Raw genomic sequence first — 72,089 nt, forward strand, 5'->3', positions numbered from 1 at the left:
TTAGTTTTTACTCGATCTCCTTGGTGTTAGAGCTACCTATTGTGATCTGCTTGTATGTAAAGTGCAAAGAGTGGCTAGACAATATGGGATCCACTATGCTACACTTTGACAAAGGCAAAGACTACATGCAACAAAATATCTATTAGCATCACTACCTTCATTTTTATTTGACACTCTAAATGATAATGCCTTGCTTTTTGTATCCTTACACTTAACAACTCTTGCCAAATAGTTTTAGTTGCAATGTATCAATAGGTTAAGCTTGTAGCTTTGATCAAGAGTTTGCATGACAATAATTACTAAAGATGTTGGAGGTCACAACTCATTGGTAATATGTCCTTTTTGAACACTTTCCTTTGGCATCTACAATGCTCAAATAACATGTACACCTCTTCCAATGTCATTTTAGTAAGGTGGAATTGAGTCTTGAACTTTTCATTATGTGAGTGTGATGTATTTGATCATTACATGAGGCAACTTGTGGATTAGTTTTTTCTTGCCCTCCTTGGCACTAGAGTTGCCTCTTATGATTAGCTTGTATGTAACATGTAAAGAGTGGACAGATAATATGGGATCAACTACACTTCGAAAGCAAAGGTTGTAGGTAGAAGAAAATCTATTAGCATTAGTGCATTGAATTTTAATTGACACTTCAAACAATCATGTCTTGCTTTTTGCATCATTAGACATGGCAACCTCATTAACGATTTCGATTGCGATTCTATCAATAGGTCAAGCTTGTAGCTTTGATTGAGGGTCAAAAAATTAAAGACTATAGGTAGTGGAACATCTATCAGCACTGGTGCATTCACTTATAATCGACACTTTTGAAAGGTCATGTGTTGCTTTCTGCATCCCTACACATGGCTACTGTTGTTAACAGTTTCAACTACAATCCTATCAATAGGTTAAGCTTGTAGCCTCGATCAAGGGTTGACAATAATGACCAGACATACAAGTTTTATCATGGTCTATAGCTTCTTTGGCTAGAGAGAATGTCATGCAATTGCAAAACTTCTTGAACTAGATGGTTGCACATTTGTGGACCATTGTGTAGATGTGTAGAGGTTACTTTATTTTGGTGTTTGGATCTAATGTAGAGCACACAACTCAATAAGCAACATCGCCTTTAAGTTATGGTTAAAATAAATAATAGAATTAGGAATCACATGAAAGCCTACTCTTAACAAGTTGTGTATATGTAATTGCATGCATGTGTAGAGAAATTCACTATGAAGATATAGAGGGCATCATGTTGTAAACACTTTGCCTATATATAAAATATATATTATCATTGTGATTTAACAACTGCGTATTATGAAGCTTTAGCTTTCATACATATGATTTATAAGTTGCACCTTAATGCAATCATGTAACTAAACCCAAACTAAAATTATCACAACCAAGTTCTATAACTTTCTCAAGATTAATAGATTTCTCTTATATGTGATATTTTTTTTTGGTTGTTTTGTTAGACCTAAGATCACCTTTCCAAGCGCACCATGCTCATATTTCACCCTTTCTGCATATGCAAAGATTTTGGTCGTACACTCGTGGCGTTTAAGGCTTTACCATGGAAACTTATAAATCGCCTAAACTGGTGACATCAAGGAGACTGATAGATGCACGGGTTTCTTCGACGCAGCAGCGCAGGTTAGGGAGCACTAGTGTATGTTTAAACATTCGTTTCCTGCACTGATAACGTGCTGCCCGAGAGACATGCATTTGTACTTGTCATCTCCAAACGACACAGGAAGCAAACTTCTTAGCTATCCTGGTTGCACCTTTTTCCAGCTCGCAGACGCGTTTAACCTGAAATGCGAGTAAGAAACGTCGACATCGTAACCGGAAAGCTTTCATGAAGCTTAAGGTTTGCATTTTCCACCGTTCGGCTTTTCAGGCAACAAGCAAGCGTTCACGCTTGGCTTTGATGCTTGACATTATGGTATAATTGAACGCTTTCACCTATACATCATCCATTTCTTTTCAGGTTTGATATGCAGCTTTGCATTTCTCCAAGCTGAAGAAGGAAACATGAAAGAAGAAGCTCATGCATCAGAGGGCCAAGAAAATGTGGCACAGGAAGCTTATACGTCAGAATATGGAGACCGAGGTAGTAAGACAGAGAAAGGCATGTTTGATGGGGGTGCTGGCCTCTCTCCAAAGAACCCGAGCCAAGCTCCAGAGCAGATGTCTGGCAGTGTATTCATGAATGGGGATGCTGACTTAGATGATGACGATGGCGATGATGATGATGCAGATTATGATGATGCTGATGAGGACGATTCATTAGATCTCAAACACTTCGAACATCTGTTCAGCAAGTTTGCTATGGATCCCATACGGGTCAGGGTTCATGACATAATCATTGAAGGAAACAATCAGACACGAGACTCAGTCATAGAAAGGCTGCTCGAGCCAGTAAAAAATGTGCAGACAACTAGAGAGCTGCTAGAGGAAGCTGCTAAGGCAAATGCTCGCCTCGATACTTTGGGTGTATTTGACAAGTGTATAATTTCTCTTGAGCTTGGACCTGTTGAACTGCCAGGAACAGCTAATGTCATTGTCAATGTAGAGGAATTAAAGAAGCCATATAGTTTTCTGATCAGATTAATGAACAAATCTGAGGTACGCTGGTCCTGTAGTTAGCTGTATTCTAGCATGAAATTTGCTTCTGGCAATTTCTCTTGTTTTCTCACATGGACCTTCATCTAACACATTTAGTATACCCATACCCTTGTGCCTTCAGCTGGATAACTTATACATTGAACTTTGTTTGTAGACCAAGGCCACAATGGTTGATGGCACCATTATGTTGAAGAATTTGCTTGGCTATGCGGAAAGGTGGAATGTTGGAGGTAGCTATGGCTGGGACGATACTTCTGAAGTCAGTGCTGGACTTGAGTATCCACAGTTCCGGGGTCTGCCAGCTTCTTTGGTCACCCGAGCTTCAATATTTACACAGGATTGGCAGAAATATTCCTCTTTCAAAGAACAGCTGTTGGGACTTTCAGTGGGACTGGTAACTGAGGATCACCATGATATTAGCTACAACATTACATGGCGGAACATGGAAGATCCAGATCACACGTCTTCTCGCTTTATTCACAGACAGTTAGGGCATGCATTGCTTTCGTCTATCAAGTACACCTATAAGCTTGATAAGAGAGACTCTTCCCAGAGGCCTACTAGGGGTTATGCGTTCAGATCAGCAACTCAGCTTGCTGGCATTGGGCCTAACAAGCTTTTACGTTTTGTACGCCAGGTTTGATGCTTTTCTAGTCTATGGATGGTAATTCTTCTGTGTTGCACACTTATGAGCATGTGGGACGTGTCTTGTGCAAGCACAAATGATCATCTTATTTTCTCACACTATGACTAATTGTGACATTGATCAACAACACTTTGTTGGCATCTTGCTCTGTGAGTAGAGATATAAAAGCTACCAGTTGATTCCACTGTCACTAAAAGTAAATGCCACAATAGAGGAAATGCAGCAATGAAAATACAATGAACTACCTATGATCAAAACCAATGGAGATTTTGTGTCAAAGAGTCTTTTTAGGATGGTTGGGACAGGTCCAGCACAACTACGTCTGGCTGTAAATATATATTGAGTGAGAAATTCTGATGCAACCAACCCTAGATCAGCCTCAACTAATGGACAAAATGCAAGGACAACATGTCACTACTGCTTAAGGTTTTAATGTTCTTCAATGTTTGAGTATCCTAGCAATTCATGTAAAGTACTCTGCCAATTTACCTATCTTCTTTTATAGGTTAGGTGGTAAATAATGTGTACATAGATATAACTTAACTCAAAGTACAGTTTTGGAATCATGTACATTTTGAGGCATTTGAATACCTCTAATGAAGAAACAAATTGCATGACTTCAAATTGGGACATAAAATAATAGCGGACACATTCACCATGCACCATGTGAAAGAGTATGGTCAAATTAGTAATTAGTAATGGACTTCTAATGTGGCATGAATCTCTGTTTTATCTCAAGTAGACTGGTATGAAATTCTATTCTATCTGAAGTTGTTCAAGGAAACAGGTCATGGGTCACAAATCAAGCATGCCTTAGCTGCTTTATGAGGGTTTTCACATACTTCTTAAGAAGGGAGATAATAGCAACTCTTGGGTGGCTTCTGTGCACTTGTTGTAAAAAGGGCCCAAACCATTCCATATTGCAAATATAAGGTCTTAAATGAAAGTTCAGACCAAGTACCTTAGGTGTTAAGGTGAACAAACGTTTTACTTCTAAATAACAGCTTCGATTCTGATATCCAATACCATTAGGCTTCATTCCAATGGAATTGATCTTTTTTTTTTGGGGGGGAGGGGGTCTTCTCTTGTTCAACAAAGAGAATCAGTTTGGTCTTTTTGGCATAACAATGTTTATACTCCCCCAATCTCTCTTGTATTTGTGTTGTTGTTGTCTTTGGTTATGTCTTGTGTTTTCTTTCAAAGACAAGAAGTATTTACAATCAACCTTCATTGTTGCCCTAGCAAAGCTATGCTAATGGTCCACACTCCTCTTGAAGGAGAAGATAATTGGTTGTATGATAAACTTACTGAGAGGTGAAACTTCTTGAGTGTTTTGTGTTTGTTATGCCATTGACAAAGTAGGGAAAACCAAATCTTGTCCAATGATTTGTTGGTGAGTTTCCAGCTGCTTTTTATCAACCCATGCACTTCACATTAAGAGTTTGAAGCCTAAGGACAGATTGCCTTAAGTAGTACATGGCTTGTAAGATAGTTATTGTGTCTCTCTTTTGTTTGAAACTGAGCAACAACATGTGAGAGTGCATGTTGGAAAGGAAAGTGAACAACAAGAAAATAGAGAAGGAGACCAAAAGAAATGTAGGAGAAAGAAGGAACAAATTGACAAAAAATTGAATGATACAAGGCTGTAATGGTCAGACCTAACATGCAGCTCAAGGCATCGATGTGGGTCCCAAATGGAGATACGAGAATGATACAAGAATGAGAAGGGCTGGCTGAATGAGAGATGATTGAGTGGAGTGAGGGGGTAGGTTATAATTAACCAAATTGATGTCACAACTCGCACACTAATTGCCCAAGGCATATAATATAGATGCTTAAGTTAGGCGACCCATTGACAAAATATCCACTATACTAGGAATGAAATGCATTGGTGTGACCTCCACCTAAAGTGTCTAGGATTGATAAAATGATAGACAAATAGTGTGTCAGAGCTCCAAATGTCCTTGTCTAACTTAGAATGAGGCTCACAACCTACAAGTAGAAGAAACTTAGAGATGACAAACATGATTACTAACATCCCCTTCAAGATTGTGGATGTGGTGGAAGGCCAAAGAAGATGGAACAAATCAAAGGGCAACAAGAGTGCCACTACCATTGAAGTTCATTGAGGATGAATGCTAGCCAAGGAGTAAGAGCCCCTCTTGAGATGAAAAGCCCGATCCAACGAGGCCACCATAGGCGAATGGGAGTGGAGAGGTTATGGGACGGGTATGCAAGCAGCAAGTAATGGTGGCTTGATGATGAATGAAAGAGACCATTACATGAAGTAAAGGCCTAAAAGGTTGCAAAGCATCACATGATCTTGGGAATCCCCCTTTGAAATATGAAGGGTCAAGGATTCCACATCCACATCTTTGATATTGTCCCTCTTCGAAAGGGGTGAACCACCAAAGGTGGCGATGTGAGATGGGTGGAATTTGTGGGATGGAGGGTGTACAACATGAATGTTTGCAGCAAGGGAAAACCGCCTAGGAGGACCCTTCAATCTGAAGAGGGAATGGAGCTTATATAGGCTCCTCTTTTAGCAACTTGTCTCAAGAATGGCTTGTGATATAGAATCCTCAAAAAATATGGCATGCTTGGTGGAAACTGTCAGAGTGCAGCGGTGCGGAAGCGTAGGACTGAGAGAGAGAGAACGCAGAGAGAGGAGAGAGAAAGAGACAGTGGAAGATGAAGATCTGCTGTATAAAGTGTGCTGAATACAAAGATATGCAGATATATACACGGGTGCAGTGCGCTGGACTGCGTGTCTCCACCTTGACGATGCAACCTGCTGTTCACCTCGAAGTTCGTTGCAGTTTGCACTGTCTCTTGTCTGAAATCTGCGAACAGAGACGGAATCTACACGTGTCACTGGTCTGTAATCTACGAGCAGAGAAGTGGAGACTGCTGGGGATGTCGGCTATTTATAGCCAAAATCTGACAAAAAACAGGGCGATGCAGCCGACTGTCTGCACAGGTCGGACTGCCACGTGGCAGTCCGACTGTGCAGTCCGACTGCATTGGCGTGACCAGCCTAGCTGTGATCTCTAACACCCTCTCTCAGAGCCGGGGCAGGGCAGAAGCCTGAGGGATCTGGAATGTCTCCGAAGTAGAGCCTGGGGAAGTGCCTTCGTAAACAAATCCGCAAGATTGTCCTCCGTCTTGCAGTACTCCACAGTGATGGTCTCATCCAGAAGCTTCTCTTTGATGAAGTGGTACTGGCTCTCTATGTGCTTCGTTCGGGCATGAAAAATAGGGTTCCGTGCCAAGGCAATGCAACTCTCATTGTCACATTGCAGCAAAGTAGGACGAGTTTGGGGGCACCCAAGCTCCTCCAATAATCTCCGAAGTCACATAGCCTCACATGTGGTGGAAGACGTGGCTCGATACTCCGCCTCAGTAGACGAAAGGGCTACCGTGGGCTGCTTCTTGCTATTCCAAGAGATAACACCTGCACCCAAGGTAACCTGTAGTAGACCGCCTGTGGTCCACATCATCGGCCCAATCCGAGTCGCTCCAACTTGCAAGTACAAGATCTGAACCATCTGTCCCTGCGGGGTAATGAATCCCTAAATCAGACGTCCCCCTCAAATACCGAAGTATCCTCTGAGCAGCCTGCCAATGCATCGTCTTAGGTTTACTCATGAACCCTGCCAAGAGCCCAACAGCAAAACAAAGATCAACCCTAGTGTTGAGAAGCCAAATCAAGGATCCAATCAACTGACGATAGCGGGAAGCATCCACCATAGGAGAAGCTGAATGGGAAGTGGCCTTCCAGTTCGGATCCATAGGAGTAGAAAGGGCCCGACAATCCTCCATCTCAAAAGACACCAAGAGCTCCTGTACATATCTCTGTTGAGAGATGAAGATCCCCCTCTGAGACTGATAAATCTCATGGCCCAAAAAGAAATGGAGTAGACCCAAGTCCGTCATCTCGAACGTCCGATGTAAAGCTGACTTCGTCTCTTGGACCTGCTGTGCATCATCACCTGTGACAATCAAATCATCAACATATAAGACAAAAAGCACACAACCATCCACGGAAGTGTGAACATAAAGCTGCGGATCGGCCTTGGAACGCCGATATCCCAACTGAGACTGGAGGAACGAATCAATCTTCTCGTTCCATGCACGCGGAGCCTGCTTGAGGCCATACAAGGCCTTCTTCAACCTGGAGACTTTCCCATCTGAAGATCCAAAGCCAGGAGGCTGCTCAACATAGATCTCCTCCTTCAAATCACCATTGAGGAAGGCCGACTTCACATCCAACTGGTAAACAGGCCATCTCCTATGGCCAGCCAAGGCAAGAACAGCTTTAATGGTCGCCATACGAGCTGTGGGGGCAAAAGTATCATGACAGTCAATCCCTGGGCGCTGTGCAAAACCTTTAGCAACAAGGCGAGCCTTGTGCTTATCCAAAGAACCATCGCTAAGGTATTTGGTCTTGAAGACCCACTTGACGCCAATCACCTTCTTATTCGGGGGGCGGGGCACGAGTGATCAAGTGCCATTCCTCTCAATAGCCTCCAACTCGGCTTCCATAGCTTTCTTCCATGGTGCGGACTGTAAAGCCTCCTTCACAGAGGTGGGCTCTCGATCCGGCATAACACGGGTCATCAAACAATAGTTAGAGCAAACAAGCTCCGTAGAATGTGCCTGGTGCCGCTGTGACCGCCGCGGACCATCCTGCGGTCCCCACTCCTCAGGAACCCCCTCGTTCCTTGAATCACGGAGTGTGTCACGGGTCCATCGAGGAGGAGGCCGAACCTCCCCTCGTCTTTCTCCATCAGCAGAAGACTCTGGAATATCCACCGGTGGTAACTCCATAGGGGTGTTCGGTGAAACAGTAGACTCTGTGTCAGAAACAGAATCATAATCAAAAGGCACGGGCTCCAGTGGAACTGTAGAAGGAGCCCAACTCTCCCCTGGATCTCCAAGAACGGGATGCTCCTCACCCGTTGATATGGCCGGAACCTCCACAAACCGCACATCCTTAACGGGATTATACAATCGATAGCCTTGGGACTGGGAGCTGTAGCCAACAAATACCTGTCTTCGGGAAGCTGCTTCAAATTTATCACGGTGAGCCTTGGGAATGTGAACATAGGCATCACACCCAAAGACCCTAAAGTAAAAAACATCTGGCTTCGTCCCAAAGTAAGCCTCAAACGGGGTCATCCCTTCCACGGCCGAAGTAGGGGATCGATTAAGGATGTGGACTGCAGTAGCCACAGCCTCGGCCCACAGAACCTGAGGGGTCTGTTGGTGCTCCATCATGGTGCGCGCCATCTCGATCACACTGCGGTTCTTCCGTTCAAGAATGCCATTTTCTTGAGGAGTGTTGGTATTGGCAAACTCCTGGTGAATTCCTTTATCTGCACAAAACCGAGCAAACTCATTAGAAACAAATTCACCGCCCTTGTCGGAACGCAAGGTCTTCAACTTCCGGCCCGATCGGTTCTCCTCAAAGAGAAGCCAATCCTTGAAGTGTGAGAAAGCTTTTGACTTTAATGCCAAAAAATAGGCCCATGTCATCCTGCTGTAGTCATCTACGATCAGCATGAAGTACGAGCTCCCACGCAAGGACTCATTCCTCATAGGGCCACATAGATCCGTAGATACAAGCTCCATCGGTGAAGTAGACCGCCGCGAAGCTGTGTGGGGAATGGCATCCCTATGCTGCTTCCCCCGAATGCAGGAGACACATGGCTGCTGGCTCACCACTATATCCGGCAACCCTCGAACAAGCTGTCCACGTGACGCCCTCCGAAGATAATCATAGTTCAGGTGACCAAACCGAGCATGCCATAACTCTGATTGTGATTGAGAGGTAAGGAGAAGAGTAGAGAGGGCGGTGGAAGACTTCAATTTATAAATGCCGTTCTCCTCATATCCGGATGATAGAACCTTCCTCGATCCACGATCAAGGACTCGCACCGTAGTACTGTCAAACTCCACTAAAAGGCCAAGGGAGCAAATCTTATGAACTGACAGGAGATGGTACCCTAAGCCTGGTACATGCAAAACCTCTGAGGTATGGGTACCACCTCGTCCATCTGGAATAAGCTGCATCTTACCCCGACCTGCAATAGATACTGAAGAGCTATCTCCAATGAGAATCTGCCCACGCGAGGGTCGCAACTGGGCAACACCATCCGATGAAGGAGTCATGTGCTGGGAGGCACCACTATCAACGATCCACTCTCGAGCCTGGGGAGCCGTCATCGCAGCATCAGAAGCATTCGGTGAAGCGTCCTCAATGACAGCTAGATGAAGAAATGCAGTTGATGAGGGTGCAACCACCGCTCCAGAATCCTTGGTGTCCTTCTTGTCTTTGTCAGGGCAATCCTTCTTCCAATGGCCAGTCTTTCCACAAATATGGCATGTGGAGTCTTTGTCCTTGTCCTTCTTGGACTTGTTATTCCCCTTCTTCTTCTTTTGGTCCTTCCCCTTCTTCTGAGAGGCTTGACCTGTCAACGCCTCCGACTTGGAAGCATTCTGTCCCTTTAACTGTTCCTCTTGGTCCAAGACCATAGGAACCAACTCTTCCCACCGAAGAGTAGACTCTCTCTCCGAAGCAATAAGGGCAGGGTAAAATGTACCGAATCGTGGCGGCGACTGGGACAAAAGTGTGATCGCCATGTCTTCGGAGGAAATCGGCTTCCCCGCATTCTGAACCTGCATCTGAAGCTGCCTTAGCTTGTTAATGTGCTCCCGCAGCGAAGAAGACTTGTTTACGGACAAGGTCCGCATCTGTACCTCCAAAGAAACCCGCTTCATAAGGGTCATCCGATTGTACATCTGATCAAGCTCCAGCCATATCTCCCGAGCCACTGTCAAGTGCTCGATGTGAGCGATCACGACAGTAGTACATGATAGAAAAAGAAAGGAACGAATCCTGGCATTCAGTTTGTCCCAATGAGACTGAGCCTTGGCCAACTCCGCACGAGCATCGGAAGAGAGTTTGGACTCATCTCTCACCGAAGGCCGGTCGATCTCCTCTTGTACCAGCCCCGCTAAATCATAGGACTCAAGGATGGCCAACATCATGACGCGCCAAATGCGGTAGTTGTCGCCGTCGAGCTTCTGATCTGCAGGAAGAGCCGGTAAGATAGGCACCTTCCGGTCCATAATCGACTGGAACTCCAAGTCAACCTCTGTAGACATCTTCACTTGAAATGCCTTCACAAACGCAAAAGCAGCCCCCTCTGACTGTGAAAACTCAGCTTGCTAAGGCTCTTCCGCGTCCTGAACCTTCTTCACCCGCCGGAGGCGATGAAAAAGCAAAACCTGCACTTGTAGGCTGAAAACTCAAACTGCCTCCGCGTCAAACAGCAGTAAGCAGCAGCAAATCCACCACCGGGACTCCTTTCCTGCGCGCCCACACTTGCTTCAGCCTTGTTCCAAGGCGCAGCCCTCCTGTTTGCCCTCAAACGCAAAAAACGCAAATTTGTGTTGCGATAGAAACTCCTCTTCAGGTTGATTCTGGGCTCAGTCAGCCCTCTAACACTGCTGTGATACCATGTCAGAGTGCAGCGGTGCGGAAGTGTAGGACTGAGAGAGAGAGAATGCAGAGAGAGAAGAGAGAGAAAGAGACAGTGGAAGATGAAGATCTGCTGTATAAAGTGTGCTGAATACAAAGATATGCAGATATATACACGGGCGCAGTGCGCTGGACTGCGTGTCTCCACCTTGACGATGCAACCTGCTGTTCACCTCGAAGTCCACTGCAGTCTGCACTGTCTCCTGTCTGAAATCTGCGAACAGAGACAGAATCTGCCCGTGTCACCGGTCTGTAATCTGCGAGCAGAGAAGTGTAGGAGACTGCTGGGGATGTCGGCTATTTATAGCCAGAATCTGACAAAAAACAGGGCACAGAGAAATATCCAGTCGGTTAATGCAGCCGCCGACTGCCTGCACAGGTCGGACTGCCACGTGGCAGTCCGACTGCACTGGCCTGACCAGCCTGGCTGTGATCTCTAACAAAAACAACTTGGGTACGGAGTCTTAACTTGTAAGGTCATGATTTGAGAGGAGATGGAAGCCCAAGTCTATAATATGGAGGACTTTCAAGAACAAAGCTTGAAAATGACAGTTGGGCAATAGAGCCAAGGTGACAACACCACAAATAGACTCCGAAGTAATGTCACCAACAATGATTGTACCTCTCATGAGTACGGAGATCTTGTAGCCAATCTCTCAGACGAGTCATATGACTTGATGCACTGCAACCAATGAGCCAAGGCCTCTCAAAAGATGAGAGCCAAAAGAAAGCTTCGCTAATTGATGGATGTGAAGGAATATCGACTTAGTAGTAATAGTGGGTGTAGAAGTAGAAGAAGAGGTAAGCTTTAAGTGCCAATGTAGCTCTGTCCTTTGCTCTCGAACAAAGGTGAGGGTGTTTCTTCTAGCACTTCTCCTTGGGGTGTGAGGCCTTTCCATAGTGTGGACACTTGGGATATTCTTTACAGTTTGAAGGTAACTCCAATATCCTTTACTTGAACAAGATGTTGCAAAGGCACGGCTTTGTGCTCAGGCTCTCTGGCAATCTGTCTCCTTGTGATGTGCATCTTGCTCAAGCACCATTGGGCTTAGCTCCTCCTAAGTGATATTGTCCCTAATATGAGAGATGAGAAGCTGCGTGTGTAGAATACGTTGTTCTTCAATGATGAGATGTGACAAAAGCATTAATGGAAGGTCTTTTGAAGCCATGATCTTATTGAAGATTCAGCCTCATCTCAAATCTCCTCCATCTTGTTGATGTGGTCCTTCATCGTAGGGGAATTTGCAAAAGGGAGATGTCAAAGCTTTAACTCGAGGGTCATGTGATGCTCGAATGTCTGGACTTGGTAAAGACATGCCAATGTGGTCTAGACTTTTGTTGTGGTATAGATGTGTGTTACATGCATGGAATCTGTAAAACTCAAGAAGAGTGAAGAGTGGGCTTTGGCATTGAACTGATCCCGTAAAGTTGTTGAGTCCATGGTCACTTCGACATGGGGATCCACAATAGGTCCAAAAATATGGATTGTCACAAAATCCCATAAGTCAAAGATGTCAAGGATTCACTCCACTTTGCATGATTGTAGAAAACAATTTGTTTGATTTAGATTTTTGGGAGCAAGAAGAAAGGGTAGGGCAGGCACCTGCATGGGAGTTGCCATAATGGCGAGTTGTGGACTACTAGCCATGGAGGATGGAATAGGGATAAAATGATATGATGGTGGTGTGGTAGGAGCTTGGTCATTGTTTGCCCTTTGATCTATGTCATGATCATTGTTTGACCTCAAGGTCTTCATGACGGTCTTGATGGTTGCAATTGTGTGAATGTTGGTATATCGGTCTCAGTTGTCACCTTGAGTGTCCTTGTGGTCCCGATCCACTTGATCCCCACAATCATACTAGTTTGCCATCTTCATCCTTCAAGAATCCTATAGAAAACACAAAAGTGTTGTTGTTGATGTAGGAAGTGACTTGTAGAATGATGTATCTAGGGGTCCGGTTCTTGATCACCTTTGGGGAATCTTCTTAAAATGTTTTAGAACTTTCTTGAATCTTCTAGAAGTTTCCAGAACACAATAGATTTCTTGACATCCATGAGTGTGAAGACTATGCTAGAGCATTGACAAGTGCCCCAAACTCTATGGATAGAGGGCATAGTGATGGCCGTTCACATTCTCAATAGATTTCCTACTTTGGTGGTTCCAAGCATGGTGCCTTTTGAGGCGTATTTCAGCAATGAAATTGAGGTCTCCTATTTCAGGGTATTCGAATGTGATGCATATGTTCACATTGTGAAGGAGTGAGGAAAGATGGATCCAAAGACTTCATGACACCTGTTCATGGGCTACAACTCCTAGTAAGTGGGATAAAAGTCGTATGATCGCAAGACTCGATACGTTAACACTTGTAGGGACATCTACTTCATGGAGATTTTGGTTTTGTTTTTTTTTGGGGGGGGGATTGTTAGCAGCCACGTGCCTCATGTACAATTATCTCTCGCAGGTGAGCCTCGGTGTGAGTCAGACAAGGATAGTAGGAGCTTTGACATTGTGATTATATGCCATTTTTTTGTTTTGGACACTTTGGATGAAGGTGTTACTGGTGCATTTCGTTTTTGGCATAATGACCATTTTGGTCAACTGGGTGGGATGATCTGGGGCTGATAGAGGTCAGCCATTGTATCATTCAGTCTCAGTTAGATTGTTTCTTTATTCTCTGTGATTCTTTTGTCTCTCTTTTCTCTCTGTGCTCGTTTTTCTTTCAGTTGCATACTCACATGATATCACTCGTGAAGATATGCTAGGGTTTGCATAGAGAAAACAAAGAATGTATGAACATGACTAAAATACAATAAGTCAGACAAAACGCAAATAGAGAAGAAAGATAACTTTGAAGCAACTGATTAAATACTGTAAATGAATGAATATGTGTATGGAATGCTCAAAGGCAGAGCTGTCCAACAGCTAATGTCTTTTATGGGGGAAGGTTGAGGGGTTAATCAGCTCTAACCACCAGTCAGAGTTGAGAAGAGGCTGTAGACGTCAGGGCAGCAGGCTGGAAACTAAAACACAGCAGTCTTTGTGGCTGGAGCTGGTAAACACAGCAGTGCACTGCCTGAAAAATGATGGCAACTGGTCACACACAGCAGTCTGGGGCTGGGTGACAGCTGGAAGAAGAAGATCTGATGTTGGGTAGCCTGTACAGCTGCAAAATGCAGGCAGGACAACTCACAGATGAGGGCAGATTGCTGACTTCAGCTAGCAGGCAGTAAACGCAGCACTAGGGCGATAGGTGTTGGAGAAGGTGGTGGCAGTTGTTGCTGGTGGTGGATAGCCACGTGTTGAAAAGGGCTGATGGCTGGAACAGAACAGGATGCCTGGAATGGAACAGGATGCCAAGTGACTGAGCACACCATCTATTTGTAGATGAGGAACCAACCAAATGTGTGTGAGAAGTGGATGCAGCGATGGAAGTGTAGAAGACTGCTGTAATAAACTGCACAAGACAAGAGAGGCGAAAGAGAGACTGTGAGAAACGATAAACAAACAAAAGAACATTGCAAAGAGAGAACTCAGAGATATGCTTGGGAAATGAAATCCATATGCCAAACACGAGATAGTTGCATACAATAGTGAGTCACCAATTGTGTGGACACTAGCATCGGCTCCCTCTCTCCAGTAGGACTTGCTTTGGAAGATTGCAAGTGAATGAATGATATAGGAGGAGGGAGCCCAAGAATAAATAGGCAAAAATAATGCCTAAGACTAGATCAGGTTGGCCAGCATTAAAATGGCCAAAAGTAGTAGTCAGCCAATTAAATAATGCCAGGCGGCCAAAATTAGGGGCCAATAAACTAGCACCCTCTAACTAGTATACAAAAAGAAATGCATAGACCACAAATACATGCCCAAAATCACTATTAGGGGCCAATAAACTAGCGCTCTCTAACTAGTACACAAAAAGGAATGCATAGCCCACAAATACACGCTCAAAATCACTCATGAGCTGGCTAATTTGTTAACATCCTCTCTTAGATCATGGGTGATTTGATATAATACACTAGACAATTATAATGACTCATTGTAGTACATATGCCATACAACAATGACAACGAGAAAGAACCATGGATATCCAAGTATTGAGTGGCCAACCCACCACCAAGGTGCCTCGGAGAGAACATGATGTCATTGTGGACTGTACTAGCTCCTAAAAATAGAGAAGAATCATAGCAGCTCTCTATCTATGTCAACAATACTTTGTAGTAGCATATGTGACCATCCTATCAACAATGCCTTTGGACATACATGATGTCAATCCTAGCTCTAGGATTTTAATACCTACCAAACTTTAGTAGATGCATGCAAAAGGGAAGTCCCTCGCTAGATCCTTTGCACTTGTATACTTGTATAGATGAGGTGCACCTGCTCCACCTCACCAAGTTGCAAATGTCTCAGAATGGCCACCATGTCAAGATGGAAGCCTCCCCTATAATCCAAGGATGTCTCATGCTCAAGCAACATTGAGGATGTATGAGTGAAACTCATTGACTGTGAAGATGTCTGGGCCCTCAAAGCATTGGCTACTCCATCAAACTCTAAAGGGAGCTTATAGAGTACAATCCCCATAAGATGAGCGTTTGGAAGCATAGACTGCATGTGCTGAAGTTGATCATGTATTTTTGTAACTGGAAGTAAGAAAGATTGGATAGTATGCTATTGCTCGAACTTCATTTGGTGGAGTTGACCATAGAGGATCACTATGTGCATGGTTGAAGGAGGCCGAGGCCTCATACAATATGTGAAGCTTCTCTTGCACCTTTGAAGGTGTCTTGCAGGAGGTGACCATTGGTGGAACCTCTTTAGAAAACTGAAATGCATCGGAGAAGAGTGGAATACACACGAGCATCGGGTGTATCCCATGTAAGCACAACTTCCTAATAGTTGTCATGGTCCCAATCATTGGGAAGAGGAGTTGGATTCTAGGGCTGCACAATAGCTCTTGAAACCATGTGCCATTTGACATAGGCAATGCTTTCATAACAACACTCCATATGAGATAGTTAGGGCCATGAAGTTTATCATCGGTAGAGCAATAGGGAGGTGCCATTTGGAGAGGATAGGATGATAAGATAAAGCAAAGAAGAGAATGAGAGAGAGAGTACAGCCAGAATACAACACAGATTGCACTTATCACGAGTTCATGCACAGTGTAAGGACACCTGATCACAAAAATAAGTGCTGAAATAGGGAAAACGTGGTTGAACACAACAAACAGAGAATCAACAGGAAGAAAACAACCAAGAATCACTGCTAGGAGCTTGGAAACATTGTTGCCCAGCTGGAAAGAGCATTAAATGCAGAAAATACAGCAGCTGTAAGTCAAAACACAGACTGATTAGGCATTGAATGCAGGCAATCAGCGATACAGTAATGCAGGGAATGAAAATGCAGGCAGCTGAGCAGAAAATGCAGGCTGCTGTATGTAAGAATCAGGCCATTTCGCAACAGATGCAGGTTGCCTAGGCAGTAGCGGCCAGGGAAGATCAGGATCAGTAGTTGGCAGACCTGCAACAGCAGGAAACAGCACTCTAGGACCTAACATGGGCGTTTGATATTGTGTTAGAAGTTGGTGCAGTGATGGAAGCATGGAAGACTACTGTAATAGGTTGCACAACACGAGAAGAGAAAGAAAGAGAAACTGAAGAACATGGTAAAGAGAACTTAGAGATATGCTCAGAAAATGGAATCCATATACCAAACATGCGCCAGTTGTGCACACCAGTGAGTCATCAATTGTGTTGGCATTGGCATTGCCTCCTCCTCTCCAACAAGACCTGGTTTGGAAGACTGCAAGTGAATGAATGATTGAGGAGGGAGCCCAGGAATAAATAGGCAAAAAATATGCCTGAGACTAGATCAGATTGGTCAACATCAATATGGCCAAGTTTAGTAGTTGGCTAGCTAAATAATGCTAGGTGGCCAAAGTTAGGGGCCAATGAATTGGCACCGTTCGATCAACACACAAAAAGAAATGCACAATTCACAAACACACACCCAAACTCACTCATGAGTTGACTAATTTGCTAACAATGCAGGAGTTTTGCCTATGGGACACACAAACTCATTTTGGCATTAAAGATTAGTTTTGGGGTTGTGTAAATGAGGTAATTAAGGTTTAATGAGAAATGCTCATTTTTTAGCTTAAAATCATTTGCCTTGGTGGCAGCCTTAGTTGACGAAGAGGAGCTGCTGTCCATGTTTGTACCAGCTAGGTGACATCTACATGTTCTATCTACCTTGTGTTTTCAGCTCCCCTAAGCAAGGCAACCTATTTTCTCCCTCTATTTGCTTGCAAAGAATCAAGAGCTCTGACATTGTGATTGCCTGTCATTTTATGTTTTTTAGACACTTTCGATAGGGAGGTATCAATACATTCCATTTTGGTCATTGGGGCAGGCTGATCTAGGTGCCCATATTTTGGGGCTTGGCCAGTTTGTATGCCAATTGTGGCCTTAGTTTGCCTATTTATAGACAGCCTGGCCCCTCACTCCATTTATCCATCAGATCATATTTCCAGCCAGCCTCCATCATCATCATCTCCTCTTGCTGCCTCCATTTGGCACCCATGCTGATGCCTACAGGTGTGTGTTGGGTTTGATAGAGATCAGCCATTGTATCATTCAATCTCAATCGGATTGTTCATTCATTCTTTGTGTTCCTTTTGTTAGCTTGTATTTTGGTAGTTAGTGATCTCTTGGTTGTGAGCTTTGTTAGAGTTTGATAGAGACATAGGAGCTCTAATTGTTTCAGCCCTTTCTTTTCATACTCATTTCTTTATTAGTGAGTTTCAGGTGTGTCCACACTTCTAGAGATCAGTTTCCAGCTCCTTTGCATTTCTTTTTTAGTGGCTGGCGGACGTGTTCACATGTGATAGAGGCAATCAACATTATTATTTTGCGATTTGCATTTTATTTTATTGGGAATGTGGTTGGCCAACATTTTAGGGCTAGTTTGACCAGGTTGGCCAGATTTAGGCATTCCTTGCTATTTATAGCAGAATAATTTGTTGTCTGCTATTATTTGCAGGTTTCTGTTGTAGATTGCTTCAGCACACTCCGACTTCTAGCCTCTCCTCCATCTTTGGTAATGCCATTGGTTGTTAGCCTGATCCTGTGCCCTCATCGATGCCTTGGGAGGTGTGCAAGGATTGATTAGTCCACTCTTTGTATTTAGTTTCCATTGAGATTCAATGCAAATTTATCACTTCATTCTTTTCTTTCTTTGCAAGCTTTCTATTTTCTTCTTTGGAGAGAGACGGATGGTGTAAGAGAGTGCAACAAAAGAGGAACATGAACATAGAGAGAGAAGGGAATAGAAAGACTATAAAGAAAGAAGAGAATGAAGTGATCAATTTGCATTGAATTTGAATGGAAATTGAATACAAAGAGTGGACCGATCATTCCCCACACGTAGGCCAACGCATTAGTGAGGACATTGGATTAGGCTGATGACCAATGGTAGCATTGGAGGAGGAGAGGTTAGAAGTCGGAGTGTGCCGAAGCAATTTGGAGCAAAAAACTTGTGAATAATAGTAGACATCAAATCACCCTTATAAATAACATGAAATTTCCAAATTTGACTGACTTGGTTAAATTGGCCCCTAAAATGTCGGCCGATTGCATTTCCAGCAATAAAATAATGTTGGCAACCACATAAAATGCAGATCACAAAACAATGATATTGATTGCCTTTGCCAGGTATATATAGGTTTTCCAACCATTGAAAAGGAAATGCAAAGGGGTTGGAAATCGATCTGTGGTAGTGTGAACACACCCAAAACTCATTGAAGAAGAAATGCATATGCAAAGAATGGGGCTGAAACAGTCAGAGCTTCTATGTCTCTGTTAGACTTTCACAGAGCTCACAACTAGGAGATGACTGACTGATAAAATACAAGCTAACACCCCCTCTCAGATCTTGGGAGTGTTTGAAGACCCATACACCTTATGTGATGATGCAAAGAAGCTTGAGACAAAGGCTTCGTAACAAGGTTTGTTGCATTGTCCTTGTGGGAGAGTAGGCCGTGGCTAACTCGGCAGAATCCACAATTTGCTCCTGAACAAAATGGTAAGGAACCTCAATGTAAATGCCCTGTGTTAATTGATAGATCTCAAGACCGAGAAAGAAGCAAAGGATACCAATGTCTTTATTTTCAAACTCTTGTTGCAAAATTTGTCTAGCTCACGGCCTTTTGCAACTTGTAGACACAATCCTTCTTCCCCTGCACATGAAGGCCAAGAGGTTGATCATCATAAATCTCCTCCTCTCTAAAATGCCATTCAAGAAGGCAGACTCTATAATCATTTGGTAAACTGGCCATTGGTGATGAGCTACAGGAGCCAAGATAGCCTGAATAGTAGATGTACGGGTTGTTGGTGCAAATGTCTTTGAATAGTCGAAGATTGCCTTGTGTGTAAAACCCTTGGCAACAAGCCTAGCTTTGTTGAAACCAGCCTTTCTTCTTAGAATGGGTGGTGATAACCTGATTTAAGAGTTAATTACAACAATAAATAAATGCACATAAAATGAAATACACACTTTACCATAACATTCTTAGATAGTAGACACCCTGTTGGCCCCAAAATTGGCGCCCCTTGCGGTATCTCTTTAGCTTTCATTCAATTGGAAGGAGTACAACTTGAGATTCTTCAATCTCCTCTTGCTAACCAATTGCTCTTGCTGTCATAAATGACTAGCAAGCCTTTTGGGTCATTTGCCCCTTGATTCACTGAAGACTTATTCTCCAATTTGACCCTTGGCTGGCCAAATGCTGCCCCAAATCAATTTGGGATGGGCTGGCTCCTGAAATGCGTTGGTAATCTTCAATTATTAGTTGCTGATTTCAGTCCCTTGAGCCTTCAATCTCTGGCACGGATCCCAAGGTGGTTGCTAAACCCTAATTTCTGCAGTAATCTGTTGTAAATAAGGGTTTACTACAGAAATTACAGATCAGCCCACCAAAAATGACTGAGATCTCCTCCAAATGGCTGAGAATTGCTGAGAATGGCTGAGCATAGGCTGAAGGAGGTGAGAGAATGCTGTAAAGAGAGAAAAATTTGAGATTTGTCGCGAAGAATTGATCAAAATCAGTTGTTGCCTTGCTATACCAGCCCCAAACGGATGCACCAACAACAATAGGAGCATCAGAGACTGTGATCTTTAGGAGAAAGTGCATCAGCAGCAATTGTCAGCTTCCCAAGGTCAAGAATATGCAATCTCCATCACCAAAATGGTCTCCAATGGCTGGGAATTGGCCCCAAAAGCTAGCAGCAACAGTCCAACACCTCTTCTCAACAGCTCCAAAATGGAAAAACGAGATTTCCCTCTCCCTTCCGCTCTATTTAGCCTTTCCCCCACTTGCATGGGAAAGTTTTACCAAGTGGCAGCTTTCTTAATCCATTTCTAGCAATTTCCAGAATTAATTCAGCCCTTAATCCATGCCTAGAAAATTGACCTTGTCCATCCAAAAATTAATTGGCTAGGCCATTTGCAACTCAAAGTGGTCCCATGCATTAACTGATCCTTGGACAAGCATTAATCCATTAATTAATGCCTAGTCCCTAGTGTCACCTCTGACACTTAATAGCCAGAAGAATCCTCAACGGTAATAGGATGTGGGTTGAAGACCACTCGAGTACCTAGGTGTCAAATAAGGTTAAAATCCTAATTTGGTGCATAAAGAACATTGGCTGAAGAATTTGATGTAGTAAAAGAAAAAATAGTCCCCACTCCTCGAATGGAAATGGAAGAGTTGTCACCAATGGTGACATAGCTCCCTTTGGTATGCATGTCCTGAAACCAATTGTGTTGGTAGGTCATATGTGAAGAGGCTCCACTATCCACGGGCCACAACTTCTCCTTAGTGAAAGTAGCAAGTGTTGTATCTTCGACCTTGAACAAATGTACGAATACAAATTGTATAGTGGTTGGGATAGCCTTTGAATCTTTGGAACCTTCTTTTGGCTTTAAATGGGGGTATTTTTGCCAACACCTCTCCTTGGGACAAGTGTCTTTCCCCCCATGTGAGCACTTTGGCTTGGACATCTTTTTGTCCTCATCATCCTTCTTATAATCCTACTCCTTGTTATTAGCCTTCTTCCTCTTCCTATCTCTCTCCTGCACGTACTTTAAAAGCCTTCGTGGAGCCCGGATCCACTAGCTTCTATCTCTTTGAGTCTCTCACCACACTCCAAAACACTTTTCAAAGAAATGTGTCACGAACCTTGGAAGTAAGCAAGCTGGTGTAGGAAATGTTTGTGAGCATGCACATGAAAGATAACATGAACAGTAGGAGAAAAGAAGAGAGAAGAAAATAGGAATGAAAGAGAAATCTGCACTAAATTTGGAAAGAATGCTGAATACAATGATGGACCGATCAGTCCCTACATACAGCCCAAAGCATCATTGAGGGCACTAGGTCAAGTTGGAAAATGATGACAGCATCAAAAAGAGAGACGAAGACTGCAGCCAGCAGCCTTTGCAAGAGACGAAGGAGAATGCTGGAGTCTGAGTGTGCCTATAGAAGAAAAAGAAGAATTATTTGCCCCAAATTGGAGAATGGCTATATATAGCCAAAATACACCAAATCTGGTGGACCAATAAAAAATGCCATTAAATGCGGCAGTTGGCCAGCCAAATCTATTATTTGGTTGGGCAGCACCCAACGAAGGCCGAAAAAATGTTGACATGGTACAGAAAGTGGCCAATAGGGGCTGATAAGGTAGATCGCAGCCGAGCAAGGTTGCACAAGCTGATAGACACCTGATAGATGTAGAGAATGCACACCTTAAGCTAACTGACAAAGGAAATGCACACTAGATGGAGTGGAAATGACAATTAGAGCTCCAATGTCTACATCAAACTCTGACGGAGCTCACAACAAGGAGATGACAGATTGGTAGAATAACATGGCAGGCTAACATCCCCTCTTAGATTGTGGGAGTATTTGAAGACCCAACAATCTCATATGATGAAACATAGAAGTCTGTGAAAGAGGCTTTATGAAGAGATTCACTGCATTGTCCGTCGTGGGACAGTAGGTAACAGAGGGTTCTAGCCAAAAGTCTGTGGAAGAGGCTTTGTGAAGAGATTCACTGCATTGTCCGTCGTGGGACAGTAGGTAACAGAGGGTTCTTGGCTAGAGCTAAGGCACTTTGGTTATTGCACATGTAGGTGTGTGGGTCTTGTCAATGGAAAGCCATCTCTGCTAACAAGTGATGGAGCCAAATTGCCTTCTGAGCTGTAGAACAAAGTGCACGTTACTCAACCTTCGTAAAAGATAAGGCCACAGTAGGCTACGTCTTGTTGCTCCAAGAGATAGCTCTTAAACCAAGGGAGAACATTAAACCTGTAGTGGAGTAGACTCCATATCACTTGCCCAATCTGAATCACTCCATCTAGCAAGAGTGGCCTCCTCTCTGTATATGATTTGGTAGGATCGAGTCCCTTGTAAGTAGTGCAATACATGCAAAGCAGCTCCCTAGTGAGCCTAAGTAGGAGTCTTCATGAAAGAAGACAACAATGCCACCACAAAAGAGATGTCTAGCCTGGTATGGATGAGCTAGATGAGTGATCCAACAAGACACATATATCATGTAGCATTAAGAAGGGTATCTCCAGTAGTAACCAACTTGGACTTAGGGTCCATGGGGCAAGAAATAGGCTGACGCTTGGCCATACCGGACTTGGAAAGAAGCTCGGAGATGTACTTGTGCCGGGAGATGAAAATGTCCTGTACTATTTGATAGATCTTTAGACCAAGGAAGAAGTGAAGGATCCCAAGGTCCATCATGTTGAACTCTTGCCACAAGATCTCTTGAGTTTGATCAACCTCTTGTGAGTCACTCCTTGTAATAATCAAGTTATCCACATACAAGATGACTAAAACACACCTATCACCCCACAATCTTATAGTAAAGGTTGGGGTTATGATCTGATCGATAAAAGTCACTCTGTAAGAAGAATTGATCAATCCTCTAGTACCAAGCCCTAGAAGCTTGCTTCAAGCCATGGAAGGCCTTTGGCAATGTATGGATATGATCCTCCTTTCCCTAGACAAGATAACTAGGAGGCTGTGAAACAGAAATATCCTCAACAAGGATATCATTCAAGAAGGTAGACCTCATCTCCATCTGAAAGATAGGCTAGTGGTGATGGGTTGTAAGAGCCAAAGTAGCCCGAATAGTAGACATATGTGCTATAGGTGCGAAAGCCTCTGAATAATCCAAACTTGCATTCTGTGCAAAACCCTTACTTGTCCAAGGAGCCATCGGCGAGATACTTGGTCTTAAAGATCCACTTCACACCAATCACCTTCCGCTTCTGTGGATGTAGAACCAACTCCCAAATTTGATTACACTTGATCGCATCGAGCTTCTCTTGCATAGCATGTTACTAAACATATTGTGCAAGAACCTCATCAACTGTAGTAGGCTCATGATGGTGAAGAATTTGTGACATAAGAGCGTAGCTCACACAAAGTAAACTATCTTGCTGGGTCTGTATCCTGGCTGATCTACATGGGCCAGAAGGGGTTGTAGGAAAGCGAGTAACACTTACATCCTCTGTTAGCCATTGTTACCATCAATGGATGGTGATAGGCTCATTTTGCTGCGAGGGAGATTGAGAGGCCGCTAGTACATGTAATGCACTTGTCTAGGAAAGGGAGTTCCTCACTGGGTAAAGGTACATCCCTCTTGTTAAAAGAAGTAGATGATTCCTCAGATAGCTCAAGTCTCCTAGAAGACACCTAAGGGGATGGGGAAGGAGTAGAAATATTGGATGAAGAAGGAATAGAAGTGTGAACACTTGTTAGTGGGACGTGTACTTAGTGTGAAGGAAACTGCTAGGGTTTGCACTGAGGACACATAGAGTGTACGACCACAACAGAAACACAAAGAGACAGACACAAGCACAGAGGGCAAAACTTAAACCCTAAACACACAACTCAAAACTCAAACACAAACAGAAGAAGGGAGAGAGAGAACACAACTCTGAAGTGAATGAATGTTGTAAATGAATGTAAGAGTGTATGCTCAAGGGCAGAGCAATGTCGGAGTGTGACGTCCACCGAAGACGGATCCCAAGTCTGTGACCACTAGTCGGAGTGTAGGAGTGCTGAATAGTGAATGGCAGCAAGCTGGCCACCAAAACGCAGCAGTTTGGAGGCTAGAAACTGGTAAATGCAGCAGTGTACCACTGATTGGAGGCTGAAAACTGTGCACGGTCTGCTGTAAATAGGAGGCTGAAATAGTGTTTGAGAGTGTCAGGGCCTGCAATGCTGAAAACGCAGGCTGGTTGACCTTGGAGATGATGGACAGCAGGCTGAACAGCAGTTTGGGATAGTCTGGAGCAGTCGCCAGTAGTTGAGAGCTGTCGCCTATAGCAATGGATAGGCTGAAGATAATGTGGCTGCAGTCGATGATGGCTGGACAGCAGATGGAGGCGGGCTGTAGGCTGGAAATTGGGCGCCAACAGCAGTAGAGGGTGTGTGGGCTGGTGTAACCTGCAATCATGGATAATGGCTGAATGGGGGTAGCTTGTCTGTTTATAGATGTGGAAGGGCGCCCCAAAAATTAGGGTTTCCACTAAACTCTCTCGAACTGCTCCCCTTTTTAGGGTTTCCACTGAACTCTCTCGAACCGCTCCCCATTTGAGGGTTTTACTCTAAAAGAGCATTTTTAGTGTGTTTTGGGGCTGTTTAAGAGGCTAATCAGCAAGTAATGCATATTTTAGCTCAACACCCCCTCTCAAGCCCAAAATTGAGCTGAAAGATTAGGCTGGCCATTGTGATGTTTATGTACCCCAAGGCGTCCCACCCCAAAGTAGCCAAGACATCAGACAAAGGGTGCACGTCGGCTGCCCAGTGGCCTACCAAGACTACAGAGGTGATGATTATCTTACCAAGGGAATCCAAGTAGTCACCCTAGAGAGGACAGGGCATTGGACAAAGGGTGCATGTCGGTTGCCTAGTGGCCTACCAAGCCCTACAAAGGCGGATGGAACTACATGGGTTTTTTTTTTTTTTGGTTTTTTTGTTTTGTTTTTTTGAATAAGTTAAGTAAATTTGATGGGATGCAGCCGATTGAGTAAAAGTGACCCGGAAGACGGGAGTAGGGAGGGTACACCTAATACATCACAAAACATTACAAGCTAACCCATCCACTCAAGGTGTCGATGACGAGGAAAAATAGGTGATGAGGTATCCAGGTGATGAAGAAGGATGGTGGTGTGGTAACAACATCTGTCGGTGGAAATAGCTTAGGATCCGCGCAAGTGGTGCTTTGCACAATGAGATGCAAAGTATGCTATATGCTAAAGAATGCTCATGTAGCAGTGCCACTTGGATAGTGTCCCTCGTGGAAAAATTGTTCACTTGCCCAAGCGCCCTAGTACAAAGATGATAAAATCATGCAATGCAAAGGGTAAGGTACAACAGGGGGAAGAAGCCGATGTTGAAGACAAAGTGCTGAAGCATGTAGAATACCAAGAAGGGTAGGAAACCCCTCTCAACCTGGATGTAGATGCCAAAGAAGGAAGAGGAGCTTGATGTCGGTCTTCATATGGTGTCGAGAACCATAAGGAATGAAAGAAGATGAAGTGGATGAAGCACCCCGCTAGAAGAGCAAGGTAGAAGTCACCACCATGATAGTATTGAGAGGGATGCTGCACGGTCCGCCTCGGGAGGGGAAACCTTCATGCTGGAAGAAGAGCAAGCACTTCTAGGATGATGAAACTGTGAAAGGAATGGTGCGCATCCCCATGTCTCTAGCCCAAGGAGGACCAAAGCAATCTGCAAGTTAGCCCTACACCGAAAGACAAAACCCTGCAAAAGAGATGAGAATTTGCAAACACAAAGGTTAGTGGTGAGATGCTCCAAAGCAAAACTGAACATAAAGAAAATCTAACTCAAAATAAATGCAATGAATGTATATGTGTGTGAGTAAATGCAACGAAAGACAAAAAAATGGAAAAAGTAAGGAATGAATCCTATGGGCTCGACTCTAAGAGTGCGAAAAATGAATGCTAGACAGACCTAGGATATCCGAAAGGACCTAGAGGCATGCAAATCGAAGAAGGTGGCTACCATCGCGTATGTCCAATAGCAGGGCTCTGCCAAGGGAACGCCTGACGAGGTGGAGAGGAAGGTGAGATGGATGCATGAAGTGCAATTGGATTGAAACCTGTAGACCAATCAGCCAATCTCTCAAGGGTAGTGAAAGAGAGGGGCCACTGAGGTTGTACTCGAGCCACATGTCCAACAACAACAACAATGGGTGCTGAAGGAGCAGATGAAGCAGTCCGGAGGGCATAGCCCCACTAGACTATGCAGTCGCAGCGGTCTGTGGAGGCTTTTTAGGTGGAAGACGTGGGGCCTTGGAGCGATACTCCTCGTCCACATGGCTTGCACTCTGGCAATGTGTGCAAAACTGGTTTTTCTTAGGGAGTTGTTGCCGGATAGGTCTAGATTCTTTGGTTCCATTTGAGGAAGAGGAGTCACCCTTTGATTGGCTTGCCTTCGCATCGAGCAAGTTCTTGCCAAAAGTGGTTGTCCCTCCCGAAGAAGAGGCAACCAATCCCCTTTGCTCTAAATAAGGCTGTGATGAGGATTTTTTGTGGATTGATCATACAGCCTCGCGTAACGCAAGAACTGGCACTCAAACTCGTAGAAGGTTGGCAATCTAGGTTGGGAGATGATCATCAAGAAGAATGTAACCTGATTATCATCAGACTTTGGAGAGCCAGTAGTGGCGAACTCGGCAAGTAACCGCCTATATTGAGCCAGCTTGACTTTCAGATCATCCCTTTCCTTAATAGAGAACTCTTGAAGCTCAAAGTCGAGATTGATGCACCGAGTATGATCATGAGCCACATAGCGGTTGAGAAGGTGACTCCAATGCTCTGACGTGAGCGCAAAGTGTTGCAATTGAGAGTGAAACTTAGAATGCAATCCCTGCATCAACTCAACATTGGCTGTGGCATTGCGGGCTCTCCATTGATGGATGTAATCAGGGTGAGCTAGTCGAGGGTCCGGCATAGGCTCTAGACCAATGACGAGGTCTCAAAGACCTTGAGACTCAAGCACTTGTTGCATGAAATTAGACCAAATGGTGAAATTTGACCCGTTAAAACGTGTCTTATCCATGAAGGCATTCTTGGCCGTTGCAACAGGATTGGTAGTGCTCCGAGATGGATAGTGTGAAAAAGTGTAGTGTGGGTAGGATGGGGAAGTGGAGTACTTGGGAATGGGCTCTAGAGTGCCCACCAGGCATGTGTGTAGTGTGCAAGGTGGATCCATAGGTAGGGATGGGTTGACTAGGCATGGGCATGGTAGCCACACGAGGAACCCAGGGAGATGGGACGGGAACACAGTGAGCAGAAGATGGGAATCCCTGCGTAGGTGTAACCCAAGGAGAGTGTGAAGACGCACCATAAGTTGAGGATGGAAACCCCTGTGTATGAGTGGTCATGGGAGATGTGAAGCTGGGGATAGTAAGGGGGATGCCCATCACAGTCGTCCTAGGAGTTATGGGTGTGCTCATGTGCTGAAAGGTGAGAGGCACTGTGTTAAATGGTTGCATTCCCCCTAATGAAGTGCCATGGTGCATAGAGGTAGAGAATGGGGTGAAGGAAAAGGTGCAAGGAGCAGAGATGGAAGATCCAATCCCTAGGATGTGTGATGCAGATGTGGAGTGCAATCCAAGGTTTTGGAAAGATGATGAGAGGTGTGATATAGAAGAGGGTGGGATGGGAGGGAAGTGAGAAGTGTGTGATATGCTCAAATGAAACAGAAGCTATAGATGTACTTGAATTTCGTTTGCTTCGTGAGCCCCCTCTATTGAAGTTCACATATGCAAAGCCATCCAGATCTTGTATCTCAAAAGAAGAAATGGATGAGGGTTTTGATTCATGCAAAACAAAAGAATTGTATAAACCTGACATTGGACCTAGCTGAGATGATGAAGATGGATCGCCAGGCGTTCCGAATGTCGTATGTCCTCCATGATTGGATAGGTGGCCAGCCTCACCAACCGGTCCGGATGTGGTAGCAAAACTGGTAGGAGGGGTGTAAACATCACCATACTTGTTGCGATAGTACTCCACAAAGTCCTTCTCTGTCATGTTAGTGAAATCTGGTGAAGGTGGAGTGTTGTCCTTCTCACCAAGTCCATAATGCCGTCTTAGGGTCTCCAATGATGGAGAAGCCTGATAAGACATCATAGGAATTGGAGTAGGAGGTGTTTGGGACATTGTGATTCGATTACGAGTCGTATTGTGTGCCTCGCACAAAATTTAGCTCTCCACAATATCCGCAAGATACTCTTTATAAAAGCATCGGCTCTGATACCATGTGAAGGAAATTGCTAGGGTTTGCACTGAGGACACACAGAGTGTACGACCACGATAGAAACACAAAGAGACAGACACAGACACAGACACAGAGGGCAAAACTCAAACCCTAAACACAAAACTCAAAAACTCAAACCCTAAATGCAAAACTTAAAACTCAAACACAAACAGAAGAAGGGAGAGGGAGAACACAACTTTGAAGTGAATGAATGAATGCTGTAAATGAATGTAAGAGTGTACAGTGTGCTCAAGGGCAGAGCAATGTCGGAGTGTGACATCCACCAAAGACGGATCCCAAGTCTGTGACCACTAGTCGGAGTATAGGAGTGCTGAATAGTGAATGGCAGCAGGCTGGTCACCAAAACGCAGCAGTTTGGAGACTGGAAATTGGTAAATGCAGCAGTATACCACCGATTGGAGGCTGGAAATTGTGCACAGTATGCTGTAAACAGCAGGCTGAAACAATGTTTGAGAGTGTCAGGGCCTGCAATGCTGAAAACGCAAGCTAGTTGATCCTGGAGATGATGGACAGCAAGCTGAATAGCAGTCTGGGACAGTCTGGAGCAGTTGCCAAAACTGAGAGCTGTTGTCTATAGCAATGGACAGGCTAAAGATAATGTGGCTATAGTCGATGACGGCTGGACAGTAGACGGAGGCGGGCTGCAGGTTGGAAACTGGGTGCCAACAGTAGCAGAGGGTGTGTGGGCTGGTGTAACCTATAAACAAAAATAATGGCTGAATGGGCGTAGCCTGTCTATTTATAGATGTGGAAGGGCGCCCAAAAAATTAGGGTTTTCACTAAACTCTCTTGAAACTGCTCCCTGTTTTAGGGTTTCCACTAAACTCTCTCGAAACTGCTCCCTGTTTTAGGGTTTCCACTGAACTCTCTCAAATCACTCCCTGTTTTAGGGTTTTACTCTAAAAGAGCATTTTTAGTGTGTTTTGGGGCTATTTAAGGGGCTAATCAGCAAGTAATGCATATTTTAGCTCAATACTTAGTACCTTAGGGATTGTACTTTCACATTGTTCTTATATAGTGAATGTGACAATCTAGCACTCTCTTCTCCCTTGCTGTTCACTTGTTCACTGTGAGTGTGCATACGTGTTGCTAAACCCTAACCTAACAATGGTATTAGAGCCATACCTCTTCTTAGCTGCCGCTACCACTACCACTGTTGCCATTGAGTCTCTTGCTCGGTTGTTGCTTTAGATAATGCTTAGAAAAAGAGATGCAATTATTACAAAAAAAAGGGGCATGCTATTGAAGAATGCATAAAGAGGATGGTAAATGAAAAGAGGAAACAATTGGGCATGAGTGTTGCTGAAAATTCAGCAAATATGAAGGGCGCAATTGCACATTTAGCAAGCTTGGACATTGGACAAACTTATACTTTTGTTGTGTGTTGTTTGTATGATCCTTCTTTACATGAACACGGTCTATTAGTTGTGGAAAATTATTATGAGGACATGTATTTTTGAAACCTTGCTTAACATGTGGATTAATGTTTAATCACATGGTTAAGTATATGTTGTATATGTGAGGTGTAATTGGGATTAGAGTAAATTTATGAGCTTGGGATTCAAAGAGATTACGAGATGTCAAAGGCAAAAGTTGCTATAAGCTATATGGCATAGGTACTTGGTGGTACCTGGTGCTAGTTGTTGGCCTAGGTCATTCATTGGGCCATAAGTGTCAGTTGGTGATACTAGAGAAGTAGCGTTTAATGGTATCTAATGCCAATCTAATGGTGAAAGATGACACAGAGACACTGGGGAATGGAAGTTGCCTATCCAATTTAATTATTGGCTAGTCAGATTATTTTTCTAGGCATCGAAATAATTATTAGATTAATTTTCAGTATTTTAAGATTGAAAATTGATATTTAATTATGGATAATGCTGCAAAAACCATTTGAGAAGGTTGTCACTTGTCAAAAAAGCCTATGCAAGATTGAAAGACGTCTTTAGAGGTTGGAGAGAGGCATTTTAGTGCATTCAGCTTGCAAGAGAGAGGGAGGAGATGCTGTTGGTCAGACTTGCAACCATTGGAGGACCTTCAGAGGTAGCCATGGGCAGGAGAAGACCAATCAACATCAGATGACAGCATCTACAAGTTGTTGAGACAGGGCAATAGTAGTAAATGATTGATTTTCTTCAGTTCTTCGTGAAGAAAGGTTGAATTTTCTCTCTTCTCAGCGTTCTCTCTCATTTCCTAGCCTTTCTATAGCCTTGCTCCGAAGATTATATCATTGAGATCACTGGAGGCTGAGAAATTTCAGATTTCTTTGGTGTAAACCCTAATCTAATATGCAGTAGAAATTAGGGTTTAGCAGCAACTTCAAGAAGCGTGCCAAAAATTGGAAGCTCCAAGACTTGGATTCAATAGGGTTGAAGTTATTTTCAGTGAAATTCAAGTGGAGGGACCTACAAAGTAATGAATTTGGGACATTTTTCATATCTATCAAAGCGGGTGAAGGCCAATTGATTGCCCGAATCAAGGGGAAAATTAGATTGAATATTTGCTAGTCATTTTGGGCAGCAAGGGGAGTTGGAACATCGAAAGGGATTGGAAAAATCCCATTGTACATCAACTTGTTCTTCAATTAAGTTAAAGAAATATGGTAAGGGGTGCCAATTTTGGGGCCAACAAGGTGTCCATTGTCCAATATTGTAAGTTAATTTGCATTTCTTAGTTTTATAATGAATGTTGCTGTTGTAACTAGGTTGTAATCAGGAAATTACCACCCATCCATGGAAGGAAGGCTGGTTTCATGGTTTCATTGTCGGGATACCACTCAATCCCTTGATTTGGTTGGTCCGTGGCACTTGATTGCAAGCAAAGCTTTGTACTAGTGCTGATTTTTACTCTCAGTTGAGAAATTACAGCAATATGTCTTCATACAGTGAGGTGGACTCAAGCAGTGAATGATGCCTCCCATTATGAATATTCCCATGGGAATGAAGGAAATGCAATGCTTGACCTTGGACAAGGCTTAGCCCATGGACAACAAGCTGAAAATGTTGCTGTTGGGCAAGATGCAGGGCCTTCAAGGCATAATGAGGCTGATGATCAGCAAAGTGAAGAGGAATTTGATGACTAGTTTAAGAATCAGATGAGGACAACAACAAATCTCTTTGTTGGATTGGCTAAGGATCCTCAGTTTACCCAATTCTTGAATGCCCCAAAGAAAGACAACAAAGGCAAGAAGAAGAAGACGCCTTCTACACCTTTGGAACAGCAAGGTCCATCGAAGGTAATACCAAATCTTTCATTTGAAGTTCTCAAAGATGCTAATGAAACAAAATAGTTGGTACCTACGGAGCAAGGAATGCAAATGCAAGGCTATCATGGAAGTGCCAATCCAATGGATTTTGGATAGCCAGGCATGCATGTTATGATGGGGCAGCCAAGATACTTTAGTGGTAGCATGATTTTTCATGCTATGGTTGGATAGGGACCACATACGGGAATGTATGGCACAAATCCCTATAGTCTGCAGCAACTAATGCATGGTGTGCAAGGCCCATTGTATTTGGGTATGGCTGAAAATGTGCAAAACCCTATGTATAGCAGCATTGGTTTGATGCTTGGGGCACAAAGTAGCATGTTTGGTACTGCATTTGCACCCTTGAATGCTTATGGGACTCGAGGAATGAATTTTGGTTATGCAAATGCTCTGTTTGGCATTGATTTTGATGTAAATGCAGAAAATGCACCCTTTTTGCAGCAGCCAGTGTATGACAACTTGACACCCAAAGGGGCAGCAAAAGACAGATAAGGATGGAAAAGTAGTAAAGTTTGAGTCCTTCAGTGGTGCACATGATAGATTGAAAGCTTTGACTTTCATTCAACAGTTTGATGGAGTCTATTTAGGGGGGAACTTCATGGAGTCCTCGAAGATTTGAAAGGCAACCACTTTCTTGAAAGGGAATGCATCGTAGAGGTGGTCCACTCTTTTGATGCAAGGTAGAGTATCATCAATGTGGGTACAATTCAGGCAAATGTTTATATCGCATTGGTTGGCAAGTACCTTTGAGGTGGACACCATGATAACTTGTAATAAGCTAGATGTTAAGGAATGTAAGAATTTGAAGCAATATAATAAGTTTTGGGATGCATTGTTGCCTATTACTTCTTATCGCCCCGCACCCCTCATGAGCAAGTGGAAAAATATGTTTATGGGCTGCCCAAAGGAATCAAGGATTTTTGCATTAAATCCACTGTGTCTAGCATGTCTCAGCTCATAGATACTGCTGCTACAGCTGATGCTTTGCTTTGTGGGAAGGATTCGAGCTTCTTAGAGAGTGGGAGAAGCTGAATAAAAAGTTGTTTAAGACTGAGAAAAGGGGCAAATCTGAAAATCAGCTTGAAACGAGGTCAAAACTACAAAGAAAGGGCTCGAAAACATTGGCATAATGTAGGGAATCGATGGCTGCAAATAAATGTTTTATTTGTGAACAAGAGGGTCACATTGCAAGGGACTGTTCCATTAGGCAGTAAGCTGGAAAATAAAAAAATCAGGGAGATTCTAAAGGAAAGAAGCCCAAAACATTAGTGGGATTGGTGCCAATATTGTTAATGATTAGAGTATGGGGCAAAATTAGAGATCAATATACATTGATTTTCTTTGATAATGGTGTACGGAGCCCATAGAATTGATGAAGGAATAGCCATGAGACTTTACTTAAAAATAAACTTGTGGACAGGTGGAGACAAGCTAACTTCATCTTTGTTGACATAGTAGCCCGTCTAGGCATTAGAGAGGATGAGATGGGACCCATTAGGAAAATTGGAATGGCATGTAAAGGCCATGTAGAGCTCGTCACATAGCTCATTGGAAAGCTTCGGTTACATATACAGGAATATGTGGACAGCGAAGAGTTCTTCATTGCTTTGCTTGAGGGTTGTGATGTCCTGCTTGGTATGCCGTGGTGTCACCATATGTATGTAGTGATTGATTCTCGTTAAAAAAAGATCACTATTCAACATAAGGGAAATGTGCTCACACTTGATGTAAAGTTGAAAGGTGAATTTGTCCCTGTTGTATCTGTAGTTGCCATTTCTAAAGTAATGAAAAATCATCTTTCAGCGTACGTGGTTTTTACAAAGGATAAAGATGATAGTGAGAATGTGAGAGCATGTCTAAGTTAGAGAAGGATCGCATGTCATTTCTAAAAATGTATGTTGATTACTTCTCTTAGTCACTTTCAAAGCAGCTACAGCTTGACAGGCTAGAAGATCATGGCATAGATTTTATCCCTGGAAGTAGCCCACCTAATAAGCCAACTTACAAAGTTAGTGTAGCCCAACTGGGGGAGATTACGAGTCAAGTGAATGAGCTGTTAGAAAAAGGGCTGATTCAGTCCAACTCATCTCCTTTTTATTCTCTAGTGCTTTTGGTACAAAAAAAGGATGGTTCATGGCGTATGTGTTGAGAGTCATCTCCTACCACGTCAGCAGTGCTACGTGGCAGTTTTGCCTCGTGGATGCAGTCAGATTGTTCGGCTGCAGTCGGCTGCGTTGAATGCAGTCGACTTGGTTATTTGGGGTACTTTTCAGGCATTCTTTTCAGCCTTTTTAAGGCTGACTTTCCAGCAGACTTCCACACTTGTATCTCACAGATTTCAGCTTGCTGGTGATGGAGATAGCACTTGGGGCTGATAGAGATCGAGGTCCTCAAGGCAGAGACATACACAGATATTCTCTCTGCACCCATGTATAATTCTGCATCCTTATAGAACATTCTTCACTGCAGATTTTTTGCGTTTCACCGTCTCTTTCTCTCTCTCTCTTCTCCCTTTGTTTACTCTTTGTCACAGTCATTCGCTTTCGCATTGCTTCACTCTGACATGGTATCAGAGCATTGAAGGAGACCTAGGTTGGACCTATCTAAAGAAGAGTTTTTAGTACGACACAAGGTTGTGTTTTCAGCGTTCAAGTGCGAGCAGGTGGACCTATCAGAACAAGGCCGAGGCAACCGTGGGCGTGCGAGAAAAGAGAAGATTTGCTGAAGCTGTTGGAGACAAGAGCCCTACTAGGCTGCATTTTCACAGTCAGAGGGGGTTTCTTTTGCGTTTGTGCAGGCATTGCAAGTGAAGATGTCTACAGGGATTGATGTGGAAATCCAGGCGATCATGGACCGGAAGGTGTCTGTCTTACTGGCTCTTCCATCAGATTGAAAGCTCGATGGTGACAATTACCTCATCTGACATGTGATGATGTTGGCCATATTAGAGTCTTATGATTTGGCCGAGCTTGTGTTGGAGGAGATCAACTAGCCCTCAGTGAGAGATGAGTCCAAACTCTCTTCAAGTGCTCGTGTGGAGTTGACCAAGGCCCAGTTTCATTGGGACACTTTGAATGCTAGGATCCGTTCTTTTCTTTTTCTATTTTATACAACAGTCGTGATAGCCCATATAGAGCACTTGAAGGTAGCTTGGGAGATAATGCTAAAGCTTGACCAGATGTACAACCGGATGATCCTTATGAAGAGGGTTTCTTTGGAGGTGCAATTGCGGACCTTGTTCGTGAATAAGTCTTCTTCGCTTTGGGAACACATCAATAAGCTTCGACAACTTCAGATGCAGGTTTAAAATGTGAGGAAGTCCATTTCCTCCGAAGACATGGCGATCACTTTATTGTCCCAGTTGCTGCCATGATTTGATACTTTTTATTCCGCTCTTATTGCTTCAGGGCGGGAGTCAACTCTTCGCTGGGAAGAGTTAGTTCCTATGGTCTTGGACCAAGAGGAACAGTTGAAGGCACAAAATGCTTCCAAATCGAAGGCATTGATTGGTCAAGCCTCTCAAAAGAAGGGGAAGGACCAAAAGAAGAGAAAGGACAAAGAGAAAGAATCGATATGCCATATTTGTAGTAAGACTGGCCATTGGAAGAAGGATTGCCTCAACAAGGACAAAAAGGACACCAAGAAGAAGGACACGAAGGATTCTGGAGCAGTGGCTGTATCCTCATCAACTGCTTTTCTTCACTTAGTGGTCATTAAGGACTCTTCACCGAAGACTTCTGATGCTGTGATGATAGCTCCCCAGGCTTGAGACTGGATTGTGGACAGTGGTGCCTCACGGCACACGACTCCTTTGAGAGTTGATGTTGTCCATTTGCGACCTCGCATGGGCATATTTTCATAGCGGACAACTCTTTTGTGTTTATTGTTGCACGGGGTGAGATGCAGCTAATTTCAGATGGATGTGGTGGTACCTACACTTTTGAGGTGTTGCATGTGCCGAGTTTAGGGTATCATTTGTTTTCAGTACATAAGATCTTCTCTTGGTCTCTTGGTGGAGTTTGACAGTGATGCTATTCAGTTCTTGATCGTGGATCGATGAAGGTTCTCTCTTTAGGATATGAGGATAATGGCTTCTACAAATTGAAGTCTTCTTCCGCTCTTACCTCTTAGACACAGTCCAAGATATGGCATGCTCGGTTTGGCCACCTGAACTATGAGTATCTTCGGGAGGCGGTGCGAGGCTCGCTTGTTCGAGGTTTGCCGGACATAGTGGTGAGCAAGCAACCATGCGTCTCCTACATTTGTGGGAAGCAACATAGAGATGTGATTCAGCAAAGCTTCGAGGCCGTCTACTTTACCTATGGAGCTTGTATCTACAAATCTTTGTGGTCGGATGAGGACCGAGTCCTTGAAGGGGAGCTTGTACTTCATGTTGATCGTAGATGACTATAGTAGGATGACATGGGCCTGCTTCTTGACGTTGAAGTTGGAGGCTTTCTTTCCACTTCAAGGATTGGCTTTTCTTCAAGGAGAATTGATTGGGACGGCGATTGAAGACCTTTCAATCAGACAAGGGTAGTGAATTTGTTTTTAATGAGTTTGCTCGTTTTTATGCAGATAGAGGCATTCACCAGGAGTTTGGTAATACCAACACTCCTCAAGAGAATGGCATTTTGGAGTGGAAGAATTGAAGTGTGATCGAGATGGCACGCACCATGATGGAGCACCGATATTCACCTTAGTTTCTGTGGGCTGAGGCAGTGGCTACTGCAGTCCATATCCTAAATCGATCCCCCACTTCGGCCATCGATAGGATGACACCTTTTGAGGCTTACTTTGGGACTAAGCCTAATGTCTCTTATTTTAGGATCTTTGGGTGTGACGCCTATGTGTACATCCCGCTTCCCGACAACAGGTCTTTGTTGGCTACAGCTCCCAGTCCCAAGGTTATCGCTTGTATGATCTTGTAAAGCGGGATGTCTACACGAGCCGAGATGTGCAGTTCGTGGAAGTTCCGGCCACAGAGGGGCGTGAGGAGCACCTCGTACTTGGAGATCCAGGGAAAAGTTGGGCTCCCGAGACAGTTCCTTTGGAGCCAGAGTCTCTTGATGGAGATTCTTCTTCAGATTTCGAGTCTTCTCTTTCATCGGCTACCCCAGTGGAGATCCTGCTGGTGGATGTACCGGAGTCTTTAGTAGATGGGGAGCGTTGAGGAGAGATCCGGCCTCCTCTTTGGGCTCGTGACACACTCCGTGATTTAGGTATCGAGGGGGTCCTTGAAGAGTGGGAACCGCAGGATGGACCGCGGAGGTCATGCAGGCACCAGGCACATTCTACGGAGCTTGTTTGCTCTAACTACTATTTGATGTCCCGTGTTATACAGGATAGAGAGCCTACATTAGTGAAGGAGACTTTACAGTCAGATCATTGGCGGAAGGTGATGGAAGCTGAGTTGGAGGCTATTGAGTGGAATGGCACTTGGTTCCTTGTGCCTCGTCCCTCTCATAAGAAGGTTATTGGTATCAAATGGATCTTCAAGACCAAGTACCATAGTGATGGAGGGGGTGTTGAAAATGCAATCCACACTTCTTAGAAAGAACTAGCTTACTATCAGTGCAATGACGATATATAGAGACTAGGTTTGAATCCTAGGCCAAAATGGAGGATGATTTCCATAGTTGGATAGACCAAAGGTCATCCATTACGTTAAGGTTTTGAGGGCCGGATAGCTAGCCTAATAAGGGGAAAATTTTGATTAAGCACACACTAGCGTGAACAATACTGGGATGGGTGACGTCTTGGGAAGGGGAGATATAAGGGCCCCCACCCAATTTCTAACTTGTTAAGATATGCTCAATGCCCCACCCTCATAAGGTGCTACCAATGATCCATGGTACTCTAAGTTGTAGGGCCCCCATCATGAGGAGAAGCCATGTGTGAGCATGAACATTGAGTTGATCCAAACTTGTATAGCAAATGAGGTCTATGTGATCGGATTGTAAAAAGTTGAGCTTTGTGGATCCATCCTTTGGGTTAGATAGAGTAGTTATGCTGTAGTAGCTTGGAGCATCAGTGAGAGCACCAAATCAGGCTGAAATGAGTGGTAGCACCAATGTCGGAGAGGAACGGAAGCAAGGTGTGCTATAACCTGCAAAAGTAAGTGAGTGAAGAATGATTGGGGATTAGCTATATATAGCCCCATCTCCCCAAAGTTGGCCAACTTGTGACTGCTAGCAAAATTGGCCAATTGGGCCCCAAAAATGGGCCGACTTGCCCAAAAATCGCCCTAAAAGGGCTATTGGCCACTCTAGAAAGAAATGCAACCAAACACACATCCTAAATAAATTGATAGAGCTCCTCTGTCTCTTGCTAGATTCTGACAGGAGCTTACAATCAGGAGATGACAAACTAACATGCTAAATAAGGCAGGCTAATATCCCCTCTTGGACAAGCACAAGGCTCGCCTTGTGGCTAAAGATTTTGCACAATGCCCAGGAGTTGACTTCCATTTTATTTTTGCCCCTATAGCTCGCATGGCGACTATTCGTGTTGTTCTTGCCTTGGCTGGTTATAAGAGATGGCCTGTTTTTCAGTTGGATGTGAAGTCCATCTTCTTGAATGGTGATTTGAAGGAGGAGATCTATTTAGAGCAGCCTCCTAGCTTTAGTTTCTCAGATGGGAAGGTTTATAGGTTAAAGAAGGCCTTGTATGGCCTGAAGTAGGCTCTGCGTGCTTGGAATGAGAAGATTGATTTGTTTCTCTAGGCAAGTTGGGATATCAGCGTTCTAGGGCCGATCCATAGCTTTATGTGCACACTTCCGAGGGAGGTTGTGTGTTTGTTTTTGTATGTTGATGACTTGATTGTTGTAGGTGATCATACCTAGAAGGTCGATGAGATGAAGACAGTAGCGCTACGTCAGAAGTTCAAGATGACGGATTTAGGACTTCTCCATTTCTTTTTGGGCCATGAGATTTATCAGTCTCAAAGGGGGATTTTCATCTCTCAGCAGAGATATGTACAGGAGCTCTTGGTGACTTTTGAGATGGACGATTGTCTGTCCATTTCTACTCCTGTGGATCTAAACTGGAAGGCCATATCACACGCGATTCTCCTTTGGTAGATGCTACTCGCTACTGTCAGTTGATTGGCTCATTGATTGGGCTCCTCAACACATGGGTTGATCTATGTTTTGTTGTAGGTCTCTTGACTGGGTTCATGAGTGCACCTCCACAGGTGCATTGACAGGCTGCTCAGAGGATACTTCGGTTTTTGAGGGGGACCTCCGACCTCGGGATTTTCTATCCAGCAGGTACAGGTGTTCTGATCTTGTTCTTGCAGGTTGGCGTGATTCGGATTGGGTTGGCGATGTGGATCAAAGGGGGTCTACTATAGGTTATTGTTTTACCTTGGGTGCTGGTGCCCAAGGTAGCAGGCTACTATCTTCAACTGAGGTAGAGTATCGAGCTGTGCCTTCTACCACATGTGAGACTGTGTGGCTTCGGCGGTTGTTGGAGGAGCTTGGCTGCCCCTAGACTTGTCCTACTATCTTGTGGTGCGATAATGAGAGTTGCATTGCTTTGGCACAAAATCCCTGTATTCTATGCTTGGATGAAGCACATAGAGATCCAGTATCACTTCATCAAGGAAAAGCTTTTGGATGCGACCATTGATGTGGAGTACTGTAAGATTGAAGACAATCTTGCAGATTAGTTTACGAAGGCACTTGCCTTGGCTTTACTTCATCGACATTCTAGATCCCTACATCTGCTGCCTTATCTAGGATCTAAGAGGGGGTGTTGAGTCATCTCTTGCCACGTCAATAGTGCCATGTGGCAGTTTTGCCACGTGGCTGCAATCGGACTGTTCGACTGCATTAAATGCACCTGACCTGGTTATTTCGGGTATTTTTAAGGTATTCTTTTCAGCCTTTACAAGGTTGAGTTTCAAGCAGACTTCCACACTTGTATTTCAAATACAGATTTCAGCTTGCTGGTGACAGAGATAGCACTCGGGGTGACAGAGATTGAGGTCCTCAAGGTGGAGACATATGCAGATATTCTCTCTGCACCCATGTATAATTTTGCATCCTTATACAACATTCTTCATTGCAGATTTTTTGCGTTTCACCGTCTCTTTTTCTCTCTCTCTCTCTCTTCTCTCTCTATTCACTCTTTGTCGCGATCATTCGCTTCCGCATTGCTTCACTTTGATAGTATGTGCATTGATTATCATGCTCTAAACAAGATCACAAGAAAGAATCGCTTTCGATTCCTCGAATCAATGATGTTATGGATAGGTTGCAAGAAGTAGCCATATTCAGCCGTATAGATTTAAAAAGTGGATATCATTAGATATGCATTAGATTGGAAGTTGTGCCTAAGACATTAGATATGCATTAGAGTGGAAGTTGTGCCTAAGACAACTTTCAAGACATCTTTTGGATTGCATGAGTTTCTTATTATGCCTTTTGGACTTACGAATGCTCTTGCCACTTTTAATCCGATGATGCATCGCATTTTCAGGCCACATAGAGGACTTGTGGGCACTTTCTTTGATAACAGGATTATTTATTCAAAGAACAAGATAGAGTATAGAGGACATTTGGACGTTGTGTTCAATAAATTGTGTGAGCATAGGTTGGTTACCAATGATAAGAAAAGTGAATTCCTCTTGCATGAAATCCAATTCTTGGGGCATATTATATTAGTTAATGGTATTTGCATGGACCGTGCAAAGGTTGAGGCAATACGATCATGGCCACCTTTGAGAAATGTGCATGAGATCCGTAGCTTCTTGTGTTTATGTTCTTACTATAGGAAGTATGTATGCGGGTTTGCTAAAATTGCATCTCCATTGCATGCTTTGCAGAAGAAGGATGTGCCATTTAGATGGATAGTAGTGTAAGTTTCAGCATTTGAAAAGTTGAAGGAAAAGATGACTTTAGATCTTGTGCTTGTGTTGCCTGATCTAAGGAAGTCATTCATAGTTTAGTGTGATGTATGTGGTAACAACATTGTGGTTGTTCTAATACAAGATGACAGAGTTGTGGCTTATGAGTGCCGAATTCTTCATGGTGCAGAAAAGAATTTGCAAGTCTATGAGAAAGAGCTCTTGACTGTAATTCATGCACTGTCTACGTGGAAACATTATTTGTTGGGGGCTGACTTTATAGTGTAGACAGACCATTAAACTTTGAGGTACTTTCTGATGTAGACAAAGTTGTTAGAGAAGCATATAAGATGGGTAAAATTTCTCTCTATGTTTCACTTTTAGATTGTATATATTGTTGGTAAAAAGAATGTTGTGGCTGATGCATTGTCACCTAAGCCACAAATTTCAGCCATTAGCATGGTTTATCACATTGAGTTGGATGCCATGAAAGAGCAATATGTTGTTGAGTTGGACTTTGCTAATGTTTATGATCAGCTTTGCAATGGCCAAAGGCATGAACACTTTGTGCCAAGAGATGGATTTTTGATGATGCATGGACGATTGTGTGTCACAAAGCAATTAAGGCCCAAAGTTATCATTGAAAGTCATGCTTCTCCATATGCAAGACATAGAGGTATTGGTGCCATGGTCAAGGCAGTGGAGCATTTATTTTATTGGCTAGCTTTGAGCCATGCGCATAAATATTTCAGTTGTTCTCAGCTTATCTTTAAACTGGTCATCTAATTTCTCTTCATCTTGTTGATCATCAGCTTCTAAAGGCCTAGAAGGATCCGCATTTTGGTCTAAACCAACATTATCAGCTCGCTGTCCATACTGCATGCCTTGTCCAAGATCAGGCATTACATTTTTCCCAATACTTTGTGAATTTTCAGATTAAGAGGCATCATCCTTGCTTGATCCCATCTCACTATCTGAAGACATTCTTATTATAGTGCTAAGCTAAATACAATTTCAGCACTAGAGTAAAGCTTTTGACCTTGAATTAGGCGCCTCGGGCCCATCAAATCAAGGGATTGATGGCGTCTGACAATGGAACCATGAAATAACTACTACGTGTATCACATATGTGAAACAACCTTGCACATTTGATTAAGATATTAATCAAATATTACTTGCCAGATTAGAGCATCTCAAAATTTCACGCCCCTGTGATATGTCCATAGTGATGTTTGTGAATCCATGTGTGTCAAATCCATCAAAGGATACTTGTACTTTGTTAGCTTTATTCGTCATTGTTAGGCATATGCTTTGAGGCATAGATCGGAAGCGTTTGCCTGCTTTAAAACCTTCTTGGCCTTGGCTGAAAATGGCAAGGGTGGCAAGTTGATTACACTTCATACTTATTGAGGGGGGAATACATTTTATGAGAGTTTAATTCTTTTTTGGCTGAAAGGGGCATTGCACATAGTGTACTACGCCTTATGCACCTTAACAAAATGGTATAGCTAAAAGAAAAAATCATACTTTGATGGAAATGACACGTTGAGTGCTTTCATATAATAAGTTGCCCCGAAATTTTTGGTTTGACACTATTATGTATACAAGTGTTGAATTGTGGCCCCACCAAAGCATTGGTTAAACGTACACCTTACAAGGCTTGGAATGGCAAAAAACTAGTGGTGTCACATATTCGCGTCTTTGGTTATTTGGAATATGCTTTGGTGCTATCACGAGGGCATGAAATTTTTTAGATGCTTTAATCTTGCTAGTAACATTTGATTAATTTAATAATCAAATGTGCAAGGTTGTAAGGCACACATGTGATGCATATGGCCCAAGGACCCCGAGGAGTTAGTGGATGTTAACGGTAATAGTTGTGGCAAGTTATGCTAGTTGGGATTTGGTTGTTAGTTGGTATGAGTTTTGACCCTAGGAGAGCTGATTGACCATCAAGTATCAGTGGTGATACTAGGGAGTAGGCATTAGTTAATTAGTTAATGCCAATCTAAGGGTCAATTGAGGTTGGGGATTACTCCAAGTTGCAAATGACCTAGCCAATTTAATTATGGATGGACACATTTAATTTTTGGTAAGGTCAAAAGGGTTGAAATTAATTTTCAAAATTAGTTAATTTTAAAAATTGATTTAATGGTTGGAAATTGTTGGAAAATGGGATTAGAATCTTGCCACTTGGCTAAAATACTCATGTAAGTGAGAAAAACGTTTTTGGCGCTTATGGGGAGCCATTCAGTGCATTTAGTCTATGGGAGATAGAAAGTAGTAGTTGCTGGTCTAATTTTCAGCCATTGGAGGATCTTCTGGGGCAGTCAACAGTAGTAGGAGACCAATTAGTGACAGTCGAGAGCATTTATGGTACCAAAGATTGTTGGCATAAGCAATTAATGCAGGCAACAATAGTGATTGTGCTCCTTGATAGTAGGCAACAGTCATTTTGGCTTATCAGAGCAGGCAGTAGATAGTTGTAGGGGTTATCCTATGAGGAAACTTTGATTTTTCTCTCTTTCTAGGATTCTCTCACCTTCTCTAGCTTGTGCTCCGTCTTTCTCAGCAATTCTTAGCCATTTGGGACAGATCTTAGTCAAATTTGGTGGATTGTGCTCCGTGGCAGTAGGGGACAACTGTAACCAGCCTTCCTCCTTAGATAGAGTGGTAAATAACCTGATTAAGCACTATTTGCAGCAATTAACAAATTCACAAATTTGAAATGCACACTTTACCATATAATCTTGGACATTGGATACTTTGTTGGCCCCAAAATTGGTGCCCCTTTGGGTATTTATTTAACTTAATTAAAGAAGAAGTTGATGTACAATGGGATTCTCCCAATCCCTTTCGGTATTCCAACTCCCCTTGCTGTCCAAAATGACGAGCAAGTCTTCAATCTGATTTGCCCCTTGATTTGCGCAGTCAATTTGCCTTCACCTGCTTTGATGAAGATGGAAAATGCCCCAAATTCATTGATTTGTTGGTCTCTCCATTTTGAATTTCACTAAAAACAGCTTTAGCCCTATTGAATCCAAGTCTTGGAGCTTCCAATTTTTGGCACGCTTCTCGAGATTGTTGCTAAACCCTAATTTTTGCTGGCTATTGATTAGGGTTTACCGTAGAGAAATTTGAAATTTCTCAACTTTTGGTGATCTCAATGGTGTAATCTTCGGAGCAAAGCTGGGAGATGAGAGAGAATGTTGAGGAGAGAGAAAATTCAGACTTTTTCGTGGAGAACTGAAGAAAATCTGTCATTTATTGTTGTTGCCTTGTCTCAATAGCTTGTGCATGTAAAGAACTGAAAAAAATCAGTCATTTATTGTTGCTGCTGTCCTGTTTGAACAGCTTGTAGATGCTCTCACCTATTGTTGATTGGTCTTCTCTTGCCCTTGATTGTCTCAAAAGATCATCCAATGGTTGCAAATCAGACAAGTAGTATCTCCTCTCTCTCTTTTACAAGCTAAATAGACTAAAATGCCTCTCTTTGGCCTCTAAAGACGTTTTTCAGTCTTGCATGGGTATTTTTGACAAGTGGTAGCCTTTTCAAATGGTTTTTCCAGTATTATCCATAATTAAATATTACTTTTTAGTCTTTAAATATTGAAAATTAATCTAATAATTATTTCAATGTCCTGAAAAATAATTTGGCTGGCCAATAATTAAGTTGACTAGGCAACTTCTATTCCCGAGTGTCTCTATATCATCTTTCACCATTAGATTGGCATTAGGTACCATTAAAGGCCACTTCTCTAGTGTCACTAACTGACACTTATGGCCAAATAAATGACCTAGGCCAACAACTGGCACTAGATACCACCAAGTACTTGCGCCACATAACTTATAGTAACTTTTGCCTTTGACATATCATGATTTTCTTGGATCTGGGGCTCGTAGATTTACTCTTACCCCAGCTACACCTCACATGTGCAACATTTACTTAACCATGTGATTAAAAATTAATCCACTTGTTAAGTGAGGTTTTAAAAATACATGTCCTCATGACAACCACCCTTTTGGCTGATCAGAAGAGACAACAGACAGTTTTAGGTGTTATTCTACGAGAAAACTCTGTTTTTTCTCTTTTTCTAGCATTCTCTTATCTTCTCTTGCTTGTGCTTAATCACTCTCAGCAATTCTCAACCATTTGGGGCAGATCTTAGCCAAATTTGGTGGACAACAGTGAGAATTCTGTTGTAAATAGTAAACCCTAATATTTGCAGAAATTAAGGTTTACTAGCCACCTTGGGACCTTTGTCATCAATCAAAGGCATTGCACACTGAAATCAACACCTGAAATTCAAGGAATTGTCAAGGATTTCAGATGCCAATCCATTCCATGTGATTTGGGGTATCATTTAGTCAATTTGTGGTTCCATTTGTACAAGTCCTAGGTGAAAAATAAGGGGCAATTGCCCAAATTGTTTGTTGATTTGTTGTACAGCAAAGGGGGCCTTTAGATCAGCAGAGGAGATTGTGGAATATCGGATTATACTCCATCCATTGGCAATTCAAGTTTAAAAAAATACGGCAAGGGTTGTCAGTTTTGGGGCCAACATGGTGTCCAATGTCCAAGATTATGATGGTAATGTGTGCATTTTAATTTATGTTCATTTATTGATTGTTGAAATTAAGTCATAGAAACAAGGGATAGCAAGAATGGGGTCGGGAATGGGATTGGGGGGTCGGCCAAAACCAGGAAACGAGGACCAAGGGGAGGGACGATAGATTTAAAAAATGCATTTTCACATATAAAATAGTTTTTGACTCATCATCTTGGACTCTATTGCAATGAAATACATAAAGAAGTACAATTTAAGCTTTAAAAATATCCATTTTCATTTAATTTTATTAGCATATCGCATAATGAATATGAGATGAGCAAATGACAAATACAAACTGTATGGATAAACTTTAACGATCGATGTATTACAAAAGAGCATGTGTTTAAACTCCATTGTGACTTGCTACTATTCATGTGACATGAAAGCTTAAGAGTTCAAACTTCAAAGACAAGAACTAAAAACAAATGTTCAAGGAGAAAAGAGTGAACACTAAATAGTAAAAGATGAAAGACTAAAGTATCTTCATCATTCACGACATCATGTAGATCCTAGGGCCTAGGTAGTAGCTAGTTAGCTATTAGGTCGTAACCAACCATAAAGCAACGTACAAAATGGACTTCAGCATTGAATAAGCCCAAATCTAGAGAAAATTATTATCATTTGCAACAAAATGAGCATCTACAAGTTGTGACAATAGGTTATGATATCATGTAGGTAGTTGGCAATTGGCCACCAAGTTATAACCAGCCATAAAGTAACATACAAAATGAACTCCAGCAAGAAATAAGACCAAATCTAGAGGGAATTATCATCATCTCCAACAAAATATGAATCTGCAGCTCTCGAGGTGCTAGGCTCATGATTAGGGGAAGCATGAATAGTCTCCATAAAATGAGCATGCTCCTTTTTCTACTCCATCTCCTAGTGGGTAAATTTCTTTGAAGTAACATGATTGTATATGCTCTATAATTGCTCCAAGCAAGAGGAGCTTATTGCTTGACTTAAGATACGAACAATAAGCTTCTGTAACTTTGGCCCATTTGATCCAAAATCCTTCCACTATAAAGGTGCTCCAACCTTGCATTGGTTATGTAGAGTATTTTCACAGCCATAAGAGTTTTTGCTCTCTTACAGAGAGTGAGACGATCTCTAATTTTGCGCCTAGTATTAACATCAGGCACCATGCGGCTCAAGAATTTGCCTCCAATGGAGATTGGCCTCAACATCATTTTCTTGATCCTTACCTTGAAACTCAAGGTCCAACAAATGCAAAGGTGAGCTATAGGCATTTCACTTGTTAATATACAAATCATGTATCTCCTCATATTGTTCAGTATCAAGCACTAAATCTTTTAACTTCTCAATCATTCTATCCATTGTCTCGTACACTTTACCAATACATGGCTACATACCATCAACAAGTCTCAACAAGTGTATAATAGGCACAACCATTGTATAAAAAATTTTACATTATCTCGAAATTCATTACTCTTTACATTTTTCCTACATGTCATGCCCATAGAAGTGACTGCCAATGAAGAAGTACTAAACTCATCACTGACAAACAATTGTCTCATTGTACTCATGCTTTGAGGTGTCCCAAGGTCAAAAAGTTATAGGCAAAGTGTGTGTTTGAATACTTTACGATCTTTCTTGATCTTTTTGTAAACTCATAGTGAAGGTATTGGTGATTTAAAATAAAGGTAACCATTTGATTTGTATCTTGTATCACAGGATGGATCCATCATAACTCACCAATATTCTTCAAAAGGTTGTTTAAGCAAATGCACCATACAATAAGAAAATGTGATATGTTGGTACACTCCTTGAACAATGGCAACTGTTGCCCTATTTGTGGGCTCACCATCAGCCACAAAACCAACCACCAAATATGACCCAACAATCTCAATGGCAGAGATCCACTCTGCTACAAGCTGATCTGCGAACTTTGGAGTTCTTAAAGCATCATGGGATGACATAAAATACATTTTCTCTTGAGAGTAAGCTACAATGCCATGGATTGACCTCTTTCTCATATCACTCCACCCATTAGTGTAAGTGTGACACCATTTTTCTCCAATCTCTGTTTATATTTGTTGCAGCTTGCTTCACAATAGCCATTTCCTTATCGTGCAAGATACTATGTTAAGTCTCAGAGGAGGGGAGCACATTGTTGGACCCATACTTTCCAACCTTCTTTAACATGGCTTCAAAGTTTTTCGACTTAGGGACATAAGTATAATAATTGTCATGATGATATGATTTTAGAATTTAATTTAAGTTATAAGTTCTTATAACTTTAGAAGTTATGACCAAGTTATAAATTTAAAAAGTATATTATTTAAGGGTTAAAAAATGTAAATAGTAAAGACTTGAGCATGCCAATTTGTCAAAACCTGGCTGTATGAAAGGCAATATGGTCGTGGTAGTAGAAGGAACGAGCCACGGTTGAATCTGTCTCCTCTTTTTTGATTGGGTTTCAACTTTCCTTGAGAGTATTTTTATTTCTGATGGTCGAGAATGAAGTTGCTGATGGCGAGTATGAACTCAATTCAACGACTACATGTGATGGGGATGCCACTCTCACTGCTGTAGATGAAGCTCTAGGTCTATCAACTGTTGCTACTATTGCCGCCGTTGAAAGTGTATCTGGAACAACCACCACTCATGCACGGATCGATGCAAATAGAGCCTCTTGTTCAACCACAAGCTTTAGAAGCTCCCTTCTCTTTTCTGACGTGACATTGAAACAAAATTGCACCTCGAATCTTGGCTCATGCAATAAATGAGCATTTTCTTCATTTGTGCCAATCATGCACCGGTATGGACACTACTCGAATGATCAAGTGCGTGATCTGTCTCTGCTTGATGAGTGTTTAGCATTTACCTCCTCCCACCACAACCATGTGTCGGAGCATTTGCCTCTCCCTCTAGCTTGATGAGTCGGTCGTGAAGAAGCCATACGGAGGCGAGTGCCGTGCAACACAAGGCACTGATGGAATACACGGGCAAGCATGGGTGCTGGGTGCCGGACAATGCAATTGCATGTTGGTTGCCTAGTTGCTAACTGCTGGTGTTCGGTGCAGGGAGCAAGAAGGAGAAGAAGATAATGATCAAAATATGTCAGATGATGATGATGAGGATGAGGAGTCAAGTGAGAAAGAAGAAGAAGAAGATGAAGAGGAGCGGGTGGTTGATGAGAAGTGGGTTGCAGAGACAAGTAGGAGCTGGAGCAAGTGTTGCAATAGTTGGAAGGGAGATGGGAGTTGATCGTGAGTCTGGCAAGAAGGGAGAGATGAAAGACGAGGGAGAGAAAGAAGGCCCAAAAGCAAGAGATGGTGATAGTTCGCCGATGGCCAATCCATCCCCATTATGGCTGTCCCCTTGTGACACCGTCAAAAGGGGACATCCCTTGTTTCGCCTCTAGGTTCCGCACAGGCGTCCTGTCTTGAGATGGCATTCCGGCATTGCGGGGCTCGAGATGGGCATCCCCTCACTTTGAGAGTCACATATGCACATTTGCTGGAGATGATGATGATTCCCTCTATATTTGGCCTTATTCCTTATTGGAGTTCATTTTGTATGTTGCTTTATGGCTGGTTATAGCTTGGTAGCCAGTTGTCAGCTGCCTATATGATGTCATGACTTGTTGCCACAGCTTGGAGATGCTCATTTTTTTGTAGATGATGATGATTTCCTCTAGATTTGGGCTTATTCAATGTTGAAGTTCGTTTTGTATATTGCTTTATGGTTGGTTACAGCCTAGAAGCGAGCTGGTTGTTGCCTAGGCCCTGGGGCCTACATGATGTTTTGAATGATGAAGCTACTTTAGCCTTTTGTCTTTTACTATTTAGTGTTCACTCTTTTTCTCCTTGAACATTTGTTTTTAGTCCCTGTCTTTGAAGTTTCAACTTTTAAGCTTTCATGTCACATGAATAATGACAAATCACAATGGAGTTTGGACACATGCTCTTTTGTAATACATTGATCATTAAAGTTTATCCATATGGTTTGTATTTGTCATTTGCTCGTCTCATGTTCGTTATGTGATATACCAATAAAATTCAATGAAAAATGATGTTTTTAAAGCTTAAATTGCGCTTATTTATGTATTTCATTGTAGTAGAGTCCAATGTGATGAGCTGAGAACTGTTTTATATGTGAGAATGCGTTTTTTAAATATGCCCCCCTTGCTGTTTGACGAAGGAAATGGACACTAAATGGAGTAGAAATAATAGTCAAAGCTCCAATGTCTCCATTAGACTTTGATGGAGCTCACAACCAAGAGATGATAGGCTGACAGAATAACATGACATGCTAACAATATCTTACTCTAAAGATGGCAATTGGGTAAGGAGAATCATTGCCATGTCCTTCAATGAGATAGTTTGACCAAGGTATACAAGCTCATCTTGCATATCCTGCAACTTGTTGATGTGATCCTTCATAGGAGTATCATCAACCAAGAGCATCCTGAGTTCCTTCTCTAGGGTAGTATGGTGGGAAAAGGTTTTTCGATGGTAGAGAGAAGAGAGCTTTGTCCATGCTTCCACAATTGTCCAAAGTCTATGCACATGGACAAGAACGGAATCCCATATGACGAGAAAAGGTCAAGATCAAAAGTTGAGCCAATCCGATAAGGTAGCTTATTCCATAATAGAACCAATCTTGGGACCCTTCATTGGTCAAGATATAGGTGTAGTAACAAAAGACCATGGATCCAAAGGCGTTGAGAATGCACTCCACTATGCAAGACTAAAGATAGCAGTTTGACTGTCAAGTTGATATTCTTTTGGCAATGAAGGAACAACCGGCACTTGTACAAAGGGTGCCATAATGGCCATGCAAGGGCAGGAATTAAGACGGGACCTATGAGAAACATGTAAAGAATCGGGAGGGGAAGAATGCTGCTACAAGCTTCGAGACATATCACAGTGAGATGCCGTTGCTCTTCTACCTTCATTTTGCTCATTGCAACAATGTGATGTTTGAGAATGCCCATCTTCAGAAGAATAGATAGACTTCTCGTTTGAGTCATCAAAACCATTGACCGGTGGTACTCCATAGCTCTTGTAGACTTGCAAATGTACTGTTGGGTAGCCTGAATGAAGGGTAAATTAGCTACACCCTGCAAGAAGTTCTGCACTTCCTAGAACACCTGAACAAAGCAGCAAGGTCGTAATCTTTGTGACAAATCTGCTCCAAAGAGCAACCTGAGTGTGGTCTTCTCCTAGTAGAGTCTCCAAGTCCTTTGGCTTTGATACCATGTAAGAGTGTGCAAAGGAAGAGGGATACGAACTGAGAGAAGTAGAGGAGAGAGAATTCTGATTTTCTTGCACAGAAAATGCACAAACAGCAGTCACAATTATCAGATTATGCATTAAAAGTTGCCTACAACTGATTAGGTTTTTTTTGCTGTTTGATCCTTCAAGATCAGGTTCAACAGCTGTCAATTGCTCCAAAATGTGCATCAACTGCTGTGCATTGTCCCAAAAACCCTCCACGTGCAAATCGTTTTTTGGGCCCTTTTGCTTTGCCCTCATTTGGATAACATTAAACGCTGACCAGCCTCAATTTGAAAATTCCTAATGTCTTTGAACTTGAAAGTGTCGAAACTTTTTACAAACCTTAATTGAGATATTAAATGATTTAAATGATTGTAGTACATAGGAGGAGTGATGGCCAAGATGGCCAAAAAAGGGGAGAGAGAGCCCAGTGTGGAAGATGCATGTGCATGCAGCCCAAAACCGACCCAAACTTGACACTTTGCAAATTTCCATTTTCATTGGGGTCCATCAGCTTGTCCATGCAGTCCCAGCACCCACCATATATCTGGCCTCCTATGATACAGCTGGCTAACCATCCTGAAACATTGTACGTTCCTTACTTATCACTTTAGCAGCTGCCTGGTAATCAAAGGAAATGATATTGTGTCAGAGAATTAGGTGGTGTAGAATGTTTGCTTTCATTCTCCATTTTTTTGGTACTCTCTGAGGTGGCATTCATGACACTGTGCGTGACACACTCGGTTGATGTTGACATTGTTATGCTGTCACCTTGTCAATTTGTTGATATTTTGATTTGGGATGCGTTAACTGCAGTGATTGTGATTCGAACAATTGTCTTAAATCTTGTACTTTAGGATGCTGCAACCTGAAAGATTTCATGCATGCTCAAAGTTCATTAGTGTTATGAATCAGTGATGAAAATAGGTTCTAAGGTTTTTATTTTTTCAATCTATCAGGAACTTGATTTCAGGTGTGCCCTACCTTTGGGATTCTGCAATTCTGCTATTAATTTTGGTCTATCAGGAGGCTTGGTTATGCCATGGGGTGAAGGATTCTGTAGAAAAGTGACACCTATCAGTGACAGGTTCTTCATGGGGGGACACTCATCGCTTGTGAGCGACATGAAGGGCCCTGCAACACTGTTGGGCTTCCGTTCTAGAGGAGTTGGGCCTACAGCTATGAGGCAAACTAAAGCTGCTGGGGATGAGAAGTGGGATACCCTTGGTGGTGACATTGCAGTCACTGGTTTTCTAGACTTATCATTCGATCTGCCATTGAAATTTTTGAGGCAGCTGAATATACACGGCCATTGCTTTGCTTGTGCTGGGAACCTCATTGGTCTTACTGGAGTAGATCGTGAATCCTTTTCATTCAACAAGTTTTGGTCTTCTTTCAGGTGTTCTGCTGGTGTTGGTATGGTGATTCCAACCCCAATTTTCCGGCTTGAGGTCTCTCTCTCTCTCTCTCTCTCTCTCTCTCTCTCTCTCTGTGTGTGTGTGTGTGTGTGCGCGCGCGCGCACATGTGTGCATCCATGCTTCTCCCTGTGGGAAAAATCAAATTATGTATGCATGCATCTCTGAATGCAGTTATGCTCATTCATGTGTGCAGGGTGCTTAGGTGCATGCATGCTGATACTACATTTGGTGCACTTGTAGTGTTGATTCTTCTTAATTTGTTCTTTCTTTGCATGCATTTGCAGATGTGCACATGTTTGCACAATGTATGGAAATTTAGATAATTTGGTGACATTACCCAAAATTTCAGGTTAACATTTGTCACATTTTGCGGCAATTTGAGGGTGACCGCAGCAGGAGAGGTCTTCAATTGAGTATATCATCTCTTCATTGATATGCTGAACTTTTGTTCCTGTGTAAAAGAACTTCACATTCATTGTGTCAGAAGTATTTTTGGTAGTAATATAGTCGATTTAAGGCTTCAAGTCGTCTGGCTTGGTATGATGGGAAATAGTTCCTAGTAATAAATTTGAAGAGTCATCTTTTTTTAGTTTCTGCAGGTAGTTGTAAAGTTTGGAAGGCTAGCTTTGCTACATTTTCAAAAAGCAGAGAATGCAATTTGATAAGCCAATACAGACAGCAACTAATTGATTTTGGACTGAGCTTTGCAACAATACCTTGAGGCTTCTGAAAAAGCACCATTTTCTTTTTGTGTTTGCCTTCTGCCATTGATAAAATGTGCTGACATTTGTGTGTTCTCTCCATTAGAACCTGAAAGTGCAATCTTGTAACACAACTAGCTCATTCCTGCTCCATCATACAGTATCGTTTTTAGCAATAAGTCAATGATACTGTGAGAGCTGTCAATGATGCACTGCTAAACTTCAGCTCGTTCTAGGGAATGAGGGAGATAACATATATTGTCAGGTTGCTCACCATGATTGGGTGCTCTTATCTTGTCTTATTCTTGTTTTCAGATGGGTTAACTCAGCTGTGATTCTTCCAATATGACACTCCCCAACCATATCTCTAGATCTCAATGCATAGGGCCTTGCAATAAATGCATCCACAAAATCTGGTGTCAATAACCATCTATAGCACACGTGGCAATACAGGCATCCACAAAATCTAGTGTGTCAACAACCATCTACAGCACTTCGCAATTCCACAAAATCTAGTGTGTCAACAACCATCTATTGAAACTAAGTGTAAACCATACGATAATCCATAAGGTGCATTTGAAGAGATTGTATATCCATCTACCTTGTAGCATTGCGTGATGAGCTGCAACTTGATGTAGTTTGTTGGAAGTTTCCATCAAGAGGGTCTTCTAGATTGGAATGATCCTCCTCATAAATGTCTAAGGTCCACATTTGTAGTCTTTAGTCATTGGATTGTGTTTGATAATCAGAAATTGAGAGAGAGAGAGAGAGAGAGAGAGAGCTATCAATCAATGAGATGATAGATACATTAACCGTATGTTTAAACCATATGATACTATAAGATGTACCATTGGAGTTTTGATGCATATTCATCTAGCTTGTAGCATTGTGACGTGCTTTGGCTTGATGTGGTTTATTACATGTTTCAAAGTTTCCTTTAAAGTTCTAAAAGATGTTCACATGTAAGTAGGTAGGCTGCTTATCCATAGTTTTTAGTCATTGGAGTGTCTTGTGATTATTAATGTGTGTGTGTATGTAGGAAGCCAAGTTGCATTAATGTATTAAAATCTTGAAAAAAGCTTGAATATGCTGCATTTATTTGAGGATTTTAGCCTTTTCATGTATTTTACCAACTTTGATGGGCATTTTTATACAATTATAATAAGTAAAAATATAATATTGAAAAATAATATGCATTCTACCCATTTTTGGGTAAAATAATCAAGCAATATTGTTTGATTGAAAGGTTATATTTTATAATATTTGCGTTCTAATATTTTTTTTCCCTCTTGAAACTTGAAATCTAGTATTGGATTGCTATAGTCTTAGCTACCTAACATTATGAGGATTTCATTGAATACTAGGATACTTTATTGTTTGAATGTTTAATATACATGCCTAGAATAATTAACATTGTGTTTCTTTCATTTTTCCACATGAATATGCAATACATAATGCTTCTATGCAAGCTTATTTACCTAGAACAATCACCTTAGTCTTTGAGTATATTGCATTATAGAAGAGAGCCAAGGTGATTGTGTGTGTGCAATGGAAGTGAAACACGGAGAGAGAGAGAGAGAGAGAGAGAGAGAGGATAATGAATAATATTGCAGTGATTGAAGAAGAATGCTGATATAATGGGGATGGATTGCTCAATCCTTGCATGTAAGCCAAAATGTCAATGAGGGTGCTAAATCAAGATGATGATGATGGTAGCATTAAGCATGGAGTGTCGTAGTGTGCGCTTTTAAACGAAAGAATGGAGATTGAAGTGTGTGTGTATGTATGTGTGCGTGTGTCAAGTGGGGAGGGGGGGAGGTTGGCTATAAATAGCCAAAAGACAAAAACTAGTTAACTTGTGTTTGTAGGGGTCATAAATGTTGGCCAATCAACAATAAATATTGGCCATTTCGAAAAATATTAGTAATATAGGAAAGGTCTCAGAAAAATGCTAGATGACATTGACACCATTTTGTAGATGTAGGCAAACTGTGAAAAGTAGAAGCTGGCCTAAGAATGCATAAAAGAAGTTGACAACTAAAGAAAATGGACCTAAATTGCTAGAGCTTCTATGTCTTCGTCAAATTTAGACAATAGCTCACCACCAGGAGATGATAGATTGACATGATTAAGATATGCAGCCTTACATCTCTCATATCCTTGGAGTGTTTAAAGACCCAATAACCTCATGTGATGAAACATAGAAACTTTGGTCAAATACTTAGTGAAAAGATTTGCTGTGTTGTCCACCATGGAACAATAGGCCACTGTTAACTAGGAATTTATAATTTGCTATCGAACATAGTGATACTTAACCTTGATGTGCTTCATGTGAGCATGAAACACAAGGTTCTTTGTCAAAACTAGAGCACTCTAGTTGCCCACATGTAGCGCGTAGGCCCAAGTTGGGGAAAGCCAATCTCCACCAATATGTGGTGAAGCAAATTGCCTCCATAGTTGTAGAGCATAATGTACGATACTTTGCATTTGTAGAAGAAAGGGCCACAATAGGTTCTTACTACTACACGAGATAACTCTCGATTCAAGGGAGAAGGCATAACTTGTAGTGGATTGTCTCGAATCCACATCGCCTACCTAGTTAGAATCACTCCAACTAGAGAGAGTAATCCCCTCTCTATACATATCTCATAGGATTGAGTCCCTTGTAAATAATGAAGAATGTGCAAGGCTACTCTTTAATGCTCCTAAGTGATAGTCTTCATGAAAGAAGACAACAATGCCACAATAAAAGAAATATTCATTGGAGTGTGAATAAGCCAGATGAGGGAGCTAAGAAGACATTTGTAATGGGTGGCAATTGTAAGGAAAACTCTGGTTGCAAAAAGATTGGACTCTGGGTTCACAGGGCAAGAAATAGGCTCGACAATCATCCATACCAAACTTCGAGAGAAGCTCAAAAATATACTTGTGCTATGATATAAAAATGCATTGTGCCATTTGATAGATCTCCAATCTAAGGAAGAAGTGTAGGATCTCAAGATTCATCATGCCAAACTCTTATTGCAAAAGCTTTGGAGTATAATCAACCTCAGGAGTATAGCTTCTTGTGATGATAAGATCATCCACATACAAGATTAGCAAAACACATCTATCACCCTCGACCTGAAAGTATAGGTTAGGGTCATGAGCTGATAGACGGAAGTCACTTTGTAAAAAGAATTGATCAATCCTTTAGGACCAAGCTCTCGGAGCCTGCTTCAGGCCATGGAGGGCCTTCTACAATCTATAGACATGGTTCTCCTTCCCCTACCCAAGAAAACCTAGAGGTTGTGAAACATAAATCTCCTCCTCAAGGACACCATTCAAGAAGATAGACTTTACGTCCATTTGGTAAACAAGCCAATGGTGGTGGGTTGCAAGAGCTAAGATAGCCCAAATAGTAGACATTTGAGTGTGAGGAAAACCCTTGGCAACAAGCCTAGATTTATGCTTGTGCAAGGAACCATGTGCAAGGTCCTTGGCCTTATAGACCCACTTCACACCTATCATCTTTCGCTTCGGGGAATATCAAACCAACTCCCAAGTTTGATTACATTGGATAGAATCGTGCTCCTCCTATATGGCTTGATGCCAAATATCATATGCAAGAGCCTCCTCAACTATAGTAGGCTCACTGTAATGAAGAATCTGTGACATAAGAGTATAGTTTACACAAAGTGAACTATTCCGCTAGGCCTATAAGCAAGAAAATCTGCAAGGATCAGTAGAAGTAGGAAAGTAAGAAACACATGAATCTTGCATGAGCTAATGGTACCAACGAGGAATCTGAATAGGCTCATCTTGCTACGAGGGAGATTGAGTAGCCTTTGGTACTTGCAATATATCTATCTAGGGAAGAGACTCCCCCTTTCCAAGGAAAGGTAAATCCTCCTCATCTGAAGGTCCCCCTTTGATGGGTGAGCACCCTAGAAGACTTCAAGGGGAGTTTGAAGGGGTGGAAGTATGCAACAAAGAAGCAATCGCATTGATCAAAAGGTGGTAAGGAAGTTGGGGTAGAGGGTGGAGGAGGAGAGGGAGGAGCTGAAGATGAACAAGGGGTGTTAAGGGGAACACAGGGTGGAGGAGGGTCAGCCGATGATGAAGAATCCCCTGTAAGAAAACAATCAATAAGAGGTTGCAACCTTGTCAAAGATCATATCTATGCTTACGTCAAGCTTCAATATCATTGGGTTCTAGAGTCGATAGCCCTTCATGGTATTGCTATAGCCCACAAAAATGAGTTTCTTGGACTTTGAGTGAAGCTTTGTCTTTCTCTTCTTCTTATCCACATGGACAAGTGCATCACATTCAAAGATGTGGAAGTAAGATACGAAGGGGTTTCGACCAAAGAAAGCCGTATGTAGGGAGTCATGTTTTGTAATGCAGAAGTCGAGGACTGCTTGCAGATATGAATTGCAGTACCCACTGCCTCACCCCAAAGAGTATGACGAAGACCTTGATGCTTGATCAGACCATCTCTAGCATGGTCCAGTTCACACACTCCATCACACCATTCTCCAAAGGTGTGTTAGGACGGGTATACTCTATGTGAATGCAGTGATCCCTCCAAAACTTAGAAAAGAGGTCAAAGGTAAACTCTCCACCATGATATACTCATACGCCATGAACTTTGGAAGTAGTCTTTGTCTCCATAAACACTTTCCACTCGCAGATACATGAGTACGCCTTGCCCTTGTTCTCTAGAAAATAAGGCCATACATAATGATTGAAGTCATCTATAATCAATATCAAATACTTGCCCTTTCCAAGGGAGGCCATGCCCATAGGTTTGCAAAGGTCAATGTGAACCAACTTAAGTGGGGTAGAAACTCTCCTAGTAGCAACTTGTGGATGTGGTTGCCTATGTTACTTGCCCCTCAAATAGTTGGGGCACAAAGTGTGAATAGGGGGGAAATCAAAAAGTCCCTCCACCATCTTCTTTCGAGAAGCCCATCAGATAGCATTAGAGTTGAGATGATTACGACAAGCATGCCAAAGCAACCCAAGTTGGTAGAAAGACCTCATAGCTAAAGTTGTGAGCATGTAAAGTCCACCCTCCTAAAATCCTATCTAAAGAACAACACATGTAGACTTATCCTCCACTATCACCACATCCTGTATAAAGAGCACATAGGTACCAAGTTGTATAGGACCATGAACAGACAATACGTTAAAACCTAAGTCCAATACATAGAGAACTTTGGCCGAAAAAGCATGCATGTTTAGCAATAAAGGAATAGTCCCCGCTCCTCAAATGAGAATAGTAGAGTAATCACCAATGGTCATAGTGCCCCCTATGGCACTCATGTCTTGAAGCCAATCTTGTCTATAGGTCATGGGAGAAGAGGTCCCACTAACCATGACACAAGGCTTCTCTTGAGCGAAAGAAGCAAGAGCCATATCCCTCTCGACAAATAAATGCCCAAAGTCAAACTCTGTTGTATCCCGAGGGGGGTTTCACCAACACTCCTCTTTGGGATAAGTGCCCTTTCCATAAAGGGCACTTGGGCTTCTTCTCCTTCTTCCCATCCTTCTTGTCCTGGGCATGTTGCTTTCTTTTTCTTTCCTCCACATGTACCTATAGTAAATGCCTTGATGGAGCTAGAACCCATAGCCCCAACCTCTCTAACTCGCTCCGCATGCTCTAAGACTAGTGAAAGCTCCTCCCATAAGAGGGTCTCGCGGGTCCTCAATGTGATCAGGCTAGCGGAAAAGACATTGAACTAAGAAGATGGCCAGCTGAGTGAAAATGATCATAACCATGTCTTCAGAGGATATCATCCAATGAAGAGAGGCAAGTTCACTTCTCATGTCCTCCATCTTTGTGATGTGCTCCTTCATAGAGGGGGAATCATCAAGACTGAGCATCCACAACTTCTTCTCAAGGGAAATCTTGTGGGAAAATGTCTTGTGCTAATACAAAGATGCAAGCTCCTTCCACACTTCTGTCACGGTCTTCAACTTGCAAACATGCACAATGATAGAATCATGCAAACTCATAAAGAGAAAGGATCGACAGGCTAGAGAGTTGAGTTGATTCGATAAGGCTATTCAGTCCATAGAAGTCCCATTTGCTCGATTCTCCTTACGATGGGGGATAGAATAAAAAACAAGAGCCCAAAGATCAAAGATGTCAAGTATGCACTCCACCTTACATGACCATAACGAATAGTTCAAACCATTAAGTGTGTCTTCTTTGGGTAATGGAGGTAAAACAGTCACCTATACCAAGGGTATCAAGGATAACATCTTCACTTTGAACATAGCTGTCTATGATAGATGAATAAAAGGGGGATGGGTGTAAACGAGGGATGACTCTCACTGACTATAATCGCAAGAATCATGTCTCCACTCAGAAGGGTGTTTGGAAAGAAGCTCCTCCTTTGAGTCATCAAAGCTCGTGAACTAGTAAGACATCTTCAATCCTGCAATCACCCAGAAAGTTGCGTTTTGATGGAGACAACCTGAAAGACACAAGGCAATTAGGTACATAGACTATAGATGTGTCTTCATGCCACCAGAAAAAAGTTGTCGCTTGCCACAAGAAGGGGGTTGCCTTGCATCAGGAAGCTATTGCCTGAGCCAGAAAGTTGCCTGCAAAACACAAATTTTTGTGTGATGCAAAACGTTGATAGCTAGAGTTGTCCTATGTCTGGATAGGGTTGCTTGCTCTTGGATGATATTGCTTGGTCTCTGAAAGGGTCAAATTGGGCAATGGACCACCTATATGGGTACTGAATGTAGCAAACAGAGGCTAAAGATTTGTGTTTAATAAATCTAGTTGCTCCTTTGTGATGAAAACCTGCTCTTTTGTAAGAAATCTCTAGACTATGTTCTCACTTAGGTGATAATACCATGTGAGAGTGCACAACGAAAGAGAAATAGGAACATAGAGAGAAGCAAAGAGAGAGAGAGAGAGAGAGAGAGAGAGAGAGAGAGAAGCGCGCGCGCGCACACACACACACACACACACACACACACACACACACACACACACACACACACACACACACACACACACACACACACACACACACACACACACACACACAGAGGAAGCAGAAGATGAAGGAAGAGTACTACATTAACTAAAGAAGAATAATGATACAATGGGGATGGATTGATCAGTCCCTACATGGAACCCGCAATATGAGTGAGGGCACCAAATTAGGTTGGTGACGATGGCAGTACCAAGCAAGGAGTGTCGGAGTGAGAGTGTGCACTTGCAAACGAAAGATTGAACATTGAGGAGTATGTGTTTGCCAATTGGGGTGTGTGGCTATAAATAGCCAAAAGGCCCAATAATTGGTTGACTTGCACCTGTAGAGGCCATAAATGTTGGATGACTAGCAATATGACCAACTCTAAAATATGCTAAAAAAAATAGGGGAGGCCCCAAAAAAATCCCAAATGACAAAAAATGTTTGATAGGTGTAGGAAAATTGTGGAAAGCAAGAACTAGCCTAGGAATACACACAAGAAGTCGAAAATTGAAGAAAATGCACCTAAATTGCCAAAGCTCCTATGTCTCCATCAGACTCTAACACGAGCTTACTACAAGGAGATGATAGATTGACATGACTAACATAGGCAACTAACATATTGCTCCAAGTGAATATATCATAAAACTCTTTGTGAAAATAAAAGATGATTGCTTCAAGTGAATACATCATAAAAGATAGTTTATGTCTAGCCCGTATATAAAGCTAGGTGTAGGCAGATTGTGGAAAGCATAAACTGTCCTAGGAATGTTCAAAGGGAGTTGACAATTGAAGAAAATGCACCTAAAGTTCCAGAGCTCTTGTGTCTCCATCAGACTACTCCGATAGGAAGGAGCTCACAACCAAGAGATGATTGACTGACATAACTAACATAGGCAGGTTAACAAATTGCTCCAAGTGAATATCTCATAAAACTGTTTGTGAATATAAAAGATGGTTGTTTGAAGTGAATACATCATAAAAGATAGTTTATCTATAGGTCGTACATAAAGCTAGGTGTGAGTAGATTGTGGAAAACTGAAGCTGGCCTAAGAATGCACACAGAAAGCCAAAAATTGAAGAAAATGCACATAAACTGCCAGAGCTCATATGTCTTCATTAGATTCTGACAGGAGCTCACAACCGAGAGATGATAGACTGACATGACTAACATAAGCAAGCTAATAGAATGCTCTAAAAAGTGAATATATCATAAAACTATTTGTGAATATAAAGATGATTGTTCCAAGTGAATACGCCATAAAAGATAGTTTACATATAGCCTATATATAAAGCTATAATTTATGTATAACGCATATATAAAGCTATAGAAAAGTACTAACTAGAGCTACTAATAGCTTATTTATAGACCATGCATAAAGTTATAACAAATTCTTTATTAAATATTCCAATTGTCAAACCAATTGTTTACATATAGCCCATATACATGTAGGCCACATATAAAGAAATAGTAAAGTATTTATTGAACTTAGAAACAAAGTATTTATATATTTGAATTCTTTATTATAAGCAAGATAGATGAATCTTGCTTAAATTATGTGTGCTTGTTCTTGCCCAATAAAGAGGAAACAAGCATTTTGATGGAAAAATCAATATGATACATCTTTTATAATAAAATGGTACTCATGCGAATCAATGTTTATTTGAATTAGCATTCATATAAATCAATGTTTGGTTCTTAGCAAGGAAGAAATATACTCCATAGCAACCTATTTGTATTAACAATCAGTGCAAAGAGGTGTAGAGTTGTTTCATGGGACCCCATACTCCATGGGACTACTAAGTCAATGTATCTCAAGTGAATCACAGAATTGTCAATAGAAAGGTAGAGAAGTTGCTCTTGGTAGAAATCAATCTTCATCCCTAGTGGCTTGGTAGGTTGACCAATGTCCCTTGGTCCATCCTAATACCCTTGTAAGATCCTATGAACTATGATCTAAGAAAAGCAAGTCATGGATATACTATAAGGGTGGAAGGTGATCCATGTGTAACCTATGTAACTAGAGCCTTGCACTTTTCTAAGTGTACAAGCATATGAAATGCTAGTTGTCTAGATGAATTAAGAGGAACCCTAGGGTATCTCAATATTGAGAGTCTTCAAAATTGAGGTATGAGAATCATTTCCATACCAAACAACAACCCACATAATTAACTAAAGGATAATACCAAGGAAGCATGCAAACATGAATTTCCATATCCTTTGGCTTACTCTCTTGCTTAGAGCACATCTGTATGGAAAGGGGCCTTAACTGCCAGAAATGGTCCTCCTATCTTGTCTTTCAGCATCATGTGGCATTGATGGTTTTCTCCTAATTGTCTAGGAGATCATCATCACTAACGGCCTCTCCATTAGCTACCACTAATTATAATTATCCCCTATGTCTAGTGACGGTTTCTCTAAAGCTGGTTGCCTCAGTAGGTAGGCAAAGAGCTAGAGCTTCTTCTAGGGCTTCTTTGAATGGTATGTATATGCACATCCTCCCCATGGTTCCTAACGTGGTGTATCCTTGGGTCAACTTCTCATTTGCTTCTCCCCTCATCATGGATCTCCACTCTACATAAGTGACCCCTAAATGGACTAGCTTTAGACCTGCTCCACTAACTCCCCTTGTGTAAATTAAGGCAAAGCCTATCTAATTCACCAAATACATTCTATAACTTGTCATTCTAAGGTTCATCATAAGGTTGTTATCCTAATAAACATGTAGCTTGAAGAGAGAGGTTAGTCAGGTAGCCATGCTTCACCCCAATGGTGTTGATTATCTCCTTCAACATCCCTCTTAGATCTTGGGACCCCTCCTATTAGCAACTCACTTAATGCCAAAATATCTCATTCATCTTAGTAGGGACCCCAAAATCTAGTGGTCTCTACATCAACTTAACTATAAGGCAACTAGAATGTTTGGGCGAAAGTCTGTAAGGCAACTAGAATGTAAGCCTTCCCAAGGGGATTTATTGAGAATAAGTGGACTAGGAATGGTGATATCATGTTATTCACATGTGATAGGTGCTCTACAAGTCTATTGGGTTCTTGTGCATATTCACCTTGTTGTCTGCCGCTGCTGGCATCCTAAAGCACACACATGAGGAAAGTGGAGGAAGTGGGTCTACTCTTTCGTGGTTAGGGGGATGAGGTTATCTAGGTCCTTCATAGACATAGAGAAAGATATCATGGACAAGATATCTTTAGAAATGCAAAATGGTTTTGCATGTTCACCTTGTTGTCTACTAAAGGCATCCTAAAGCACACACATGGGGAAAGTGGAGCTCTTTCATGGTCATGGGGGGAAGAGGTTATCTAGGCCCTTTGTAGACATAGAGCAAGATATCATAGACAATATATCTTTAGAAATGCAAAATGGTTTTGAGATTTAGACTCTTGGAACATCTTTCACATCACCTTGCATCCCAAAAACAACTAATACAATTTGTGCTTCAACTTTTCTAGGTAGGTCAAGTTCGTGGGGAACAAAAATCTTTTTTTATGCCTTAGATGTCAAATAGCCATGAATCATTAGAACATGATTGGCAATGCTCTTGAGGATGAGGGTATCCCCTTGCATTATGGTGATTCCCCAATAAGCACCTAGAGGTGAACCTTTTACTTGCCAAAGAATAAACAAGTTAAATGTACATGTTGACATGTCCAATTGTTATGTTCCCTTGATTATATGCATACAACATTCTTGGTTAGGTAAAATGTCCCTACTTTTCAAAGGCAAAGTATTTGCTTTCATAATCAATGTCCAAACATGTCAAAGCTTCAATTTACCTAAATAAAGTTTTTCAAGTTTCTACCTTTATAAAAGAAGAGTCTACTTATTTCATGAGGCATGTCTTGCTTCCTTAAACACACAAATTTGGTATATCAATTAAAAGATTCCAACATCATCAATGAAGGGTAAAGTTTTTCATGAGGCCTATCTTGCTTCCTTAATAAACACACAAATTTGGTATATCAATTAAAAGATTCCAATATCAAGTGTGAAGGGTAAAGTTTTTCCTCAACCTTAATCCACTCACACATTTAGAATTGAGTTAAAGGCAATTTGATCTTGGAACAATGATTTAATATAGGGAAATAATTATAAACTCTCATGTAACTCCATCTAGAACATCCAATATTGTTGAACATTTATGTTTTGATCTTAAGTAGAAGAAACCCCAAGGATGTTGACTTGAAATATTTATATGAGAATATTAATTGGAATAGAAGAAAATGAAACATACTAATGGGATTGTAAGTTGGGAGCCTTGACCAATCAACATAATTATGAAAATTTTAGACAATGCTAAATTGTGAACCTTTACAAGATCGATTATGGATACCTCGTGATAATGACTCATATTCAAAATCCATTAAATTGATGGCAAAAAATTGTATAAAAATTAGTCCCATTGTGGATGAACAACTCATTAAGTTTTAAGCTTGTTCATTGGAGGTGAAAAGGTTGATTGGGAGTTCCAAAATAGCAAGAAAATAGGGAATGGGATTTTTTTAATGCATAGTAGGAAGCTGGACCAAAAACTATAAATAGAAGGGCCCCCTTTGACTTTTCATCTATTTTCTTCTTCGCCACATCTAAAATCTATCAAAACAAACACTCACTTGCATACTATAGCATCAACATCCACAAGGATCTGAAGAGTTGCAACCGAAAGCAGAGAAAGATGGTTCCAACAAAGCATCTGAGGAAGAAGCTACTCCCTTGAAGGATTTTGAAGAATGTACAACCAGTGCACAATGCAAAGGATGATGTTCCTAACTCCTACTCTAGTGTCAACAATTCCCTTTCAGGTTGTGTCACCCAAAGCTACCATTCAAAGCCCTACATGCATTTCTATTCCTTCCCAAAAGACATTGAATTGCAAAGTTCATGATACAAGGTTTAGGGATAGCTTGGTATGTGTCTTTTGTTTCAGTAGCTATCTAAGTGGTAGGGAGATAGGTATTGAGGTTAATGTGGCAATTAGGCAACTTTACCCCCTGCTTATGCCCTCAACACTTTGTATTTATTGCTTAGCATTGAGGTACATTACTAGTTGGTTCTTTTTCCGCTTCATTAGGCATTTGATTTCCCTCTGATCCAATGGATGTGGGAAATGAAGGCATGCTTACGCAAGTCAAAAGGTCATGCAGTTCATTTTCTAATATGGGTTCTACATCATGGAAATGTGCATGTGCTTCTCTCACCCAACTTCTAACATTCTCTACTATTTCCAACTGTTACTTCAGGTCAAGATACTCTCCAACATTCACATTTCCACTTTCTTTTGTCTTTAGAGCAAATGTTTTGCCTTCAAAACAAGGACTTGTTTTCCCTTAATTAACATTGTAGCACTATCTATTTTTAGGGTATATTTCACTTTAGCTTTCTCCTTTTACTTCATTCAGTTATTGTTCCCTATTGAAGTTGCATCTAGGTTGTGGGGTCCTAGCACTGAGATGCTAGATTTTTTTACTTGGGCTCTAGTCATCATGTTTAAGGGTCTTTGAGTGGTATCACTATCTAGTGCTTCCACACTGAAAACTTTGGTTGGCACTAAAGTTATGATTGTCGAGCTACTGGAGGATTTCCATCTAGGATAGATGCATGATGCCACACTCTGGACATATTAAAGTTGTGTTGCATTTGTTAGGTTGTTCTTTCTCATTCTAACATCTTGATGAAATATGACCTAGCTAAGCGGCCACAAGTCCAATAGGTGAGATGTTCCTAGGACCCCCATCCCTTCACATCTTCCTCTACCCAAATCCATCACTAGAACTAGTCTGAAGTCCATGAGGATAGGATACTCTTCCTCATCATAAGAGACATAAGGGTTCACATAAATTTCTTTTTCCAATGGCTCTTCCACGAAGTGTATAGGTACATTGCTAGGAGGATGAGTGATAATAGGTCAAGATGGGTTGGATATACTTATTGGATTTATATTTTCCCTAGGTGCTACAACTTTTTCTTATTGGGTGTCAACAATGCTAGTGTGGCTCCCCTTCCATAGTTGACTAGTCTATTCATATTTTAGAATGGTTTATGGTAATGATGTGGGTAGAGCAACCTCCTAAGAATCCAACAGCGCACCACCACAATGAATGCACTATGCATATGGTCTCATGGGTTGCTTTGTTACATTCTAAAGCTTTGCAAGCTCTACTCCAGTGAATGTCAAGATATACTAGAACTTTTTTGATTCGGCCTCTCTCCTTAACCTATCACACCTCTATGCCTCCATGAATCTAGCAACATGCTATGGCAGACCTTTCCCTAGTCTCGCTTTCTCTTATGAGTCTACCAATATCTCTTATGTTGTCCTTTCTACCTACACCATCCTTTTATGTTGGTCCTATTGCACTAATACCTGCTGAATTTTTGTTGAAAATTCATTTTGATCAAAACCTAGGTTATTTACATTTGAGCTCGAGGCAAACATGGTCCCTAACTCTTCTTGTGTGACAAGGGTCTCGATTAAGCTGATCAATTTAGATAGAGGATGGTGGAAGACACTTCTCATTCTTAAAGTTGTCATGTAATTGACGTGTTGTATGCTAGGTGCAAAGAGGTTGTTGCCTAATTCATTTTCTTAGTGTGTTTTCTTCGTTTAAGCTATGGTCATTGACTTGTTGATATTTGGTCTCTTTATCTCTCAATTTCCTTGGTTTATACTTGCTTGCTTAGGTCTCACTCAAATGTTCTCTTGGGTCGGTTTAGTTTTTTCTTTTTCAAATTTATCCACCTATGTGCTCCATGTTGCTTTTAGAAACGTTTAGTATTCTTACCAATCAATGCAAGTGGGTGTAAATGTACTATGTGTAATTAGGCTACCTATTTTTTCACAATCTAAATGTACTATGTGTAATCAAGCTTCCCATTTTTTCAAAATCTATGTGATCCAATGCAATGTAAGTACTTTTGTGGTAATGGTACTCAAGCAAGTTGTGTACTTTCCAATCCAAATGTGATATATGCAAACAAGTATTAAGCCACAATTAGTGAAATACACATCACAATCTATTAATTCCCTTCTGATGATTCAACCATTCACAAATGATTTCCATATGTAAATTATGGCAAGTTCATAGTCTGCTTAAAGTTGGTTGTCTCTAAGACATGGTCAAGGTTACAGCTATGATAGTCACTCTTGGTAGTCTAGTTTCATTGTTAGAGGTCCAAGGGTTTAAGTATCACCGCTAGAGATAGAGCCTCCACTTAAGACATTCTCATAGAATGGTTCTAGACAAGTATGCACATGGTCTTAGGTTGGTTGTTTGAGTACACTTCACAAGGTATGTGGCATGGCTCTAGCAATCTCTCACTTTTTGGGAAGTGGGGTCAAGAATGTGATGTTCTTTGCGAAGTTTCCTAAATATGCACAAACCCAAATCAACAAGTGTGTGATTATGTTTGATGTTTCCAAAAGCTAAGACTCCCCACTCTAAAGGTTTCACAAGCGATTGATGCCTTGAAGGACCCTCCTTGAGCCTACCATGGTTGTTTTCGATGAGAAAAAAAAGGATCCTTCATATGTGATGTGTGAGACACTTTAGGGCCCCACAAGTCATCACACGTGTAGTCTGTTGTGCTTCAAGAAGTGCACAAAAGAGGTCTCTTTGGGAAGCTTGGTAACAACTTGGGTGGTTAGCTTCAAGATGCTCAATGACACTCCTTCCAAACAAGTTTTGAGGGCAATGGTTATGTGTCATGTGCTTTAGAGGATTTGAAGATCTCAAGTTACTCTTTATTGCAATTCTTTGAGGGCATTAACTTGTAAATGTAGTTGTCTCTTTTTTAGTTTAAATTCCTATGGACCCAAGTACATGGTTGTTGGTGATTAGGACGGAGCCAAGGCATGAAGAGATTACCCTCAAAGTATTTCGAAATGGACTAGGTCAATGGGTCTAAAGATGGATTTGCTTGTGCTATTCTGCTTGGCTCAATCTCGAGGAGGTTAGTTATAAATATATGTATGTATCATGTGGGTTCAACATAAGGGATTTTTTAAATACCAGTTTTACACATTTTTTACATACAAAAGGGTCCCATACAACGGGGTTACTTATAGATTGAATAGAAAAGGGTTATGTTTTATTGAAGTAAAATTCATAGATAAGGATATTTATAAATAGGCCTTGAATGCAAGTGATATAAAGGGTATACACATAGTGAATTACCTAGGGGCTCAATGAATGGGAGCTTTGCAATGCAATTGGGCCAAAGATCATCCAATGAACTCATTGGGCACCCCATAATCCATAGGCCCCCTTGAGCTTGGTTGCAATGGCCTTAACCTTAAAACCCATTTCCTAAGAATAGTGTGTAAGCACTAGTATGCACAATCTACCTGGGGATGGCCCATTGCCACTTGATTTTCTGTGTGGCAATGCAAATGCTTGTAGCATTCCCAACCCATTCATTTGACAACCAACCACAGCATGCTTTGAGAAAGCTATGTTGAAAGCATGTGGTCACATACTCATGAGTGAGTGTACCTCATGAACTAAAGAGCTTCATTATCCTCCTCTATGTGACAAGCAAGGTTTTTTTCATAGTGCCATAAGCACTTGGTTATCACATTGCTACTCCATGTCCCGTAGTGCATTGCCAGAAAGCTTGACTCCCAATGTTGTGTGACATAGAGGACCCTTTATGCTTAACACAATTGTCCATGAGACAATTAGAATAAGTTTGTGTGACCTAGCCCTCGTAAGTTCAGTAAGTGATATTGAGCCATACTATGGGTGAGGGCCTTAGTGGGCCGTAGTGCCAAATTGGTTGAATTGATCATGTGACTAGGGGACCAAGAGTATTGTTAGGATGCCCAAATACCAAGGCACCATTTGAGGCCATATTGGTGGCTGTTTGAGGCCAAGTGTGGCCCACTCAAACCATGTTTGAGCACTTTTGGTGATGACTAACGGCCAAATTTTCTTAACAAGTCTAGTGCTAAATGAGATGAGTCGTAGTTGTTGAGTCTGAGGACCCCAAGTGGCCGAGTTTGAGATCGAGTGGTTGAGCTAGCCGAGCACAAGAGTAGGGTCTAAGGCCATGATGGGTGGTTGAGTGCAATGAGGGTTTTCTTGAGTAGTTGTGGGCCAAAGGCTAGGCTGATATGGGTGTGGGGGGTCGAGTAAGGCCATGAGGATGTAATCAAAGGCTAGCGGCTTGAGTTTGAGTGTTTGCTTTCATGTTGGAGGGTTTCTAAGGGGTGAAGAGGAAGAATAATGAGGTAATTTAGAACTTCTTCCTCACCCCTCTCTGTCTCTCCCTCACTCTCCACACAAGAAAGAATGTAGAAGCAAGAAGCAACAAAGAGCTCTTCAAGATCACACACAACTTTACACTTGGGCATGATTTGTGGGCACCCTACTCTCTCTTTGGCCAAAAATCAAACTTCTCTTATTTTATGCATGATTTCAAAATTTAATTAGCCTTGGATTTAGTGAGCTAAAGTTACATATATTACAATTTGCATGGGAGTGAGTGCAACTCTCAAAAATAATTTACAACATAATGTTCTTCAAAAAATTATAAGTGTCTAAAAATTGCCTTCGTGCCAAAAATTACATTTGTGTATTCACCTTTGTGACTGCATCCACACCTTGTGCTTTTGTTTTTCTAATTTCTTGATTTCAAGAATTCATTTTCTCAACTTTTTAAGAAGAGTTTCACACTCTCAAGGACCCACTTGCACTAGAAACACCAAAAGAAACCTCCATTTTAAGGTGTAGCGGGGATTCCTAGTTAGTTGATCTCAGTACTGACTCAAGAACAAACCTTTTCTTGAGTTGCTCAATCAATGAATCTAGAGGGTTTTTCCATAGAATAATTTTCATGTTATCACATTGATGGTTGACTCCTCTAGTTCTACCAACTAAATCATTTAGATACTTGGCATAGGGACCTTACCTTTCTCTCCTTGGGCATCATAGGTGGTTGTTTTCAAACACTTTAACCACTAATGACCTTCCTCCAAGAAGAACATACTTGGCATTGGTCTTGATGCACCTTGAACACCATGTCCACTATCCTTGTCACCACTTTTGGTCTAATCAAAAGATTAGGATGATTTCTTATCTTAGTTTGAGCAAAGGACATCGTTGTTTCCCAAAAACTTGACCCTTATCATTCAAACCATATAGGTAGCAATTTGGTAGATATTATGCCACCACTAGGTTAAGAACACAATAAGGAGCCAAATAACTAGTGATGACTATTGCACTTTTCACACCAAAGAGTGATCAATTGCTTATTGTAAGTACCATGAGTGATGGATCTTGCCCTTATCTATAGGATTTCAAGTATTTTGCACCATCTCCACTTCCAAGTACACCACCTTGACTTCTAAGTTTTTTTACAGACCTCCTTTAACACTATTAGAACCACAATCCTCATCATTGTTTCCTTAGTGGACTCCTCGAAAGATTTTTGGTATTTGGATTTGCTAAACCTTTAAAATGATCAAAACAAACTCCTTGCTCTATGATTCCATCAAATGTGGTCCCCACCAAATTGATCATAGCATGGGACATACAAAGATCACACTAAATGCCCTAGAAAAATGAAGAATTAAGCACCACTTGAGCATGTTGCTTGACTTGAGAGACCTAGTACAACATTGTCTAGAGACTAGTAACATAGCTCTCCACCTTGACAACCCTATTTTGATTGTTGCATTAATCCACCATTTGCAAAATTGTCTTCTCCGATTGAAAGCACCCCATGAAAGCTTATTTGAGATGATTACAAGTTGGGAAACAATCTTTTGATATTCTGCCAACCGTGTCACAACTTTTCCAAAGGGTTCATTCAAACACTCCTTCCTTCTATAGTAGATCAACTTGACTAGGAATAAGTTTTATCAAATTTTCAGATTGAGAATCTAGATCCCCTCCTTACTACCTTGGAACTTCAGATACTTGGCCCACATTGCGACTAACACCAATTCTACAATCATAATGGGCATTAAAGAATACAAAGGAGTAGAAGGAGAAAGCAAGACTAAATTGATTATGATTTGCTATCCAAGACCAAGATCGCAAATGATGAGTGGGAACATAATTCTCCATAGAGGTCTCATCCTCCTCTTCAGATACTCCAATCTCGGGTTGAAAATTAAAACCTTATGGTCAACCACACTGGACTCTACTTGTTATATGTTAGAGGATATGGAAAACCTTGAGAGAATGTATTCATGTTCCCATATTAGGGAGAATTTGAGTATTGTGGTTGTTAAGTGTAATCAGATAAGTTCAATAGCAAGAACATACCTGACACAAGTAGAAAGACAAATACTTGATCAAGAGTAGAACATGCACACATAACTACCCACAAATAGAATGAATCAAAACAATTGAAAATAAAATTATTAGATATAGAGCCTCCAATAGCAATACAAGCATTCCTCTACAAGACCATGAGAGATTTCTTTCAACCCAACTTTAGTTTTAGAAACGGTGAAGCTCAACTCAAACATAAGACAACAATCTTCATGTTAATATATTCCACTAGGTAAAAGCCCTCAGTGGACAACTTTGCTCTTTCACCTAATCTAGACCATAGCATGCAATTTATGATTTATGAAATCAACAGAGAAGTAGGCCCAATCTAGTTTGCATTGTCATACAAAAGTGATTGTTTGGCACCAAATCTTATTTGCATTTCATGGCAACATGCCAGGCAATTTCAAATGTGGGGGATGTCAAGCACTCTCTCATAGTTGTAGTCCATTTGGGGGCTGGGCAGAATCAGAACTTTGCCAAGAAGAGCAACAATGAACATGTGCTTCTCTATACAAATCAAGTGGTTGGAGAACTTCCCAGATGTATAGATAGCAAAGAGGAACTTGCCAAGCTTGGGCTTTATTTTGCACACATTCAGGGGCATGATGCCATTCATGAAGTTGTTTTCATGTTGATGGTAGGGGGAGCAAGAAATCCTTGGAAAGCACATTGCATGTATTAGATTCCAACCTTCTTTGTGCTACTACATTTGTTAGGGCCTAGAATACTATGTATTTCCTTAGTCTAAGCATGTTAGGCACAAATTTATCCTTATGAACCAATAGGTTTCTTGGTATCTCCTAAATTATAAATCTAACAAGTTGAATATAGGTATTGAAACATAATCTTTGGAACTTTGCTTATTAATTTCTTGCTTCATTAATATTATCATTCTTCTTTTCTTTCAAATCATTGAAATCTAACAATTCTCTCATTCCTAAGAGAAATTGGAAGAATGGGATTCCATATCTCTCCTTTTCTTTTTATTTAATCAAATCGAATGATTCTCTCATTGGGGCTCATCTTATTAGTCTCCTAATGGTTAAGAGTTCAAATCTCTTTTGATTAGTTACAAACTACTCTAATATTTGGACCCCATAGTTTCCATCTTGTAAGTACAATGATAGTTTCCATTTGCTCCATTGTATATAACAAGCATGCATTTGATAGTTTTTAAATCAATACTCACATTCCATTCTACATTGAAACTAGCAATCCCATCACATACCACCATTTTTCAACTACTTTGAGACTAAATGATATTAGAAATACCTATGTGAGAGAACAGCCATTTCAAGGCTCCATGATTTTCAATTGGTACTTAAGTTGTACCAATCCACCAAATCTCCATCTTGGATTGAATATTATGCTCTAGTTCAACACCTCTAAAATTTTTGTACTTCAATGCCCTATTCATGATGCAAATTCTAACTCTTTCAATCTTCTATCCTTTTTGAATATGTGATTCATCCAACATTAGAACGAACTTGAACACTCCACCACATTCT

At 41.7% G+C, this 72,089-nt stretch overlaps 1 protein-coding gene across 2 annotated transcripts; it reads left to right on the top strand.

The window, feature by feature from the left end:
- The first annotated feature begins 1,483 nt into the window (after positions 1-1,483).
- LOC148038481 (uncharacterized) lies at positions 1,484-52,294 on the top strand. Of its 2 annotated transcripts, none has more exons than XM_087672578.1 (6): positions 1,484-1,669; positions 1,795-1,870; positions 1,991-2,628; positions 2,783-3,265; positions 51,142-51,633; positions 51,951-52,294. In XM_087672578.1, exons 3-6 carry the CDS (start codon positions 2,035-2,037, stop codon positions 52,032-52,034), a joined length of 1,653 nt encoding a protein of 550 aa, XP_087528704.1. In that variant the 5' UTR covers positions 1,484-1,669; positions 1,795-1,870; positions 1,991-2,034; the 3' UTR covers positions 52,035-52,294. The 2 variants fall into 2 exon arrangements, with proteins under 2 accessions (XP_087528704.1, XP_087528696.1); XM_087672570.1 differs by having other exon boundaries at positions 1,484-1,653.
- The last annotated feature ends 19,795 nt before the right edge of the window (positions 52,295-72,089 follow it).

Source organism: Lygodium microphyllum, chromosome 3, assembly GCF_053477565.2.
Source record: "Lygodium microphyllum isolate KBCC chromosome 3, Lygodium_microphyllum_v1.1.10, whole genome shotgun sequence".
NCBI lineage: Eukaryota > Viridiplantae > Streptophyta > Polypodiopsida > Schizaeales > Lygodiaceae > Lygodium > Lygodium microphyllum.

Excerpts from the sequence above, each read along its gene's own strand:
- LOC148038481 (XM_087672578.1), top strand. The coding sequence starts at position 2,035 with ATGAAAGAAGAAGCTCATGCATCAGAGGGCCAAGAAAATGTGGCACAG. Across the intron at positions 2,629-2,782 it reads GATTAATGAACAAATCTGAG|ACCAAGGCCACAATGGTTGA; the intron begins GTACGCTGGTCC and ends CTTTGTTTGTAG. Across the intron at positions 51,634-51,950 it reads CCCCAATTTTCCGGCTTGAG|GTTAACATTTGTCACATTTT; the intron begins GTCTCTCTCTCT and ends CCAAAATTTCAG.